General features: G+C 42.7%; 1 protein-coding gene across 1 annotated transcript; it reads left to right on the forward strand.

Annotated features, from left to right (window-relative positions):
• Nucleotides 1-38853: 38853 nt before the first annotated feature.
• On the forward strand, nt 38854-41694 carry uqcrfs1 (ubiquinol-cytochrome c reductase, Rieske iron-sulfur polypeptide 1). Its single transcript, XM_076090886.1, has 2 exons — nt 38854-39123; nt 40609-41694. Exons 1-2 carry the CDS (start codon nt 38913-38915, stop codon nt 41217-41219), a joined length of 822 nt encoding a protein of 273 aa, XP_075947001.1. The 5' UTR covers nt 38854-38912; the 3' UTR covers nt 41220-41694.
• Nucleotides 41695-72089: the final 30395 nt, after the last annotated feature.

Here is a 72089-nt window from a genome sequence, read left to right on the forward strand (position 1 = left end):
ATAAATAAGAACCTCTCTAAAATTCTTGTCAAAGGTTAAGACTGAATTAAAATGCCAGTACGCACTTTTAGGTAAAATGTTTCTAATGAACACATTACATAAAAGCAAAGAATGATCCGTAAAACCAGCAGGCACAATACTACACATTTTAAAAATCTTAAAATTATGCTTAAAAACAAATACGGTCTAACCTGGCTGAGGAGATCCTACCCTCTCTAAGGTGGGACCATGCAGTCAGCATGCATCCTTCTCCACACATCCACCAGGCCATGAGAATGGACCAGCTGCCTCAGAACATGCTGTGAAGCTGGATGTGGCTCTGCGTGGTTGCGGTCTGTAGACGCATCTTCAGTACAGTTAAAATCCCCCCCCCCCCCCCCCCCCCCGAAGAATAAAAAATCCTCCGAGGCACAGCCATTTAAAACATCATTAACTTTTTGTAAAAACAGCTTCCTGTCTGCACCGATTGTTGGAGCATACACATTGATACAAACAGCAGTAAAAAGGTCAAACCGTGCCTTAACTAAAAACAACCTCCCCTCGATGATGTGTTTGACCTCCAGTGAGACTGGAGTAAAGGACCTGGAGAAGAGGAAGCCCACTCCTCCACTGAGGTTTGTATTGTGACTAGGGCTGCAACTAACGATTATTTTAATAATCGATTAATCTGGCGATTATTTTTCCGATTAATCGATGAATCGGATATTAATGGGCCAAAAAAGGCGAGTGAATAAAAACATGTCTTTAGTCTTGCAAACTATACCACCCCTGCTTTACTACTGTTATTAACTAGCTAACGCTAACTTGTCATGCTTGTCAAGCTGGATAACGAGTAAACACTAGGGGTGGGGGAAAAAATCGATACAGCATAGTATCGCGATATTTTGCGTGGCGATATTGTATCGATACACGGACGCCAAGTATCGATCTTTTATTATATAAACTATAAAAATATTTTTTTTTATTTTTAGAAAAATCAAATCAATTACTTTTTCAGTCCACTAGATGCTGCTGAGTCATTTTCTGGTGAGGTCAGCAAAGGTCCCGGGTCAGCGTGATTGGTAGGAAGTGGGTCAAAACAAAGATAGAGACATCTGGCCTCACAACGGGGTTAAATCTGCCAACAGTAGCCAGGCTCATGGGGAGAGTGCAGCGCATAACTGTCTCTCTGCCCTTGACGTCCACGCATCGCAAGTTAAACTGAGTTATATAACTATTATATCCTACTTATATAAGTTCATATACTGAGTCCACACGTTTGCATTTAGTTAAGTTGGACTATGTAGTAATACAAACAGTTCAGTTTGTCAGGTTCATGCAACATTTATCACATTGTTGGTCAGTCTGTCTGCTTGACAATCCTATTTTGCTGCAATAAAAATGATTGAAGTGAGATGAACAGACTGAAAACTTTATCTTATTAGATAAAACATGTTGACACAGTTTTCCTTTGGGGACATAATTTGAAGTTGAAAAAAGTAATAAATCGCAATATATGTTATCGCAATACTCAGAATATCGCAGTATCGTGATAATATCGTATCGTGACCTAAGTATCGTGATAATATCGTATCGCGGGACCTCTGGTGATTCCCACCCCTAGTAAACACCAGCACCAGAAGAGCTACTGGAGGGACGTTATGTTCCTCACTTCAAAACGGAACAAAAGTAGGATTCTGTAGTGATTTACCCTGCTGTTAAATAAATACTGTAGCCGTCTGTGTTCACCCAGAGCTCTACGATACCTCATATCAATAGAGATCGGACCAAACTACAGTTGTGTGAAAAAGTGTTTGCCCCCTTCCTGATTTCTTATTTTTTTGCATGTTTGTCACACTTAAATGTTTCAGATCATCAAACAAATTTAAATATTAGACAAAGATAACACAAGTAAACACAAAATGCAGTTTTTAAATGAAGGTTTTTATTATTAAGGGGAAAAAAAATCCAAACCTACATGGCCCTGTGTGAAAAAGTGATTGCCCCCTAAACCTAATAACTGGTTGGGCCACCCTTAGCAGCAACAACTGCAATCAAGCGTTTGCGATAACTGGCAATGAGTCTTTTACAGCGCTGTAGAGGAATTTTGGCCCACTCATCTTTGCAGAATTGTTGTAATTCAGCCACATTGGAGGGTTTTCGAGCATGAACCGCCTTTTTAAGGTCATGCCACAGCATCTCAATCGGATTCAGGTCGGGACTTTGACTAGGCCACTCCAAAGTCTTCATTTTGTTTTTCTTAAGCCATCCAGAGGTGGACTTGCTGGTGTGTTTTGGATCATTGTCCTGCTGCAGAACCCAAGTGCGCTTCAGCTTGAGGTCACGAACAGATGGCCGGACATTCTCCTTCAGGATTTTTTGGTAGACAGCAGAATTCATGGTTCCATTTACCACAGCAAGTCTTCCAGGTCCTGAAGCAGCAAAACAGCCCCAGACCATCACACTACCACCACCATATTTTACTGTTGGTATGATGTTCCTTTTCTGAAATGCCGTGTTACTTTTACGCCAGATGTAATGGGACATACACCTTCCAAAAAGTTCAACTTTTGTCTCGTCAGTCCACAGAGTATTTTCCCAAAAGTCTTGGGGATCATCAAGATGTTTTCTGGCAAAACTGAGACGAGTCTTTATGTTCTTTTTGCTCAGCAGTGGTTTTCGTCTTGGAACTCTGCCATGCAGGCCATTTTTGCCCAGTCTCTTTCTTATGGTGGGGTCATGAACACTGACCTTAATTGAGGCAAGTGAGGCCTGCAGTTCTTTGGATGTTGTTCTGGGGTCTTTTGTGACCTTTTGGATGAGTCGTCGCTGCGCTCTTGGGGTAATTTTGGTCGGCCGGCCACTCCTGGGAAGGTTCACCACTGTTCCATGTTTTCGCCATTTGTGGATAATGGCTCTCACTGTGGTTCGCTGGAGTCCCAAAGCTTTAGAAATGGCTTTGTAACCTTTTCCAGACTGATAGATCTCAATTACTTTGGTAAACCACAGTTAATTTATGTTTTAACAGGGGGGGGCAATCACATTTTCACACAGGGCCATGTAGGTTTGGATTTTTTTCCCCCATAATTGTCACGATCAGGCTTTGCCCTGTGTGTTCTGTGTCTTTGTTTCTTTCTGTAGCTCCTCACTCACCTAATCAGTTCATTCAGTGCACCTGCCAGTCACACTCACCTCATCAGCTCATTAGTCTCACCTGTTCACTCTGCCTAGTTCACTATTTAAACCCCTGTCTTTCACTCACTCACTGCCAGATCATTGTGTTTGTTTCCTACCTACCCGCCCGTTTTGCTCATCCTGTTCCCGGTTTCCCAGTCTGTCTGCCCTGCCTTGTCCTGCCGGATTTTCCCCCTCGTCTTTTGTCTTGTCCTTGGATTACCTGTTTTTGTTTGTGAGCTATTAAAGACTTTTTTTCCCCTACTCTGACTGTCTGCGCTTGAGTCCTCATCATGCCCCGTGACAATAATAATGAAAACCTTAATTTAAAAACTGCATTTTGTGTTTACTTGTGTTATCTTTGTCTAATATTTAAATTTGTTTGATGATCTGAAACATTTAAGTGTGACAAACATGCAAAAAAATATGAAATCAGGAAGGGGGCAAACACTTTTTCACACAACTGTATGTGTATAAATGTCTGTGTGTAAACCATATGGTACAAACAATGAATAGACGCTGCCGTATTTACGTCTACATGACGTTATTCTGAGTGCTGGTGGAGCTGCTACAATGTTAGCATACCCTAGCACCGATCCATCCCAGCTCTATTGAGAAGACAAGTAGCCTACAAATCGGCATCATTATGTAGTTATTTCGGAGTCCCTTTTTGTCGGTTTATTGCCGTTAAATCACAGCCAAATCAGTTGATTTTGTGTTCATACAGCTTTATTTTGTAGTAAACAGCGACATGTGGCTTGCTAGACACAGTGAATAAACTTCAATAAAATTCACGGAGCTCCTCTGGACTATGTTATGAACCAGACATGACGGCGTTTAGTTTCCCGTGATATCTGTGACTTCCACAACACGTACTAAGCAGAAATAGAGGTTATTTTTTCATGGTTGATGGCGGACAGTTTAACGGCTTTCAGGGCGATAAGCCACGCCCCCTCTCCGGCACGTCCAGCGCGATTCACGAGAATGAACACAAATAGTCCCCGGCGAGACCGGCGGCGCGAATGACACGAATTATTTGCGCCGCGTTTGGTGTGAACGCACCATTAGAGTGAGTAATCTGTGTAGTATGAAAGTAAATCAAGGGAAGTCTGATGGTACATGACAGAGTGTATAGTAGTGTGTGTGTGAGAGAGTATGAATTAGGTCTGAATGACCTCTGTTACGTGTTGTGTTTTCTCCCCTCCTGCCCTTCCTCTTTTTTCTCTCTCTCAGTTCTCCTAACAGGTCAATCGGGTGATTGGATTCCACCTGTGGGGGCCAGTGTCCTGATTGGTGATTGGCACCGGCGGCAGGCTGGCCAATCGGCAGAGGGAGAGCCGCAGATAAAAGGCAGGAAGCCTCGGAGTTCAGGGGAACTTCATTTCACACTGTTTATGTCAATTCTGAGAACTGAACGTGTTAGTATTTGTGGTGAGAGGTTGCGGACAGTAGGTGAGTCTGGGGTACCCTGTACATTGGCACACACGTAGGATTTTCTGTGTCTAGATACACTAGGCTTATTGGTCGGTGCCTCCTCTGTATTTGGGTTTTGGTCAAGCACATTTAGATAAGTTAGAGAAGCCATTTTGTTTGTTGATTTCAGAGGTTAGTTAGTTAGGCCAAGTTCTGTTATCTTTGTTTCAATTGTTTGGCACGACCACACCTGTCCCATCCTCTCCCAAATCTTGTGTTGAGACTCGCTCATCTTTCACTGTCAGTGAGCATAATACATATTGTTTATGGTACACGAGCTATTTGGGTTGTTTTAAATCCTTCCCCTGGACAACAGAGAAGGGACGTAACACCTCTCATAACTAAATTACAGCACTCATGATCCCACTAACTGCTTTGGTGTTTTAAAATAGTTATTCGAGTAGGTATATTTCTGGCTGCTTTAAAAACTATGCCTTTATGTAATCCCTTCAGAAGAGTGTTATTGATGAACGCATTATCTGAACTTATTTCCATAAAAACTATAAATGTATATGCAGCCTTTCTGTCATGTCAGCTCCAAGCTCTACCTCTGTGGAAAGCAGTTCATCATATTTTGTATTAAAGCTCTGGGCAGATAAGACTGAGACGCAGCACAGATACACGTCTGATGCAGGGAAGTGACTCTTTCATTCCCAGTCTCAAGACATTTACCTTTTTAGAAGCAATGTTATAACGTCGATTCAGCTCTTCCACCCTACATTTCATTGGCAAGAGGCACTGGCTATACTTAGCCAGTGACTTACAAGATGCATCTGCAATTAGCTGGTTTATAATTGCGTGTGGTCCGTTATTGATTCACTGTCCTTTAGTACGTATCACTCAGCTGAATGAGGTCACCCTAAGAGTAAAATAATAATCATGGCTGTGTACAAACCAGCAAAATAGAATAAATGATATTACACATTTCTGCCCCTCAGCTTTCTATTCAAACGTTGACAGTGATTTCAAATGACAGTATTTTAGAGAAGGCCAAAAACATACTGGAGATATATAATACATTACACTCCACCCCTCATTCCACTTCATTTACTTTCTTATTAAAATGGCAGCACATGGTGCTGATACATGTTGAATAACCTGCCATGAGTCACGTGTCATGGTATCCTCGGGCAGTTTGTCAGATCTATCTCTGATCATTGTGCTTATAGACACGTCCAACAGGGCATGTACAATGGTGTGCATCTAAAACGGCCTAATGTCCAGAGTAATTGTGCCTTAATGTTTTAAGTGCAACGCCAGGAGATTCCTTATTTTAAACCACCATTGCTGACAGCATTTGATCATTTTCAAAATGATTTAGAACAAATTATGTTCCCTTGAAAAGATGTATGAGCTTAAATGAGTGTTAGTGGAGGTTAAGAATGTCGGCGCTGAGATTGAACTCCCTGCATTAGACAATGATGAAACAGCAGCAAATAAATTGGCACTGATGGAAGTAAGAATGCCTGTCTGAGAGCCAGCACTTTCATTATTACCGTTCACACTCTCATTTCACTGTCCCTCCTTCTTTTACTTCAGGGTCTGACGGGAGCTATCAGTGAAGTCAATACCACCACAAAGTACTTCTCCTTGGGGAGAAATATGTATTACTGAGAGTGCATTACAGTTATGCCCGATCAATTTCTTGATTTCTATTAATACAAACATGTAACCATCAATTGATCTCTTCACAACATGCAGCCGCCCCATTGATCAGGGCCGGCAGCAGATAGAAGCTGAAGGAGAGCACCACTGAATACAAATTAATTTACACAGTTGAGCCTCTTAAAGAGGGATGATTGGACCCTGACTGGAGATGTGGAAGAAGGTCTTGTGTAATCCTAATTAGCAAAAAGGGGTTCACTGACACTTATTCTAGCAGAAAAGATATGAGTGAGCATTAAAACCTCAGGCAGCTGGACTCTAAATCCTCACTTAGAGTCCTCACTCACCCGAAGGGACTTTGATTACTGGCCAGAACATTTGAATGGTGTGAATTAGAATAACAATGAGTTGTCAGGCTTTAAAATAGCTGCATGTTACTGAAGGAGCAATCATTCAGTCTTGTTACAACTCTGTTGTTAAGTAATTGTGTTTTAATCCTAAATTCCTCATAAAATGCCATGTAACACTAAAGCTTTAGCAAGTTTTCATTATCTGGAGAGGTTGCTGTGAACCTGCACACTGTGAGGGTGATAGTTCAGTGCTGCAGTTCTTCTGTTGTCATTGTATTCAATTCTCATGTCCAAATTGATGACTTGGGGAAGTTTTCGTGAAGAGTTCTGTTTGATGTAATACTAATGGAAAACACATCATTTTATGTAACAGATTATTTCATATGATTCAGTTTGTTACCAACATCATTCCAACGAACACATCTGTGTGGCCGACCAAACCCTCCTTCTCTCCACTGATCTATGTGTCCCTCATCACTCGGCATCTTGTCTTCACCAAAGTTATTGTTACAGTGCGTCTGCTTCCACAGAGAACGTCCACAATCCTCCAATACTGGAGCATGTTGTCCACTGCACTCGAGAGACTGGGAACCAGGAGGGGAACTGCACTCGAGAGACTGGGAACCAGGAGGGGAACTGCACTCGAGAGACTGGGAACCAGGAGGGGAACTGCACTCGAGAGACTGGGAACCAGGAGGGGAACTGCACTCGAGAGACTGGGAACCAGGAGGGGAACTGCACTCGAGAGACTGGGAACCAGGAGGGGAACTGCACTCGAGAGACTGGGAACCAAGAGGGGAACTGCACTCGAGATACTGGGAACCAAGAGGGGAACTGCACTCGAGATACTGGGAACCAAGAGGGGAACTGCACTCGAGAGACTGGAGATCGGACTGGGAACTGCACTCGAGAGACTGGAGATCGGACTCGGAACTGCACTCGAGAGACTGGAGATCGGACTGGGAACTGCACTCGAGAGACTGGAGATCGGACTGGGAACTGCACTCGAGAGACTGGAGATCGGACTGGGAACAGGGCTCCAGAGGCTGGAGATCAGACGGGGAACAGGGCTCCAGGGGCTGGAGATCAGACGGGGAACAGGGCTCCAGGGGCTGGAGATCAGACGGGGAACAGGGCTCCAGGGGCTGGAGATCAGACGGGGAACAGGGCTCCAGGGGCTGGAGATGAGGCTCCGGGCAACCGGAGTCCATAGACTGGGGCTCAGGGGGATAGACTGATGACCCAGCGGGGTAAAGGGCTGGAGGTCGTTGCAGCGCGGAGGCGGCCGGGACTGGAGGTCGCTGCGGTTCGGAGACGGCGGCGGCCGGGAGTGGAGGTCGCTGCGGTTCGGCGGCGGCCGGGACTGGAGGTCGCTGCGGTTCGGCGGCGGCCGGGACTGGAGGTCGCTGCGGTTCGGCGGCGGCCGGGACTGGAGGTCGCTGCGGTTCGGAGACGGCGGCGGCCGGGTCTGGAGGTCGCTGCGGTTCGGAGACGGCGGCGGCCGGGACTGGAGGTCGCTGCGGTTCGGAGACGGCGGCGGCCGGGACTGGAGGTCGCTGCGGTTCGGAGACGGCGGCGGCCGGGACTGGAGGTCGCTGCGGTTCGGAGACGGCGGCGGCCGGGACTGGAGGTCGCTGCAGTTCGGCGGCGGCCGGGACTGGAGGTCGCTGCGGTTCAGCGGGAAAGGGAGTCTGGCCCTTCCTCTGCCTCTGTCTCCTTCGAGGTTTGACCGGGATGTCCATTAGGTCACGGTCTGCCTTCTGGACACCTCGAGGTTCTCCAAAGGCCAGACGGGTTCCCATGAATTGTTCATACCAGTCGGGGAGACGACACTCCATACTGTGGTCTGCTGAGTCCATCTTGGGCCAGATCATTCTGTCACGGGGCATGATGAGGACTCAGACGCAGACAGTCAGGTGAAGTGCAAAAAAGGTTTTTAATGAACCAAAAACAGGGAATCCAGGGACAAGACAAAAGACGAGGGGAAAATCCGGCAGGAAAAGGCAGAACAGGCAGACTGGAAAACCTGGAACAGGACGAGCAAAACGGGCGGGTTGGACGGGAAACAAACACAATGATCTGGCAGTGAGTGAGTGAAAGACAGGGGTTTAAATAGTGACTAGGCAGAGTGAACAGGTGAGACTAATGAGCTGATGAGGTGAGTGTGACTGGCAGGTGCACTGAATGAACTGATTAGGTGAGTGAGGAGCTACAGAAAGAAACAAAGACACAGAACACACAGGGCAAAGCCTGATCGTGACATTGTACAGTTGCAGTGAGCAAACACCTCAGACAGCAAATTAACCAGATATTCTCACCCAGCTGGCCGGCTGCACTGGTGGGCCCCAGAGTACCATCTCTGGGGCCCAGAATACATTTTAAAAAGATATTTTTGTAATTTACAAGGCTAGTTATCTATACATCTAAATGTGCTCAAGAATTCACATAAGTAAATAAAAACATATTAAGATGTATAACTTCAATGACCAGTTAATGTTTGAATATCACAAAGAGACAGACGGGTTTTGCACTGATAGCTAGCTAACGTTCCCTCGGATGCAGAGACACAAAATGGATCTTTTTTCAACTGAAGAAGTGATGTGGGAGACAACCTGCCCCAGTAAAAGCTCCTACGTTTGTGGTGAGCAAATGTGACCCTGAAAACATTAAACCTGGATTCATGATGGCGGGCAGTGATGGTGAGAGTCAGCAATATCTATTTTGGTCATTACAGCTGACAATGGCATTATGCATATTTACAGCCCAGTTTATTTTTTCTCCTTTATTTAGGAAGGTGGTCCTGGGACTTTTATAAATATCTCTGCATGGTTACTGATCATCACACTTTTACTTTTGGCTGTCCTGAACACATTTATCATCCAGATCCATTTAAATGGATCTGTTTTACCTTTGTGATACAACGTACGGTGAGGCCGTTTCAATGCTCTACAGCTGCATTTAGGGAAACATAATTGTCTGTCCAATAGTTTTGTCTGAGTATAAAGATTTTCATTTCTGTGCATGTGTTGCTGGAAGGTCTGTACAGGATTGAGACAACACTCATTAAGCTCAACTTGAATAAAATACTTCAGTGTTCAAGCAGCAGTTGACTGGAGAAAGTCAGCTGTAAAATGTGGCTGAAATAAACATGAAGTGATGCTCTGCTCCCATCGTTCACTGCTGCTGCTGTCACATCATTAACTGAAACTTTTATATATTTTGAGGCTCAGCAGGTCACTCTCTCACAGCGCTGTGGGCTCAGCATCTTCACTGAGCTCAGTGGGGTGTTTTTAACAGCTGTCATTTCAGGAGCAAACATCATCTGGAGGACTGGAGAGAAACGTTTTTTCAACTCCTCGGTATGTTCGGTACATATTGTGGAACTGACAGTAAAGCTAACTTTGAACTTTGATCACAGCTGCAGGTAGCTGTATGTGTCTCTGATCTCTTGCTAACTGGTAGAAAACATGCAGAACAGGAAAAATAATGACACCTTTCCACTGAGCCTCCATACATAGCAAATACATTTTAAAATACACTTAGCATGTAAAAAATCTAACAGCGACAATCCTCATCAGGTAGTGAGCTCTCAGCACTGCAGGCTGCTGGCATGTCACTGTTTTTCCACAGCTAAATTATTAGTGCGCTGTTCGGGGCGATCACACAAAATGGCTCAGTGCATTCTGACCTGTGACATCTGATGATTGATGCACCTCTCTGCCTTTTACCAAAAACTGCTTTAACTTTAATGCATCACCACACACACACACACACACTCAGTGATGGGCCGTCAGGGCCAACAAGGCCTTCTCTGCTGGCCTAGACAGAATCACAAAGTTATAGCTATTTTATAATTGAAATTTTTTTTTATACTAAATGTATTCTTAATATTTTTCCCATTAGCTTATCATCTCATTGCATAGCTACTGTCTTCCTCAGTTGCTCTGCTTTTATCCAATCAGATTTCGCCCCTATGCTGACACTAAGTAAAAAAATCTGCCTGAGGCCTTCAGACTCACAAGTGAATCCATGTGCACTTTAAGTGAATGAGGACGATATTGTTGATTGTCATAGTGTTCAACCAATCAGATCTTTAGTTTGACATGTTGGCCGTATTCTTTGACGTGTCAGAGCTTCTAGCTGGCCTACAAGTATGTCAGTATTAACGTGCGGCTTGATTGGTCAGTGGGCTAGCGTGACTGTTGTGAAACTAGCAAGCAGAACTTTGTCGTAGTAAGAGTTAAAGTTTAAAAATATACAACAGGTTTTTATGTGACATTACATTTTTAGCTGTAACAGGTTGCTGTTACCGCCGTGGATCCTGTCAGCACAAAGAGTCAGCACACACTCAAATGGCGTGAGTAATGTTCTTTATTTCTCACTAATGCAGTTCAGGAAGCTCTCGGCCGTGCGCTCTCCTGCCGTGCCCCCGAGCGCACCGCCGTGCATGCGTCCGTCAGGCTCGTCTCTCGTCCTGCCGTCGCCCCGTCAGCTCCTGACTCCTGCTTACTCCTCTCTCTCTCGCGCCTCCGTCCCTACTACTGTTCATATAGGGAGACAGACAATCAAGGCCCAGTTTCAGCTGCGGCTAATCAAACCTCTTCCCAGCACCGTTCCCTGAACCACTCCTCCCCACTCTGCCCCCTCTGCAGCTGCGCCCAACCACGCCCAGCCACCACATTAGCGTTCTGGCATGTTGGGCGGTGACAATCCCAATATCTGCTGCCTCTGTGGAGCGGACATTTTCAGCCTCAAACACATTAAAACGTATTCAAGAAATACAACTGGGGAGGCTCGACTGACGTCACTGGCATCCATGAATCAAGAAGGACTTCTTACTGGAACTAAAACGCACGGATGTAACGTTACTGTACAACGCGGTATTAAACTCTTTGTAATCAAAGAAAGGAGGATGGACTTTGTCTTTAAGTGAACAGCAGCTTTGGTAAGTGAAGTGCTTTTGTGTTTTTACATCTGTAGTAGTGTTACTACTGTGTTCATTTATCTATGGTGTCATTTTTATGATACGGTTAATATTGTTCCCTCTGATGTGAATAATATTTGAATGGTGCTCTTCGGTGTGCGGTGGAATACGTGTTTTAGTGCCGCAGTGTTGCTGGATTGTGCAGAGGCCTTATGAATCGTGTTAGTTGGGTTTTATATTATTCTACCTGCTTTGTGTCATATAAATATATGTGACTGGTTCTTGTGAGTTTGTTCTTGTCATCGTGTTAATTACATTGATGTTGACTATATGCATTGCCTGTTAATGACGTCATGCTGCGTCATAGTGATATGCATCCTTTATAGTTTTGCGCGTATTCATATATCTGCACTCTGCAGTTAGTGTATTTGTAGGTGTTGAGCTTCATGTAACATGACACTGGACACACTCTGTTGTCTTACTTTTTATTAAACATTTTTAATTAAATATCTGCTCTGCATTTTCATTAAGTTCAGATTGCTTAGATGCTGTAGACGTGTTAAACATGTTCCTTCTCACACTGCTTTTCAATGAATTGCCGCCACGTAGCTGCTGATGGAAGCCTATAAAAAGGTATTGAGGCTCTGTATGGGCAGTTGGACTAAATTTCACACTGCATGTAAACTGTTCATGTCTGCCATGGTCAAGCTTAAAAAGACCTGTCAGTGTGCACATTAGCTTTCTCGTTACTCTGATTGTTAGTTTGATTTTGCCATCTGAAATGACAACTGTCATTGACAGATTTCATCAGCTGTAGTTGGTCAGCGTATTAGGTCTGTAACTTCTCTCTCTCTGTGGCTTTCTAATGTCTCAAGCTGACTCCTGTGAAGAAGAGAACCCTGCCAAAGGCCCTTTAATATGTTTCTGATAGCATGATCCTCAATGCAGCGTAACGATGCAAAGGAGGGTAAAGCCAGCAGGTGCCTGGTAAAGAGACATTCTCACAAGATAATGATACATGGACATGAGGAGCAGTATTGCTCTTGTAATGCAGGTAATGCTAGTTATCCTGTTATTATAGTCAGTTTAGAGAGAATTAGAGAGAATTATTATGTATCTCCAGGGGCTTCGTTAGGCCTTCGTTAGGCCCCCCCAAATAATTTGGCATTATTGGCTAATTAAAAAAAAAAAAAAGATTTTTTTTTTTTTTTTGGTGATGTCATTAAATTAAACTATTGTTTCTCACATGGACAAGTTATTTATAACTCTAACATGCTACATATGTGCGTGCGTTCTGGTTTGTATGTTTTCTCCCCCTTCAAATTACAATCCAATAGCCTATCATCATTCTTAACGATATAAAGTTGACGCTGTCAGGTCCATTCTCCATCCATTGTGTGCGGTCCCTTTAAGAATTAGGATCTGGGAGTGACGCGGATATGAAAGCTAGTTTATCAGTCTTTCCTTTACAAGCAGGAAAATTATTTCTCTTTATTTGAGAAAAGTTCATATTTGTGTTGTCAAATTTCACTATGACCCTGAAATTCTGTCTCTTGTGTCATCATATACTGAATGCAAGCAAAACTACAGAGCAAAATCACACTCTTTCTGATTGAACCAATCTATGAACTGTCTGAAACAATGGATATCCGCGGCCCCAGATGGGCCCCAAAAAAATTGCCGCGCGCTACGCGCAAACATGCCACTCCCCTTGGGGCTAAGCCCTCCCTTTCTTTGAACCCTAGAAATGCCCCTGTGTATCTCTAACATAACTTAGATGGACAAGAGACACATCAAAAAACACATTTTTAGACTAGCAGATAAGACCAACGTTTAGCAATGTCATCTAGGCACACTTCCCCAAATCAAATAATGTGCATGACAGAGCAGCTAACATTGGCCCAACCCCTGATACATGGCATTTGGAAGCAGCGTCAAGATTCTATCATTTCACTTTTCTCTTCAGTGAAACTGTTCTGCAGTCTGCCCTGAAAGAGGACGTGTCACGTTACTGATGAGTGTAATAAATAAACATTTATCAGATTGATCACAGTGTGTGAGTCTGTAGTGTGAGAATGTGCTAAACATGGTGATGAAATACCGAAATATACAAAGAACAGATTTGTTCATTCAGAATTGAATGTATATATAAAACCACGTTCTTTTCCTCAGCCACTAATTGGTTCTGTTGCCTAAACCTAAACCTAACTTCCTGTGAAGACGGAATTTTAGAGTGGCAGGTAGAGCGTCGTACTTTGAAGCTTAATGACATACATATATGTATGTCTGTTTGGAATTCTTTTTTTTATAGCTGAAAAGGCCAAGCTGGAATGAAAAACTAAATATGTGGTATACTTTATTGATTCTGTAGGAGGAAAATGTAACAAGCTGCCCCATTAACACATGTTAAGAACAGGAGAGCTCAAGTGCTGAAGGCTAAAGTTTTGTCCACTTGGTAGTCTGCTGTCTTCACAAGTTCACCCATCCTGCCAGGATTTCATTTTATCTGGCAAACGGTGGTTTTCACACATTGATTCATTGCATTCCTCAATAATAAGTAAATGACTCTTATAACCCTCAGCTCTACATGTCACATGTAGACTGTACATTGCACTGTACCTGTGAATATCTCTGACATGGAACTATTCTGTTAGATTATTCTGCTGTGCACATTAAATGACACACTATGCAAAATGCACTTTTTCATGGCTGTTTAACATAAATGTGTCCATCAGTGTGTCGAGAGACTCTCAAAGAATGAGAAAAGATCAGGAAGCAATGTAATGCAAGCACAGGCTCCTTTCTCTGTTGGGCTAAAACATTTAGCATGTTGGAGGAATCTGCTGTAGATTTAACAATATTTATATGCAATATGAAACTGTTATGTGTTCATTCCAATGAAAATGACATCGTAACATTTAATATTCTGATACTTTGTTTTGTTGCCGTCTGTCTGCTGGTGACAGCTCGCAATTCTGAAATGAGGTGTAAGAAACATCAGATAATTAACAGCAGAGAAATTAAACTACTTCACTTTTAAAAAACATGTGGGCTACTACACACACATGTTCCATGCTCATTTAAGAAATAATACTAAAACAAAATAATTGAAAGCCTGTGTCAGGACAACGTTGACATGCTCTAAGAACAGACATACTGTCAGCAGGTTTCTTTACATCACGATGTCACTAACACTGCAGCCTATAGGGACTGCACAATCTGACAAGGTGTGTATGTCATTTAAGGCTTTAGCTTTGAGGTCTGGTTATTCCCTAGGACTCCACGCATCATCTTACTCTCCCCCACTGGGTTCCCTGGAAGATGTTTTTAAAATGCTGACACATGTGGTGAGTGCCTTTTAAAAGCATGGGCAACACTGGAGAAAAAGCCTCCCGCTCCCCAAAGATTTGGAGCATACATACCCACAATTTTACAAAGTGCGAGTGTGTGTGTGCACGTACACACCTATTCAAACCCAGGACCCCATGATCACGGGCTGCTGAGCTCTCACAGCTCTCTGCAGAGGGCAGCAGGGTCTGTGAGCTCCTGTTTTTGGGATCCTGCGTTTTAAAAATTCAGATCTTAGATGTTGAGAACAAAATCATGGTAAACTCCATTTTGACTCGTTACTTGCATGACTGCTCTGCTTACTTTCTGCAGCCCCAAGAAGAGTTGGTACTTGTGGGTGTTCAAGGTAAGATAAAGGACTGAATGCAGTACTGAACCATGCATGGTTAAGGCCAAATTATTAACTCTTCAATACATAGTTATTCATTAAAGTAACAAAAAAGAATGCTTATTAATTCATTGCACACAAAAACCAGAGCCCTGAAACACCAAACACACAAATTCCTGTATTTATCTTTCCTTACCTTTTAATCTAAACTTTCAGCTTTGACCTTTCTTGGCTTTACTGCACTGCATTACTCAACTGTACATTGGATACACCGTCACCAAAAGATGCAGTTTAAAGGTTTGTATAGCACATGTACAGGTTTCATTATCAGATGCTTATTTAAAATTTGATATAGAATAATAACAAAATCTCTTGTATTCGGTCATTAGACGTTTGACTTCTAGAACCAGACTCTCAGAAGCAATGATCCAAATGTAAAAACAAAAAAGGCAGTTCCATCACTTGTTTTAATTGACTGCTAAACAACAGATACAAAATAAATGTAAGTTATTGTTTCCTGGTAATGCATTATAATCAGGATTATTTGTAAATAAGCTATGAAATACAAAAGTAGTTTTCATCTTTATGCTATCTCTTTTATCAAAAAGATGTTGTACCTGACATTTCTGTCAGAAAATGACTACGACTTGGCCGACATCCTTCCTGTTGGAGAGTCAGAGTGTCCTCTCTCTCTTTGTTGGAATACTGCCAGTAGCTACTCTTAAGGCGGGGACTCACATTAGGACGGTATCTGCCATGATGAATCTGATGTATATGAGTGATGGGACTAAGAAGGGCCGAGTGTGTTCCAGTCTGGGTCAGTTTGTGTTGACAGAGCAGATAAAATCATATAGTGGGTGGTATGTGAAGAGTCTAGTCCCGGGGTCACCAGCGTTTTGAGACTGAGAGCTACTTGAAGTGAAGGGCATGATGAGCAGGGCTACTTGTTTGATCCAATTTTCCCGAATACTTAAAATTTGATAAGTTTATTTTATTCCTCACAATCATTATTAAAAACATTTAACTTAAGGCTTCAAATCGGTACACCACAAACCATTGAGTGACGAAAACCTCTTCTTATATACTGTGTGTACAGTCTATGGTCACTACATTTAAACAGCTTCCGGAAACAAGGTTGGTAAAAATGGAATGTGCCAATAAAACAACTAGAGCCTAAAAGGCTCAATAGATCCATTAATTAAATGTAAATAATGTAGTTCAGAAGTTTTTTCTTAAAACACTTAGCGTCTTCTTGCTGCAATTTGCGTCACAAATGTCTCAGAGTCATTACTCAAATGTAGAGGTTCCCCATGCTGCAAACCAGCGTTTGATCAGCACTACGGACAGCAGCCGAAGAGCCAAATTCATCAACGCTAATCTAACAGCCTGCCCTGGACTCAGTGACCAAATGTTATCACAGACACATATTACATTGGGTGCCAAATTTCCAAGCTAAACAATTTATCAGGTCCAAATCTTGACATTTAGTGCAAAGTATTTGAGTTATAAAAATCCATAGCAACTGCCCTCCATTGGTTGAAACACGGCTATTGCAAAGGAATTTTGGCTGATCTCGAGGCAGCTCTCGCAACGTTAGTCTTCGCGGGGTAGGGGGGGCGTTGTGATCAGCGCTAAATTAATTAAACTGCAATGTAAGTTAACTGTTATCTTGTCTCACCTCAATGATACATGTTAGATAAATGTATATTGGCAGAGTTTGAGCAGTGCAAAAATTAAGATTATAATTAAGATCATTTTCTTTGTGACATCAACAAAGAAAGAGCTGCTGTGTCAGTGTCAATCAAAACAGACCCTGGTTCCCCAAGTCGATCACTCTTATGTCTGATCTCCCCATTTCATAACAGTAATAAACAAATGTCATACAAAGTCACATAGTAATGGTCTCCTGGGTCTCCTGGGTCTTCAGAGGTCTTGCATGGGGATTCAAGGCCTATTCGATAGTATCAATGTGTTGTCACTCTGAGTCGTCTGCTTGCTTTCTTCTATAGCATGCTAGCACCTTATCCATTAGCAAAAGCTACTGGATAGGGTAACAGCTATCATGAACAATCTACGTCAGCCATTCACGGGAGTTACTACGAGCAACCACGGATGCATTCAGCTCAAAGTCACCAGTTAACACAGCCACTCGTTAAACTGAAACACCTGTTGCTCTAAAACGGTTGTGATTCTGTTGGAATTCTGTAGAACATGCTAGCGATTAGCGTTAGCTTCATTCAAAGGAAAGAGGGACAAAAGGCTTGTGTTGTGCTGTGATTGTAATGCTACACTGGTTACGGAAAAGGAACCTATGATAGGCTCTACTGGCCTGTCTCGGCCCCGCCCCCCCTCCTTCACACAAAACTCTGGGGTTTAGTTCATAAATATATCTACACTGACAAACTGGCTTTCTGTCTCAACCTATCTGCCATGTGCACATTTGGGAGTTTGTCGTCCCATAAGCTGTTACCAGGCTGTGAGAAGAACGCAGAGCACAGACTGGGCCCAGAGGTAAACCTGACCTATCAGGGCAGAGAAAGAGCTTTGAGTCTCTGGATTGTTTACTCACCTCGGTGGACATTCAGCTCACGTAAGTCCGACCAATAACGGGCTGTGAGTGGATGCAGGGCAGTGCTGAGGGGAGGGTAGAGTGAGAAAGGGATGACAGTGATGGTTTGAAGAAAGTAGACAAGCTGGAGGAGAATCGTGCAAAATTCAAAAAATGCACTACAGGAATTTCGTTATGCAACACTGTGTTGCATGACAAAAACTGATCCTTGAATCCTTGAGATAGACGGCTTGTGAAAGAGGGTGCCTCTGGGATGCTGCTTCATGACTAATGCTACAGTAGTGCGGATGTTGTATCTTCTAAAGGTTGTGCTCTATGATGATAGTTGGACAGCTATTGAGTAGTCGAGGGGTGTTTGTATTATAGTTTTTCTCCATGTTTTCGGAAAGAATACATTATATTCTTAGAACTCGATACACACAAATCCCCAAAACACACACACACAAGAGGCAAAACTCCACAAATGTCCTGAAAACTTAAACTCTGCATTCAAAACAATGTCTTCTCAAAATGGAATTGTTGTGTTCAAATGACACACACACACACACACACACACACACACACACACACACACACACACCATCAAATGAATAGACTTGTGTAAGTACCAACTGAATACTGTTTAATGTACAGCACTAGTAGGAATGGAAAGCACTACTATGAATTGTTTATCAGGACACTTGTGCCTTTTGCATGTTCAGTGTTACTCCTACATAGGAGTAGTCTGAAAAATGTAATGTTGTCACTCACTAAACTGAAACACCTGCTGCCCTTAAGCGGTCGTAATCCTGCCGGAGTTTGCCGTTGGAATATTGATTCTGACAGCTGAACATGTAACAACCAGACATGTTGATGCTTTTGACAGTTTAATTCAATGTTTAATTCCATGTTTAAAGCTTGCCAACTCGTCTGGATGGCTGCGGTAAAATGCCACTTTGCCACTTTCGTTGCCAACATGTGCACTCATATTTTTGATGACATTGGCCGTAAAAGGGTTTACATGATTGGAGATAGACTCCTGTAAAGTGTGGGTGGTTAATAAACCAGTTGTGGACTGGAGCAGCCTGGCAAAAACTTGCGTTGCCCCAGGTGACATCGTACTGTACCTGTGGGCCATCTGGTCTGGTGCGATGAGCATATTGTGTAGCGTGTGCAGGAATTTGAGGAGATGGGCAGTGTGTAATGTGCGATGATGGATGACACCGTGGTGGTTTACGGTAGCGCGCATAGTGATGTTCCCTCCTCGCTGGCTCAATGACACTTCGACATGCAGGCAGGAGGAGCCGGGGGTCAAACTGCCAATCTTGTGATTAAAGGACAACCCACTCTACCTCCTTAGCTTCAACCGCCTTTGACACATACTTCCTGTTTACACTACTGTTACGGTCCACGGCCATATTTTGAATTGTATGTAGTTTTCTATGTTTTGTGTGAGAATGTGGGCTGAGAATGTGGGCCTTTGTCTGACTGGCTGGAGTCGTGGGTTCGGCCTGGAGTGTGTCTGCTGCTGACTGGTCCATCCATCACCTCTTGCCTTTTAAATGCTTGAGTTTCAGCAGTTTGGTGACAGCAACATCGCTCCGTCCTCGGCCTCCAAACCTGTTTGTTCTTCGTGTGATCATTTGTGAAGCTTTGCGTCGTCCTTCTCCTGTTTCTGCTGTATTCTAGGCAGCTAGATTAGTAAATGTCTTGTTGTTTCTTTGTTTATTTTGTTTCGGGTTCGCCAGCACTTTTAGATTATTTTCTTCATTTGTTTGGGGCCCTATATGTTGTTTCAGTTTATTCTTAGTTTAACCTATATTTGTTAGAGTAATAAATCATTTTCCTGAACTGCAATTCAGTACTGAGACTTTAAAAAATTGGACCAATGCACAAAAGCTGATTTGTTTTTGATTGCAAATTTCTTTGATATCTTTATGTCATTAAATGCACACAAGGCAGAGATCAAGTTAATGCTGTTAGAATACTGGTCGTGTCCCTGAGGGATACAATGTGGAGGTAGGAGCAGCGGACGACACCCATGACGTCAGCAGCCAGGTGAGCGTGGGAGCGGAGGCCCTCGATGTCACTCAGGCTGGGAGCATAGACCAAGTACGTCTGTTAAAGCCTGGCGTAAGGGCTTCAGCTTAAAAAACAGAATGCCTGTCGGTTTGGTTCCTACTCTCTCGGACTCGGGTCGGGTTGGTACCGAAACATGTGGCCCGAGCCGCTCTGTAACTGATCTACTTTTGACTTTTAGTAAACTACAGTTTACTTTATAAATATATACTTTATAAGGAGTGCTGTAGGTGGCTATAGAAGTTGACAGTGTGTCTGTAACGATCATAAGATGTCAGTCAGCCGCTAACCCAGATAATTCGATATTAGACACTGTCTCTACAAATAAGCAACAGTTTGATCCTTTCTGACAACCTGTTCTCAGTCCCAAACACCGACACTTGGTCAATGCCCCTCAGCGTCAGAGTTTGACGCACCGAGGTATCCTTGAGCATCGGTAAGAGCTTTCAACTGACTCCAATGTAAACGGCATCATTACTAGACGCTCAGAGAAACAGACAGAATACAGAGTGTAAAGGTCTGCGTAGGGCTGATGTGAGGTTGTGTGAGTCAAACAAGCCCAGCGCTGTCAACAAGGAGACCGCTGTTCGTGGAACCTGACCAGCCGTCAGTATTTGACTTGTTAGGAGTGAGAATGTGTTGCCTCTGACATGTGGGAAAATGTCCTGATGGCTGCAATATCATTATGGTTTATTTTCCTCACATAAAAAGCAAGGAGAATATAACTTTAATCACAACTTTAATGTTTGAGCAATGGAAGAAGTGATCAGATACTTTACTTAAGTACCAATACATTCATGTAAATATAGTCCATAACAAGTTAAATGTTCTGCATTCAAGATTAAGTATTGTCAGCAAAATATACTTCAAGTGTCAGCAGGAAAAGTACTGGTTCGTCCCTGTGGTCCCTGAGACTGTTCACCCTCGAATCAGTCTCTGAATGCTCAACTAGAAACTGAAGAACTGGCCGCTCATATTGAGGCTGTGACATGTAAAAGTTGTGTGCTTGTAAACACAGAACGCTGGTGTTGCTGCTCTAACGGGGACACACACACACACACACACACACACACACACACACACACACACACACACACACACACACAGACAGTTCACTTACTGTTGCTGCTGTTCAAATTCTTAAAAGTACCAAATAATCTCGGCCACGTCTTCGCCACTGTTCTCCCAAGAACTTTGCATATTCAGACATCCGGTAGGCTGAAATCTCCACTTGTCTGGTGTCGCAAGACTACTGTGAGTGATATCTGACTCTATGTGACATTTGGATTGTCAGTACTGGAGCATTAATATTAGAGCAGCATTTTACTATTGCAGCCCAATGTAAATATAGTAAGCGGCGCACTGTGTATTAATCAGGCTGATTAGATCATTCAAAAACACGATATCATAGGTTAGGCAACATAACCACTTAGTTTAGGAAAAACATCTCGGTTGAGCTTAGAATAACTAAGGTTAAATGTGTTGGGATCTGACTATATGGCTTCGACATGTGCTGTGGAACAAAGAGAGTCAGGCCTTCCCTTTTGCAAGCAAAGGTTTCATCCTGATTGTAGTTTGAGCACCAAACTCCAACTCTGAAGAAATTCACATTAGGGTGTGAGTTTCCTCCCCCCAAAATAAATGTGTCCCTGAAGTTACCTGAAAGCAGCGCTGCAATCTAATTGGCCGAGAGCCAAGACACCCCAGGACCCCTGTGGTTCAGCCACTGTTCTACAAAACTACATGCAACCCCCACCTCAATGCTTTTTCCCTTCGACCTCCGTCGAGCTAGGGAGCACACCAACGTTGTTTCCCTTTTTAACCAAATCCTAGGTCTAACAGTTTATATTCGCTGGCCGAATTCACCAAACTGTCTATTTTATCTTTGTTCGTATCCACGAAGCGAACCCTTTTATTCCTGCAGAAGTGAAGAAGCAAGACTTCTTCAGAGAGAGAGAGAGAGAACTTCCACTCTCCACCAAGCGCCTCGTTTGCTCCGGCCATAAGGACGCGAAAATCCCTTATCCAGACGACAGCGAGTCTCTCCTACCGAGAGAACACCTCCCGCGGCCCGCAGCCGCGCTGCCTGAGCCCATCGAAGCTCAGAAGAACCCCCCAGAAGAACCCCCCTCAATCACCACGATTGCATCGTACCATAAGGCAAAATAGAGTCTGGGCAGAGTTAGAGAGAGTTCATTTGTGTTTATCTTATCTTGTTTGTGTGCTTAAAGTACTGTTCATTGTTATAACGTGGTGTATGCTTAATAATCGCCGACACTAACGGTCGCTGAGATCGTTGGGGTTGTGGAGAAGCTAGTGTATTTCATGCTACCGTGATCTGTGTTGAGCTAGCCGCCTAGTGAGGTCGAAGTTGCTTCTCATCAGTTCAGGAGGTCAGAACCGCCGGCTGAGACAAAGAGTCGCGGTTCTTGCTCCCCTGGCTGAGAGAGCAATCTTCCGTACTCCAGCGCGGAGTGAAGGATCTTAATCTTTTGTTTTATTTCATTTTGTTTTGTTCCTTTCCCTTCTCTTTTACTAATCCACACACACACATATAGCTTTGAGCTAATGTAGCTACGTGCTAAACGGCTACCGGCACTAGACGCCGGTTCTCCTGTTGGATATCCGCCATTTTGAGTCTCGCGCATGAGAGACGTCACCACGTCCCAACTACGTCATACGTCGCTGAGCTGTTCCCTCGCTCCTCCTCCTTACACACACACACACACACACTCCCCCCCCTTTCGTCTGTTGATTTTAGATAGCGTGCTCATGAATGTATAGTTGTTGTTAGTTTAGATATTAGTTGACTAGATCATTAGTATTATAACGTAATAAACTCTGTTATATTTTAAAGAGCAGCTGTCTGTGATTACTTTGTGCATGTATATTGTGATGATAGCTGTATATGTGGTCTGTGCTCGAACTTAAACCTTCACTTCCACTCTGAATGTGTAATAGTACTCAGACTGTTGACATTGTGATTGAACACTAATTATGAGACTTAGTTTATCGTTTGGTTATTGGTCCCTGTTTGCAGGGTGGTGCCCCGTTATTATTAATAATCATTAATAATTGTTACTGACATTAATAATTCTATTGATGTCAAGAATTTAGTTTCTTAGATGCTGATAACCCAAACACGCTCCTTTACGTTCCCAACATATTGGTGCCCCCTTTTTGAGGCTATGTTATTCCCAACAAATGTTAAGTGAAAGGTAAACAATGTCCCGTCACAGTACCGGAGCATGTTCTGCTCTTAGTAATGACAGTGGTGGGTGTACATTGGAGTTACTTGCTTGGTGCCATGGAGCGAAACAAAGTGTATTTGATGCCCTTGAAATGAGAAATGTCTTCTGAATGTAGTGGAGTAGAAGTATCAAGTAACGCTGATCAAATGTTATCAGTTGATCATTTGATTTGCATATACAACCAGTAAGTTACATTTCTCTCAGAAACTATTTGATTGTAACAATGAATATTTCTTCAGCATTTTATTGATTGGGTCATCAGTTCAGTCTGCAGAGGAGGTCTTTCACCTCTCGTTCAACAGGATGTCCTGATGGGGACAGCCCTGTGTTTACATGGGATGAACAAAGTGAATGTGGTTGGCCATGATTGTCTAAAACATGCTAACTTATAAGTCATCATAATGTAATTATGAACATGATGGCATGCCCCGTTACGCACCATTGATTATAAAAACAGACCCACTGAGTGGATGAAAGACGGACTGAGCTGCTGGTAGACTTCCCTCCTCGTCTCCTGCCGCTGCATCTGCAGCAGCCTCTGGGACAAATATCTGCTCAGTTTGTTGGCTCAAGAGAAGGTGGTTTCCAGAAACATGCTCTTCCGTGTGTTTACTGCTGGGAGTTTAGCATCATCATCTGCAATGGTGGTCACATGCAGCGTTGTCATGATGGAATGGATTCCACTGTCACCTCTTCAAATGAACTGTTATGTGGAGCTTTGTTTTGCTGCATTAACTGATAATGTACGGCACTGGTAAGCAAATAAAGGCATCTGGGCAAAAATTATTTTTAACCTTCAAAGTTTATATCCAAACATTTACATGATTTATCATAAAGCTTTTGTAGATGACAGTGATGCGCATCCTGAGAAACATGACCCTGTAACCTCTAAGCCTGTTGTAATGTGAAGAGAGACTATCGGAGCAGCAGATGGTGCTGAAATGAAGTCTAATAAATCCACTCCTTTTTAACAAAGTAAGTACCTCTTGAATTAACCTGAGCAGAGGTGGATTGGTCAAACAAACGTGCAAATCTGCAATACAAGGCAGATATGAAACGTATCCATGATATGTATTTTTGGTCATCATTCATCGTATTCTGTGGCTTGCTGAAATGTACAATGCCAACATTTTTCTGCCGACAGGGTTGGAATTTACACCACATCTGTAAAATGTTGGGCCCACAATAAACAATGCTGAAAAACTGGCTCATGGTAGGACTATAAACTACAGACCCCTGATGTACAGCAAAGCCAACATATTTCATCACACTGCTCATAAATGGTGCATAATATCTGTTATTTTGAAATACATCAAGACTGTGTCATCAGCTCTTCTCAATGCTAATAAGAGAAACTCGGGGACAGCGTGGTCGACTTCCTCATAAGAAGGCAAATAGAGGCATCATATTTATTTGCACCCCCTTAGCCATGCAGTAAGATACACATTATTTTCCCCTAGAAAAATCTGCAGGCGTATACAGCAAACCATTAAAAACCCATAATCCATGAATCACAGCAGCAATAAAAGTTGTCTACCCCTTTGCAGCCATTTCCCCGACCCACTCTACCTCCTTCCCTTGGGCATTCGGCACATAGTTAGCAATCCCTGCTGTGGTTCCCTGTCCGACTGCTAACTCAATTCTACATCCCGAGGCTTTCCACGTCTCAGACAGGAAGTGCCTTTGAAGGTGCCCTTAGCTCTCGGGAGAAATGTATTATGTGGCAAATCTATAAAGACCGAGAGGATGGAAGAGGGGAAGTCTTCCTGTGGTTCATTTCAGCAAGAGGTGATGGCTGTTTGTGGGATATGAGATCATTTGAGATAATGTATTTATACTACACAATCTCTCAAATATGTTCCTGTGCTTTGTGAGTAATGCTATCAAGATGACTGACATTTGATATATATATATTATGGGCTCTATTATTATAGATATAATGTAATAAGTTATTACATAAAAAAATGGTTAAATAATAGAGCAACTTTATTCTCTGCTCAGGGAGACATTACTCCACTATATCTTTACATAGACAATAGTTCTTTGCTGCTGTACTAGTACTCATATAAAATATCTATATCAGATGTACCACCTTTAAAAAAAGGCTTTTTAAATTTAGTATGGGAACCCTTATATCATTACATTAACAAAACTGTTATGCCGTTAAGTGCTCATGGGTTTCCTATATTATGTGCTGATTACATTATTTGCTTTTTTTTACATTAAAATGATTTTATTATTTGCATTTATTTAATTATGAGTTGCTAGACATCCACATTAAGAGTAGGCTTAGGACTTTGAATACGCCTGTTGTGAGGGCTCAGGTTTGCCTTGGACCAGCTCGGTGTTATGCTGCTATAGGCCTAGACTGCCCAGCTCCTCCGTGTATACAGGAACATGTTTAATTGCAGAAGTATTTGTGTTTGCGGAGCCAAATAAATGAAATAAACAAATACTATCATAATCTGGTGTTGCTTAATAAATGACACTTTTAGACCAAATCACAGCCATACTGCATTAATACAGCAGAAAACAACTGTTTGGTATGTAAAGATATAGTGCAGTAATGTCTACCTGAGCAGGGAATAAAGGGGTAAGTGTGTGTTGTGGACAAGGGGCTGAGAGATGAAACCACGCCCACTTCTGTATAACAAAAGCCTCAATGCAGTGTCGACAAATATGACACTGCTACAGCAGCTCATATAGCATGGGTACTGAATCTGATGGATTTACTGTTTATCAGACCATGAGACAAGAATTACACCCCGCAGTCCCTCCGCCTCACTCCCCGCCGCTGGGACACCCCTTCACTGGGAGAAGAAGTCTGCTTTGGAGACAGACCGCCACCGCTGTAGCAACTGGAATTCCGCCAGCCCTAACCCTAGCACCTCCGTTTCTGCTAAGGCAATACATTTGTCCCAAACGGTCGACTCTATTTCCAATTTTGCTTTGAAAGATTCTGGCTTATTTTAAACAGTTGGCATTTTGAGTCATTTTTCAATCTGCGATAGAACATCAAGCCCACGTTAATAGCCTCTGTTCTCTGAGCTTTGTTTTGGTACATCTCTCAGAAATCTTACATTTAACTCTCTGACACCTGCAGAGACCCTGATATATCATGTCTGGTTGCGTAGTCAGTGCTGTACATACATTTTAGAGTAGCATTTGAAAAATGTGTATTCTTGCATCTGGACAGAATATTCATAACTCTCAGATATCTATTTTTTAGGAATGGCTGCTCTATCCTTTACTTAAACAGCTCCGTACCTGACTATCAAGTTGGCTTATTCAAGGTCCTCTCGATTTCTTAGTATTGTATTTTCTCAATCGTTGGTTTTCTTACCGCTGTCCCAAGTCAGGTTGACATGTCCCAGGATAGGTTGTATGCACTTACTCAGGTACACCAGATGACCTGCAGCCAAAAGAAAAAGGAATCACAAATCAACTTTGCCAATGAGAAGTAAATGATTAGTCATTCATGGATAATGATTTCTGAGGACTATACGTCACACCTAAGGATTACTTGTAACATTGTAACAGCCCAGCTGATGGGGGAGTCTAGGCTCCAGTTCACAGGTGCATGGCAGAACAGGGATTAACTGTGAAGGAAATGTACAGCAGCTTGTCTGATTAGAAACTGGGCTCCCGAGTGTCAGTGATCCGTATCAGCTGCCCAAATCCAGGGTATAGAATCATGATGGGTCTGCTGAGGACACAGGGACATAGACTGCAGTGGGAGATGGTTTGGTCCTTGATGCACCAAGTAGACACCATTAGCATGGGTCCAGAATTCCTCAGCTACGTTGTGTGGTCAGCAGAACATACTCTGTCCCAAACCACTAGTCATTGATGCACATCAATACAAATCACAACCGATGTGGTTAGTAAAACACAGAGAAATAGACATATTCTACAATAGTTAATGACATGAACCTGTTAAATGTCCAGAGGGCCGTTGCCTCCATGAAGTCTATTAATTCCTGATGATGTACACCTCGAAGGGCATTATCGCACTTATACCATGGTCACTTGCCAAAGAAATATAGGTTAAGACCATTTATTCATATTTTCATGCATTTTGCAACCAAAATTAAAGTTTTTCACGAGCCATTCACTCCGTTTCCCTGGTAACCCTGAGGTTTTATTAAACCATAAGGCTCTCGTGCAACTAAAACATTGTTTAGTGCTCCAGTAAATAGGACAGACCTTAGATACAACTTGGCAACAGGAGATATTTCGTGTCAGCTATGAGCCAGAAAGCTGATGTCATGCTAGCAAGATTCCTGCTCAATAATATTGCGAACGGTTGTCAAACAGTAAATATCTATCCAGCCATGACATTGTCCCCTTCTTCCCTCAGAGGTTTGGACACTGGTCACAGTGCCACACTGTTGTTGTGTGGCACTGTGAGATTAATCATTTAATTTATTTCCTAACTATATTCTCAAGGTTATTACAGAGGGGATTGTTCATATATCATTCACAGCCTGATTTATAGAACATTTCATTCCTAAAAACATGCCAAAAATGGATTTTTCTTTTATGTTTTTTTCCTTTAAATGGAGTGTGGTGCGACTGCAGCTCTTATCTGAGTGAATCAGTCCTCGACTGGTGAGAAGCACTGCACGCTCGTACGTCTGAGGTATGTCCATCTGCCATTTGCTAAATGAACAGTCTCTCACAAATCATCTGGTACAAATAAACCCAACCTGCATAAGCAGGGAAACATGTGATTGTTCTCTTTTAAATGAAAATACTACCAGATCCATCCATCCATCCATTTTCCTCCGCTTATCCGGGATCGGGTCGCGGTGGCAGCAGGCCAAGCAGGCTGACCCAGACCTCCCTCTCACCGGCAACATGTTCCAGCTCATTCTGGGGGATCCCGAGGCGTTCCCAGGCCAGCTGGGAGATGTAATCCCTCCAGCGTGTTCTGCTACCAGATCTAATTTTGCTCAAATGTCAGCAATCGCTTGATTTGAGTTGAATTGTTAAAGATTTGAAGAATAAAACAACACAAAAGAGAAAAAATGGCACAAAAGACATAATTTAAACCTTATTGTAACACTTTTTTCCTGCTTATTTTTAGATCTCTCTATTCAAATCATCAGTTTTGTAACTCAAACTATATCTGCATTGTAGTCATAAATGCTCCAGGATGAGGCCATGATCAAAGGCCGAATGTAATTAGGGCCCGAGCACCGACGTAGTCGGAGCGGAGGACCTATTGTTTTTCGATTGTTTATTATTATTATTAGGGCCCGAGCACCGACGTAGTCGGAGCGGAGGACCTATTGTTTTTCGATTGTTTATTATTATTAGGGCCCGAGCACCGACGTAGTCGGAGTGGAGGACCTATTGTTATTCGATTGTTTATTATTAGGGCCTGAGCAGCGACGTAGTCGGAGCGGAGGACCTATTGTTATTCGATTGATTATTATTATTATTAGGGCCCGAGCACCGACGTAGTCGGAGCGGAGGACCTATTGTTTTTCGATTGTTTATTATTAGTATTAGGGCCCGAGCACCGACGTAGTCGGAGCGGAGGACCTATTGTTTTTCGATTGTTTATTATTATTAGGGCCCGAGCACCGACGTAGTCGGAGCGGAGGACCTATTGTTATTCGATTGTTTATTATTAGGGCCTGAGCACCGACGTAGTCAGAGCGGAGGACCTATTGTTATTCGATTGATTATTATTATTATTAGGGCCCGAGCACCGACGTAGTCGGAGCGGAGGACCTATTGTTTTTCGATTGTTTATTATTATTAGGGCCCGAGCACCGACGTAGTCGGAGCGGAGGACCTATTGTTATTCGATTGTTTATTGTTATTATTATTATTATTAGGGCCCGAGCACCGACGTAGTCGGAGCGGAGGACCTATTGTTTTTCGATTGTTTATTATTATTATTAGGGCCCGAGCACCGACGTAGTCGGAGCGGAGGACCTATTGTTTTTCGATTGTTTATTAGGGCCCGAGCACCGACGTAGTCGGAGCGGAGGAACTATTGTTATTCGATTGTTTATTATTAGGGCCTGAGCACCGACGTAGTCGGAGCGGAGGACCTATTGTTATTCGATTGATTATTATTATTATTAGGGCCCGAGCACTGACGTAGTCGGAGCGGAGGACCTATTGTTTTTCGATTGTTTATTAGGGCCCGAGCACCGACGTAGTCGGAGCGGAGGACCTATTGTTTTTCGATTGTTTATTATTATTAGGGCCCGAGCACCGACGTAGTCGGAGCGGAGGATCTATTGTTATTCGATTGTTTATTATTAGGGCCTGAGCACCGACGTAGTCGGAGCGGAGGACCTATTGTTATTCGATTGATTATTATTATTATTAGGGCCCGAGCACCGACGTAGTCGGAGCGGAGGACCTATTGTTTTTCGATTGTTTATTATTATTAGGGCCCGAGCACCGACGTAGTCGGAGCGGAGGACCTATTGTTATTCGATTGTTTATTATTATTATTATTATTTTTCCGCTTTCATCGCAAAAAAGGAGGTGCTTGGGATACTGGGAATTTTGTGAAATTTGGCACGCAAGCCAGAATTTGCGAAAATTGCAGTCTGATTGGGGTGTCCAACTGCGGTATGAAATATTGGCTCGATAGCACCCCCTATTGAGTAGCCCCAACATTGGGTTTCACCTAGCTGTATGAAATTTGGTTGGTATGTGGAACGTGATTAGACGCACAAAACATCCTCTTGGAGTTTTTCATTAAACCAAACAGGAAGTCGGCCATTTTGACTTTTATGACGTTTTTTGACCATTTCAAGGCGTCATACTTTAACGAACTCCTCCCAGAGATTTGACCCGATTGACTTCAGATTTGGTCAGTATGCTCTTGAGACCTTGGCAGTGAAAAGTTACTCAAAGATCAAAAAGTTATCAAACTATGTGTCCGTGGCGCGGCGTCAAAAAAACACCATTCGCCGCGAAACAGGAAGTTGTTGTAACTCGGGCATACATTGTCTAATCTGCTCCAAATCTCTCATATGTCATAACATCCTGACCCGGAACACATCTATAAGACAATTTAGAATCATAGTAATAGCGCCACCTAGTGGCAACTGGAAGTTGTACATTTTGTACTTTGACATCCTGCTCCTCACCGATTAATCAGATCCCTCTCAAATGTTGTCAGAAAAGCCTAAAGACCTTGATAATGCTTCATTGTGAAAATCGTAAGAAGTTGTTGAAGGACGGCGACGTGGCGGTTCGGCGAATTTCGATCCTTCGCCATGAACGAATAAACTGATGTAACTCAACTCCACATCATCAGATCTTTACCAGATTTCACATGTTTGATAAGACTCCAGGCCTGAAGACATTTGCAGGCCAATTTTGAATCATAGTCATAGCGCCACCTACTGGTAACAGTAAGTTAAAGGCTTTATACTTTGGCTTGTTTCTCTTAGTAGGTAAATCAGATCAACATCAAATTAGTTCCACACAAATCTAACAAGTTCATAATGCCAGTTCATGAAGCTTTTGATGTTTCGTCGAACACCGTTGCCGTGGCGATGCAGTCTTCGCTGTTAACAACGAAGGTAATTTTGAGAGGCTAAAAATGCTCGAAACATAAGCAAACTTGGCAAGCAGATTAAAAGCCCAAAATGTAGTTATAGAATATGATTTTATTGGTTCAGAGTGGCAAATCGGCTCAATAGCGCCCCCTACAAAATTTCGACGAAGCAGCCCTCGCTGTACGTTTCACATAGATTTACAAAATTTGGTAGGCACATGTATCACATGTGGACTTGAAATAAAGTCTCTTGGGACCATGCTCTAAACCCAACCGGAAGTCAGCCATTTTGAATTTTGTATGAATTTCTTGTGGTTTTTTTCCATTTCCAGGTGCTGTACTACAAACTCCTCCTAGGGAATTAATCCGATCAACTTAGAATTTGGTCAGAACAATCTAAAGACCTTAGCGATTAAAAGTTACTAAAATCTTACTAAAGCTTACTAAAGTTACTAAAAGCTTTAGGTTTCATCGAATGACGTGGATATGGTGTGACGGCCATTTTACATGGTTCGCCATCATCCATCAAGCTGTTGTAACTCGACTGTACTTTGTCAAAACTGTCCCAAACTTGACATGCTTGTTGACTGTCATGGCTTTAGGACTTCTGCATGCCAATATTAACTCATTGTCATAGTGCCACCTACTGATAAGCACGGACGTAAGCAGGATTCTATAAATGCAGCGGCCCAAACACTGACCTTATTGAAAGGGTTTGTGGGCACACCATGAGAAAAGAATGACTTCTCTGATCTAAATATGTGCATAATAAGATGCTTAGAGAGCAGAAATTAGATAAAAGTGGTTGTCAAGCCACTGTCGGTGGGCATTAGCATAAATGATCTGTCCAGAGCTTCTACATGAGAATCAGGTTAAACGTTATAATGAATGCTTCACACTACAATCTAAAGTTGCAGAAGAACTTAAAATGAAAACAGTGTTAAATTAAAGTGTTCAAGTAAAAGCAAATTGGCACTACTATTTTGTTAACCTTCATGTAAGTCCAAATACAATCAGCAGGACACTGCAGGGAGTTGAACCCCATCCCAGTAAACTGACAGTCTGTTATGTTAAAAACACTGAAGCGCATTCACACATTTATTTTCTTAATGATCTTAACAGGCTTACATTTATGATTGTATCGGAGGTACACTCAAAACATTTGAGGCTTAAGACCTGGCAACATGATCTTGCTACGCTGCTGGTCGACACAGGAAATATCATCTAACTCATGCACGCAGTGTATGATGGTCACAGAAATTCATGGCCGCATCACCCAGAGTCCTGCCAGTACCAGGAAATACCGTTTAACTCATGCATGCAATGTATGATAGTCACAGAAATGCATGGCCAGAGTCCTGCTAGTACCCTCGACGTGCGTGAAGTTGCGAGGGCCCGATCAATGCTGCTTGCAGCTTTAATTATTATTATTATTACTTTTCCGCTTTCATCGCAAAAAGGAGGTGCTTGGGATACTGGGAATTTTGTGAAATTTGGCACGCAAGCCAGAATTTGCGAAAATTGCAGTCTGATAGGGGTGTCCAGCTGCGGTATGAAATATTGGCTCGATAGCGCCCCCTATTGAGTAGCCCCAACATCGGGTTTCACCTAGCTGTATGAAATTTGGTAGGAATATGGATCGTGATGAGACGCACAAAAAATCCTCTAGGAATTTTTCTCTAAACCAAACAGGAGGTCGGCCATTTTTAATTCTATGACGTTTTTGGACCGTTTCAAGGCGTCATACTTTAACGAACTCCTCCTAGAGATTTAACCCGATCAACTTCAGATTTGGTCAGTATGCTCTTGAGACCTTGGCAGTGAAAAGTTACTCAAAGATCAAAAAGTTATCGAACTATGTATCCGTGGCGTGGCGTCAAAAAAACACCATTCGCCGCGAAACAGGAAGTTGTTGTAACTCAGCCGTACATTGTCGAATCTGCTCCAAATCTCTCATATGTCATAACATCCTGACCCGGAACACATCTATATGACAATTTAGAATAATAGTAATAGCGCCACCTAGTGGCAACTGGAAGTTGTAAGTTGTGTACTTTGACATCCTGCTCCTTACAGATTAATCAGATCCCTCTAAAATGTTGTCAGAACAGCCTTAAGACCTTGATAATGCTTCATTGTGAAGATTGTAAGAAGTTCTTGAAGGGCGGCGACGTGGCGGCTCGGCGAATTTCGATCCTTCGCCATGAACGAATAAACTGATGTAACTCAACTCCACATCATCAGATCTTTACCAGATTGCACATGTTTGATTAGACTCCCGGCCTGAAGACATCTGCAGGCCAATTTTGAATCATAGTCATAGCGCCACCTACTGGTAACAGAAAGTTAAAGGCTTTATACTTTGGCTTGTTTCTCTTAGTAGGTAAATCAAATCAACATCAAATTACTTCCACACAAATGTAAGAAGTTCATAATACCAGTTCATGAAGCTTTTGATGTTTCGTCGAACGCCGTTGCCGTGGCGATGCAGTCTTCGCCGTTAACAACGAAGGTAATTTTGAGAGGCTAAAAATGCTCGAAACATAAGCAAACTTGGCAAGCAGATTACAAGCCCGAAATGTAGTTACAGAATATGATTTTATTGGTTCAGAGTGGCAAATCGGCTCAATAGCGCCCCCTAAAAAATGTCGACAATGCAACCCTCGCAGTACGTTTCACCTAGATGTATAAAATTTGGTTAGCAGATGTATCACATGTAGACTTAAAAAAAAGTCTTAGGGGTCCATGCTCTAAACCCAACTGGAAGTGAACTATTTAGAATTTTGTATGAATTTCTCGTGTTTTTTTCCATTTCCAGGTGCTGTACTACGAACTCCTCCTAGGGAATTAATCCGATCAGCTTAGAATTTAAAAGTTACTAAAATCTTACTAAAGCTTACTAAAGTTACTAAAAGCTTTAGGTTTCATCGAACGACGTGGATATGGTGTGATGGCCATTTTATATGGTTCACCATCATCCATCAAGCTGTTGTAACTCAACTGTACTTTGTCAAAACTGTCCCAAACTTGACATGCTTGTTGACTGTCAGGGCTTTAGGACTTCTGCATGCCAATATTAACTCATTGTCATAGCGCCACCTACTGATAAGCACGGACGTAAGCAGGATTCTATAATTACAGCGGCCCAAACACGGAACTTATTGAAAGGGTTTGTGGGCACACCATGAGAAAAAGACTTCTCTGATCTAAATATGTGTAAACTAAGATGCTTGGAGAGCAAACGTTAGATAACAGTGGATTTTCAAACCATGTCAGTGGGCATTAGTATAAATGATCTGTCCAGAGCTTCTTCATGACAATCAGGTTAAACATTACAATGAATGCTTCACACTACAATCTAAAGTTACAGAAGAACTTAAAATGAAAACAGTGTTAAATTAAAGTGTTCAAGTAACAGCAAATGACACTACTGTTTTGTTAACTTTCATGTAAATCCAAATACAATCAGCAGGACACTGCAGGGAGTTGAACCCCATCACAGTAAACTGACAGTCTGTTATGTTACAAACACTGAAGCGCATTCACACACATTAATTTTCTTAATGATCTTTAAAGGCTTACATTTATGATTGTATCAGAGGTACACTCAAAACATTTGAGGCTTAAGACCTGGCAACATGATCTTGCTACGCTTCTGGTCTACGCAGGAAATATCATCTAACTCGTGCACGCAGTGTATGACGGTCACAGAAATGCATGAGTCCTGCCAGTACCCTCGACGTGCGTGAAGTTGCGAGGGCCCGATCAATGCTGCTCGCAGCTTTAATTGATATTATTTTTAGATGACTGGAGGTCGTCAACGACCATATATACATCTGTGTGTGTAGCATGCATGTGAATTTAAATATGAATTTATACATGGACATCAGCCTCTTTGGGGATTTGAACAGACGATAGTCGTGGCAAAGCAGTGGTGATGTAATCCCTGTGCTCTCAGTGGAGTCCAGCTGTGCCAGAATAATACTTCAGCAGGCAGTCGGACAACTGAAGCGGGAGGGTCAGAGGAGAAGCTGTCAGCTTTTTAATGTGTTATGAATTGTGTGGAGCATCTAGTGGGGCTACAAGGATTTAGCACGTCTTCTTAAAGCCCTGCGGGATTACCTCTTTACAGGATTAGATTTCACTGGCTACCACATCAGAGGGGAGAGGACAGGAAGTTCATAGCAGCTCCCTGTAGAGCGCTTCGGGGAGGCTTCCTATACAGCAGATGTGTCAGTAAACACTCCACACACAAGAAGCCAAAATACACCAAAAAAAAATGAAAGCAGAAAATGTTAAGAAAAACTCAAAAATACACTAATACCAAATAAAAGATTGTTGAGATGGAATATCATTTGCATGCACTTTAAACATGCAAAGCAAAGGCATAGATGGAGGGATGCCTGTTTATTTTTTGTTGAAATAGTTTTGTTAAACTGCCAGCTAGTGTACAAGGGGCTTTCCCGGTGGGCTACTGTACAATTTGGACTGATGCAAAGGAAAAAAATGACCCAGAGTGCTGTACTGGTCGGCCTGGTCCAGTGAGCAGAGCAGCCCGGCGTGGTTCTGGGTGGCTGTCATCTCCCATCCTGAGGTATCAGGTTAGGGTGAGGTTAGGGTGAGATTAGGGTGAGGTTAGGGTGAGATTAGGGTGAGGTTAGGGTGAGATTAGGGTGAGGTTAGGGTGAGATTAGGGTGAGGTTAGGGTCAGGTTAGGGTGAGGTTAGGGTCAGGTTAGGGTGAGGTTAGGGTCAGGTTAGGGTGAGGTTAGGGTCAGGTTAGGGTGAGGTTAGGGTCAGGTTAGGGTCCCGACTCGTTTTCATTTCTGTGGAATTATCCTTTAACGTCATGACGCAGCCAGCGACGGACTGTTCCCGACCCGCTTTACATAAATATCAAACCTAGACGCTCAGAGACAATAAATTAAGATACCCATAAAGAGAAGCATCAGAATGCTTCAAGATTGCCAATCAATGCATTTAAAGTGGCAGGTGGCATGTCGCTGCAGAGGACAGATTCAGTGAGACCAGTGAAAACACTAGTCAAGGTTCTGCAGCTGAAGAACAAGTCAGACGACAACAGGGTTTGGTCAGCAGGGTGATTGACTTTAGTAACACTAAAGACTATGGCTCACAGTCATTGTTATTCTTTCCAGTATTAGTGCAATAATTTGGACTAACAAGTACAAGTACTGATTACAGTACATTACTTAATGATACATGTAGGTACATAGGAACACTGTGTGAAGTAGGGCTGTCACAATATCAGATTTACATGTTTTGCATGTGACCTCAGATGAGAAGGAAGCAAGATGGCTCACTCCTTAGCTGTTCCTGTGTTTGAGGAACAACATGTACTTGTGGGGGACTTGAGAAGCCTGAGGTGGGACAGGTTTATGTGGACTAACCTGCTGTTACACAGAGTGCTGTTCACTGTTGTTATGGAGAACAGTAACAACAAGACGTCCTGTTGTATGCCACTGTAACATGTCATGAACAGGAAAGGACAACAACATCCATCCATCCATTTTCCTCCGCTTATCCGGGGTCGGGTCGCGGTGGCAGCAGGCCAAGCAGGCTGACCCAGACCTCCCTCTCACCGGCAACATGTTCCAGCTCATTCTGGGGGATCCCGAGGCGTTCCCAGGCCAGCTGGGAGATGTAATCCCTCCAGCGTGTTCTGGGTCTTCCCCGGGATCTCTTCCCAGTTGGACGTGCCTGGAAACCAGGCACGTCCAACAACAACAGTCACTCACTGAATAACTCTTCAAAATTAAAATGTGTTACGACGTGCTTTAGGTCGTTCCAGTCCACAAGACAAAAAGTTAGCTCCTCCTTCTAAAGACGTGTCATTGGACTGGTAATACCCGCACGTATGCAAAACGTCAAGGCCACGCCCCTTTTAAGAGGACAGAAAACAGATCCTACAGATTTCAATGCAATTTGACGTGTGTGGATTGAAAACAAGTTGGTATGCATTTATCTCTTGTTAAACAAATGTCGCTTTTATACAAATGTCGAATGAATATTTTGCGTCCACTACACCTTAATAAATTGAGCTTTTCGCTTTCATGACCCTTCATTGCTCCTGTCCAAAACCGTGGCCAGATATCCAGACATCGAAGCTCTAACTATTACTAACTATTACTGATAGAATCACGTTAGGCGTTGTTTGGACACAACCAACCTTTTAATAGCGAACTGTTTGATCAATTAGCTGATATGTAGTTGGAGATGACAGTCTGATGCTGCTATACTGTATGACTGTAGGCTACTGCAGCCCCCCAAGCTAACGATAGATATCCATCATTCGAAGCTAACTAGCATCATTTAGCCATTTACCACACTGTGCCTCAAACGTCAGTGTAAAAGCCTCGGTCAACCCGCTTTTCTGCATCTTTCCCCCAAAAGGGAGCACAGCCTTGGTGATGACGCAATGCTGATCTAGTCTATAGCTTGGAGCCATAAAACCCCTCTGTCTATTTTAGGACACGGCAGAGGAATAAATGGGAGATCGGGGTGTGTGGATTTATTCTTGGTGTAACTAACGACACAGCAACTCTTCATTATAGTGTTTTTCATTTACACCGGTTTGTGTAAAGTAGAAGTTTGGAGACATTTTTTAACTTCCTCTGTTAACACTGTTGCCCACTGCACAGGGTATTTCCCCTAAACGGGCGTGGTGTCAACAGCCTACTCTGGATGACGTAATGAATACAAAAACTGATAATATAAATCTACTGTATCTGACAATATAAGTGAAAAGAATCTATCTAGAAAAATGCAGGAATCCAATTACAACATGTTTAATCAACCACAGAATACAGGATACGAAAGGTTCTCTCCAGCAGCAGGAGGAGGAACATGAAATTGATAGAAAGATATTTCAAAAAGTACAAAAAGAGAAAATGGATGAAAATACAAAACAGTTGATGAATACAAAGACAAGTTAATCAGAGCATTACTTTGACTCCCAGTGGACCAAAACACAATGGATATACCCAGAATCCTTTAGTCTCCCATCATAATGAAAGTCTGAGCACAGCCTGTAAAAGATGTTCAGTTACTCCTGCATCATGTTGGGACCCTGCACAGCCACACAGGCTGCTCACCTGCAGAAGACAACAAGTCTCTCTGGGAATGCTTTGCCTTTAGATCTGCTAACATGGGCTGCTGTCAAAAAATGTAAAAAGATGCCCTACGTCTTCCCATATCAACATTTCCTTGACCTCAATGGAAAACGGCATGAAATCAAGGTGTGAAGGGTAATTCATAAAGATAACCATGGTGCTAACAGCATCCAACTGCACTTACACTAGGCTATGTTGCCAGTTATTGACATGGGTCTGTTTCCGCTTGAAATGTTGCTGCAGCAAGGAATTGTGGGACATCTTTATCTCCTTTCCTTTTGTCCAGGGACTGTTCAGTGTACCCTATGCTGAAGGACATAAGAAAGGAAGCATTGAAGCACCTTTCCTTAGCATTTAGAGAATTAGACCAGCTCTTGTGGCTGCCAATTAGATACTTTGTTTCAGTCAGAAGAGACAAGTAAATGATAATTGTTTATTATAAACAGATGATGTGTGATGTTAAAGTCTTGACAGAAAGTAATTGGCGCTCGGACTCTACGGGGAGAATTGTAATCGAGGGGCTTCTTTCCCGAGCAGCAGCGAGATAGAATGGCAGGATGAATGAGAAATACACTTCAGTGCTAAGCATGCAAAATGTTTGTCTTCCTTCCTGAACTAACAATAGAGCTTCAATGTCACTCAATTAAGAACCTTCCTGAACAAGGTGGACCGAGAGTCTTCCAGTCCAAACAACCCACAGCTGAAGTGTATGAGGAATACAATCTCTTCTCCAAAAGTCTTCTGCACATGTTGTGACAATATCATTAGTGGCACTTTGGTAGTGTTAGCAAGAAAATAAAAGCGAGGAGATGCCCCACCATGTGTATGGACACATAAAAACATGAAGCTCCACTGGATTATTGGTGCTCATTCTTCACTTCACTTCACAATTTTGATATATCTTCAAAACACTTTCACCCGAAAGAACTCAACAATAGATAGACTGCTCACGTTAAAGCCACATATTCATAATGTTTTTTGTAGGAAGAAAATATAATTGTTGTTGTCTAGTTATAGGTATACTATGTAATCCAGTGTTGTAGAATGACAATAAATAATCCTTATTATTTTTTTCTCACTATTACGTATCATTACGTGGGCACGTAATGACGCACTTGGTTACGTCAGGTTGTTACCTCACCAGTCAAGACAGCGCAAGGTCGTCGTAGCAGCAGTTCGCCGTAAACATGATGTCTCTTGCTGCCCGGTCTGGGGCATTTTCCCCTTACATGCAAGCTACAGCGGTTGCTGTCGCTGGTCCCCTGAAAGCTCTGGTACCTGGGGTTGTTGTGAAGGGAGAGAAGATTTTGTTGGACCCGAAAAAACAGTTCCTCTGCCGCGAATCGCTCAACGGTCAAAGCCCAAAGACGGGGCCTGCTGTGACTGTTAGCATTAATGGTAAGTCTGTCATTGGCTCACCTTACTACCGTTAGGTAACTTAGCTGAGTCAACTTTCTGTTGTTTAAACGTGTGTATTGAAAGTTTGCGTCTAACGTCATGTCCTATGTGTGTGCTGAAATGTGATATCAAGTCACATTTATCCCTGTTAAACACCACGGAGTGAGTTGGCCATAATTTAGTTAGCTTGACTAACGTTAGCTGCAGGCTCTTCCAGGTTGTTAGCTAGCATCTTGTTAGCCTAATTTAGGGCGCCCTACACTTGAGGTCAACATAAAGTGTGTATAACGTTGCTGTTATTCCGTGTTTGTTGGACTGACGGCAACGTTGTGGGTCGAAACATGAACTATGGAGCTCGGATAGTCTTCCGTCTATCAAGTATCGTTAACCGTAACGTTAGCCGGTGTTCCGGTTCCATGTCCCCATGTGACTTTTAGTGTGATCGCTAACGTTAATGTCATTGTGTGTTTTCAAGGGCAGTGGTATAAGGTGGATAGTATTTTCATAAGTCTGGTATCTTAGAAATACTGTACTAATGGCTGTAACCAGATCGGATGTTACTGTGGTCGAATATTGTGCTGATGAGATAAATTGGTGGCTACAGGCTCTGACTGCAGTTCGGACAAAGATCAAATCAACAACATATCAAGTCAATTATATCATTATTTGACCACGTCCACTACATTATTAATGAAGCGGTGTGTATAGGGCTGCAACTGATACTTATTTGTGCTGCGGCTCTGTCATGGTTTCAGTATCCACTGGAGAGATCTCAGACACATTGACATATAGTTCAGGTTCTAGTCTGTTTTACATGTTTGTTTGATCTGGGTCCGTCCACGGTGGGCTGGTTGCTGGAGCCTGAGCTGAAGGACTTGACCTGGGTGATTTTGTGCGGAATCCGACCCAGTGGCACCGATGACGAGCATTAAGAATATCTATATAGAAATGGCTAATCTTCTTGCTGATGCTAATTTTTATGAAGGTCATATAGAGGCTTCCGTGTTAAATTGAGGTTGTTTCATAACCAGTCAAAAGTTTACAATATTAAGTCTTTCTTCTGTTTAAAAAGTACAAATGTTGGAAGAAAGCATATTACTCACCCATCTTTTAAGTGTGTACGTCTCCAGTCTGATCTTGAGCGCACAGCTGATGGAGAAAGTTGGCAAGTGCTACATTACATGGTGTAAACACACTACGTACCTGTCGTCAAAGTTTAAATATCGGCACGTCTGATCTTGGCACAGCTGCTTTCATTAACCTGGAATTAATCTGATCAGTCAGTCGCAAATGAAATGCATAATTTAAAAAACATTTAAGGTCAATTGCCAATAAATGCAGACATTTGTATACATTGACAAGTGAAGGTTTCATATATCTGAGCTGCTCCAGCACACTCCCCGACTAAACTGGCAGCACTTTGTTAGTGTTCACTCTAAGTGATCTATGCAGTCTAACTGATGACCCGTTTGTTCTCGTCTGCAGGCTGTGCAGGAGTCCGATTTGCCCACACAGATGTCAGGGTACCAGACTTCTCTGACTACAGGCGCCCAGATGTGCTCGACCCCAGCAAGTCCTCCCAGGAGAGCAGCGAGTCCAGAAGAACCTTCTCATACCTGGTCACCGGTGCCACAACCGTGGTGGGCGTCTACGCTGCCAAGACGGTGGTCACTCAGTTTGTTTCTTCCATGAGCGCCTCGGCTGACGTCCTGGCCCTGTCCCAGATCGAAATCAAGCTGAGCGACATCCCTGAAGGCAAGAACATGACCTTCAAGTGGAGAGGCAAACCGCTGTTTGTCCGTCATCGCACAGAGAAGGAGATCGCCACAGAAGCCGGCGTGAACATGGCAGAGCTGCGCGACCCTCAGCACGACAACGACAGGGTCATCAACCCCCGCTGGGTCATCGTCCTCGGGGTGTGCACACATCTGGGCTGTGTGCCCATCGCCAACGCTGGTGACTTCGGAGGTTACTACTGCCCCTGCCACGGCTCTCACTATGACGCCTCGGGCCGCATCAGGAAAGGCCCCGCCCCCCTCAACCTTGAGGTTCCCTCCTACGAGTTTCTAGACGACGACACTGTGATTGTTGGATAAATCACACTCCTCAGACTGAGCTCTCATTGTACAACAGCTTTCACTTTGTCAGCAGCATCAGTGTGGTAGACATCTTTTCAATATAGTGATGCATTGGAGGAAACGTTGAGGTGTAATAATGCTGTGTTCATGTCTTGTTGCTTCTGCCAGCTGTTCACATCAATAACAACTGGTACATGTGGAGATGTTTTTATGCTGCAGTGTGTTTCACTCAGTGAACATGACGGATGTTGTTAGTCCTCTGATTACTTTACATAATGCTGCTTTTAAATGCAAATCATTTACAATATGGCATCCGAGTTAAATAGGCGAACCCTTGGAGGATGCCGTCCTCTTCTTTTCCCGCCCCTGAAGGTCACGTCAACATGAAATGAAAACACCTGCTACTCTTAAGTTATAGTTCATCTAATTTGCAAAGAACAAATGTTGTGTTGAGGCCTGGTTAATAAAGATTTCTATTTTATTTGACAACCTGCATCCAGTGTTAAGCCTTTCTTTGCTTAAATAATGTCATTATTCAAAATAGTGAAATACTAGTTCTTGGCCTGTTGGCAAACCGCATCACATATCCTGTTAGTCATGTTGTGAGGACATGAGGTGTTTGGTTTGAAGTGATGTTGTCCGTTGCAGAGAGACGGTGGGCTTTTTAGGAATGAATTACAGAGATCATTGATGACCATACCTGAGCGAGCCAAAATGTTCACACTAATCAAACAAACTGGACTTTGGGGTCAAGTACTCGGATCCGGGCCGGGTCGCTGATTTGAATGTATTGTACTTAAGTGCAATTCTGAGGTACTTTTTTTGAGTATTTCCACTTAATGCCACTTTATACTTCTTAACCAAATTCTGTACCATTAAATGTATTTGATAGCTTTAGTCACTTTGCAGATTCAGATTATTAATACAAAATGTAAATCAAGTATCAATATGTATAAGTTAAACTATCAAAAAATATATAGTCAATTTAATGAGTTCCACATTTACCAGCTACAACATAAAAGTAATTAACACATGAATGCATCCATAATTATAATCCAAAAATAAACTTGACTTTTTACTGAAAAGGGCTATTGTGCATAATGAGTAGTTTTACTTTTTGTCCTTAAAGTATATAAGTTGGTGCTAGTACTTTATTTCTTTTACTTTCCTAAGATTGTGAATGATAAACCTTTACTTGTAACAGTAATGTGCTTTTGCTACTTTCACTTTAAGTGGCAATACGTATGATTTTTCAGAATCGTGTGCATAGTTTCATTGTTTGTGTGTTTACATACAATATAGAACAGTTGGGGGACGTTCGCATGTTGCATTTTTTGTGCCCCCAAATGCACAGACGCCGGGAGGCCCGCTCAAAAGCGAGAGCAACATGGTTGCGGTGCGCAAGCGTTCCAAAGAGCCTCATTTTTAGGGCTGTGGGATTAAATGCTTCAACTTTTGGAACACTGCAGTGCGTACTGCATGTCATGTGATGAGCAACAACCTATTATAGCTGACAGAAATCTTTTCTTTATTTTATCAATTTATGGTAAATATATGGAGAAGTTCCTTGGATAAAAGGGTGAAAGCGGCACAGCTGGTGTTTGTTTCTGTGAACGGCCCCGAATACAGCATTTTTTCCAGGCATGTCACCACAGACACCTAGTTTTTAATCCTTCAAATTTATAAATATTGCAATACTTTCATCAGTGGGCCATGCGATAGATAGTGACTAAACAGACATTTATTTAAATTCAAGATTGCCACTTTACAGACCGGGACGTGACTAAAAAACAACACAAAAATGCCAAATATTCGCCTGAGAATTTTCTACGTCTGGGCCTTTATTGTGAAAGTTAAGAACGGAATGAGTGAATCTGGTCTGTGCTGCCTTTATCAAGTTTGAGAGTTCGTCTTAGTTCAGACGGCAGAGCCTCCATGTTGTTGATTTATAAATAAAGGCCAACTCAACCAATTCAGCACAACATGATTGGTTAATGCCTTTATTCGCGGTGCGAAAGCTCAGAAAAAGCGTTTTTGCAGTGTAATATTTGCCTTCTATGCGAAAGTACTCATGACAAAAACAGTTCCAAAAATATATTGACGTGCAAATGAGTCACACAAAAAACCCGCCCCAGTGTGTAAAGGCCTTAACACATGAAATTGTTAGGGGCCCTTCAAATGCCACACTTTTTGCGCCCTCAAATCCACTGTAGAAGCGAGGAAGGCTTGTTCAATTGCAAGAGCAACACCAACGTGATACGCAAGCGTTCCCCAGCGCCTATTTTTCAGGGCGCAACAGCCGTACCCCGGGATGAAAATAGTTCAACTTTAACACTGCAGCGAGCACCGCATGTTATGTGACGAGGAACAGTCAATCACAGCTAGCAGATGTCATTTTTTTCCTTCATAAATATCAGTATACTGTAGATTTATCAAGATGTTAATAATTAAGTGGACTACCCAGAGCTTTACGATCCGTCCCACAGACTTTGATAGTTAAGTTCTGCATGGTGCTCTGTATGACTCCACTGAGTATTTAAAGGAAGACACTTGTCAATTTTGAGATTTTCGGGCTATTTTACATCCATAATGTCTTTTCAGAGTAGCAGAAAGGAAACGTCACCATAATTCAACAAAAGTTATCATTAGATACTGCTCAATTTGCATATTTAAATATAACACTCAGAAAAATTGTAATACAAAATCCAATGTCTTTATGTAAGTAATAAACCAAGTTCCATGTTGGTATCTTTTCACCTGTATTTAACTATTGCAAAATGTATGACATTTTATTACATAAAGGCGGTTTTCTCAAAAGCAGAAAGCCAGAAATCTCCACTTAAGAAGCACTTACATCCACCAAACGTTCCAATTACATTTCTATCTATATTCTGAAGGGTTCTACAGAGGGGTTTGTTAATCTATCATTCATAGCCTTTTTTATAGAACATTTTATTCCTAAAAGCATTGTGAAAATGGATTTTCTTTAATGGCTGTTGACAGTATTTTCTGATAAAAAGAGAACTTCCCTATGTAAAAACCTTTGCCTCCAATATGTCAACAAAATGAAAACAATTTTTAAGTACTCTTTATCCAATGTTCAGATTTCTGTTCTGGAAATGTATACAAATCCATACATATTTTATAAGATAATTCCTCCTTTGCATATTGAACATATTTTTTGGAAAAATTGTAGTATAAAAAATTGTTATCTTAGTGTAGGTAACCGACTGGGGAAGTTTCATGGTGATATCTTATCTCGTTCACAAATTAAGGCGACGGCATGAGTAAGGAAGTTTTATTTGAAATGACTGGAGAATACAGGAACATTGGTTAAGGGTCTTGTTTGGGGGGGAAGATGGAAGGGAGCTCGTTGCCCGAGGATGAGTGCGAGCCGAAGGTTGGACAGGGCCGTGTACGGTGGGCTGGTGGGGGTTGAGGGGAGGGATGAAAGGGAATCGATTGCATGGGGATGAACTGGGCCATTGTGTTGCGGCTGGAACATCAGGTATCTCTGTGGGGGGTGGGGGGGGGGGGGGGGTCGAGAGCCAGAGTGGGAGCACGTCCAGAAGAGCTTCGTGCTTCATCATCCCCCACAAAGACCTTACTGGACAAGGTCAGCTTGGGCTCTATGGATGTCACTGAGGTGCCTGTGAATGTAATTGTGGTAGACTTGGGAAGGCCAGCGGCCAAGAAGTTGTGTGTGGTCTGAAATTCCCTGCCTGGATGCGGTTGTAGTGGCCGAAGTAAAGTTCTGGAGAAATCCCCGACTTGTAAAGAACTTGGTGAAGATGGTGGTGGAACCAGAAGAGTGTAGCAACTCTGCCCGATTCGGTGTTGAAGAACGGGTCTTGTGGTGAAGCATGGTGGGCTAATCTCTGGTTTACATAGGTTAGGATGGGTTCGAAAGGACTCCGGTACGAATTAAGACGGAAGAGGAAAATGGAGTGGGAGAGACCAAACTGGGCGCTTTTGCTTTGTAGAGGCCAAGTGGAGGCGAACCGTCTGCCGCTGTATAAACATACCAATCTGTGGAGGGTGCTGCGTCAGTGTACAGTTGGATGTTTTCAGGCTTAGTCATTTGGACTTCATAGAAGAAAGAAATACTGTTCCAAGAGGAAAGGAAGTCTCAACTCCATTTTACGGGCGTGGTCCAAGACGATGAAGCTGTGGTGGGACGGGGTGGCAACAGACAGGGACAGTAAGTAGGAGAAAAAGGGTCGACCTTAAGGGATGATGCAGATGGCAAAATTCAGTTGTCCAAGCACGGAAAGAAGTGGGCACTTGGTACAGCAAGGGTCACAGAGGTAGTTTGAAATGCGCAAAGAGATACGTTGGAGTTTCTTAACTGGGAGGGAGGCTTGGAAGGAGAGTTAATCTAGGGTGATGCCGAGGAACTTCAGGGATGTGCTAGGTCCTACTGTTTTTGTGGGGGACAGGGGAACGCCAAGCTGAAGGGAAGTGGACTTGAGGGTGGAGGGACGGACGGGCTGCCAGAATTGCTCCGGACACAGATGCTCGGGGGGGATGGCCAGACTGGGGGGTCCGAGGGACGGAACTCCAGAGGCTGGAGATCAGGGGGAACTGAACTCCAGAGGCTGGAGATCAGGGGGAACTGAACTCCAGAGGCTGGAGATCGAGAGGGAGACGGGGCTGCGGGCAACAGGATTCAGCCTCTCGGAGACGGGGCTCCGGGCAACAGGATTCAGATGGTGGCCCAGCGGGGTCCGGAACTGGAAACCACTGCGGCTCGGAGGCGGCGGCCGGAACTGGAGGTCGATGCGGCTCGGAGGCGGCAATGGCAGGAACTGGAGGTCGCTTTGGCTCGGAAGCGGCAACGGCAGGAACTGGAGGTCGCTGTGGCTCAGCGGCGGCCGGAACTGGAGGTCACTGCTGCTCGAAGACGGCTCGGCCGGAACTGGAGCCCGCTGCGGCTCGGAGACGGCAGCGGCTGGAACTGGAGGTCACTGCTGCTCTGAGACGGCAGCGGCTAGAACTGGGGCCCGCTGCTGCTCTGAGGCGGCGGTTTGCCGGGTCCGGGGATAGCTGCGGCGCTGAGGCGGCAGCTGGAGTCGGCCGGACCGCCGACAGGACACGGGGAGCTGGAGTTAGCTGCGGCCCAGCGGACACGGGAACAGGAGAACGCTGCGGCCCAGCGGGAACGGGAACAGTCGAACGCTGCTGCCCAGCGGGAACAGGGGATCGTTCCGGCCCAGCGGGAGCGGGAGTCTGACCTTTCCTCTGCCTCTGTCTCTCAGCGGCTGGAACTAGAACCCGCTGCGGCCCAGCGGGAACGGGAGTCTGACCTTTCCTCTGCCTCTGTCTCCTTCGAGGATTGAGCAGGCAGTCCATCAGGCAGGGTTCATACACATTTTGACCAATGGATTTCCATGACTTTAAACCAAATTTGACCAAACCATGACCAAACATTTTGTGAAATCTCGGTGTATACATGAAAAAGTGAGAAAATGTAGTATTTAAACTTACAATGAGAATTCCAAAGCATGCAGTATACCTTAAATGACACAAACGAATGAGAGAAAATATTTTGATTAAAAGAATAAACATTTATAAATATACTCTGGTTGACAGGCATTCATAACACTGACACATCAATAAGAGCTTTAGTAGGTAGTAGCATCCAGCTAGTGCACATGTTGCTTTCCCTTTTGTAGTGCACATGTTTCATTGAACCCTGTTACTGTACGGCTTTATATTAACTTCCACTGTTACTGTACAGCTGTTGGAATTGTGGCCTATCTTCTATTTGTAATTAATATGCATTCAATCCAGTTCAATTATTTAAATGAAAATGATAATCTACTCTGGCTAAAGTAACTTATCAAGAGTAAAATAATAGCTGTGATCTATACACACCTCTGCATTACAACCTGCTGAAATGAAGGTACAGGCTCCTTAACCCTCTCATTACTTCAGGGTTCTTGAGAGCAACGTGGGACTGTTGGGACTGTTAGTACACTGGCTGTGGTCATTACAGTGAACAGTGTGATGAGAGGACATGTGAGCCCTTGTTGCTGTACTTTATCTCCTTGGAGCAGAGGCTGCATTTAGCATAGCCTGCCTTATCAATGTATTTAAAACACTGACAGCAGGAAGCTGTACTCACGTCTGTTTAGACCTCCACCTTTATCCAGGCCCAGCTCCACTCACAGCTCAGCCCTGCGTCAAGCTGCGCTACACAAACAGCCTCTTCTCTCTGAAGCTCTTTGACCTCATCATCTCATCAGTATCTGGGCCTCATGTTTCGTGGTCATGAAAGTTATTCTGACCACGAAATCATCCTCATTCTACTTTGAGTTAAAAACAAACAACCTGCAACCAGATGCGCCGGTGTTCGGGTTTAACGTTAATGAGTGACCGCGTGAACTGAACCGGAACACGGGGGGCTACATGTTTCATCACGTTACGTTTTTTCCTCCTAAATCGTGATAATGACGAACGTTAACAGTCGACAAAGTTCCGCATGCAGTGGACGTTAACTTAACCCAGCAAGTCTGAACTGTAACGGAACATATCGTAACTTAAACTTTAACGGAGGGAAATGAAGATGCTGTAGACATCTTAACGCTGATTGGCCAAGACTCGACACGTCAAAGATGTTCTATTGCGAAGATTACATCACCTTTTCTCCTCAACTCACTCCAATCTGAGAAACGCCAGCTGGCAACTCAGCGTAAATGAACGACATGAAAATATGAATACAACACATTTCCATGACTTTTGGGATTTTATTTTTTTTCAAGCACTTTTCCAGGCCTGGAAATAACCATTTTAAAATTCCATGACTTTTCCAGGTTTCCCATGACCGTGCGAACCTTGATCAGGTCACGTTTCCCCTCCTGGACACTCGGAGGCCCACTAAAGGCCAGGCGGGTTCCCGCTAATTGTTCATACCACTCATGGAGACAACGCTTCAAATGGTGGTCTGCTGAGTCCATTTCAGGCCAGATCATTCTGTCACAGGGTGTGGTGGAGGACTCAAACGCAGACCAGACCAGAAGTAGTGAAGCAGGAATTTAATGAATACTTGAATGCGAACAGGACACTTACAAGAACACACAGGGAATCCACAGACGAGACAAGAGACGAAGGGGGAAATCCAGCAGGATGAGGCAGGGCAGGCAGGCAGACGGGGAACCCGGGAACAGGACAAGCCAAACGGGCGGGTAGACATGGCAATGATCTGGCAGTGAGTGCCTGAGAGGCAGGGGTTTAAATAGTAGCTAGAACAGGTGAGGAGAGTTGTGCTGATGAGGGAGTGCTTGATTAGTGATCAGGTGAAGGGAGTTAGACTGGTGCTGTGGGAGTGGCTGACAGGTAGAGTGAGGAGGGTGGAGCTACAGAAAGACACACAGAATACAGAAGGCAAAGCCTGAATATCCTAAACCAGTGAAGTGGTCCTGTAATGGCACATGAAAACAAAAAAGAAAGACTGCATGAACAAGGTCTGCATAATTTGTCTGTCCATCTAATAAAGCTTGTTTTATTTTGACATCTGACCATGTCCCTATCTTTGTATGTGTGTGTGTGTGTTGTTGTGGTTTTTTTTTCCGTTGAAGATGCTCAGCTTCTTTGACTTTATGACTTATGGAAAACTCAATTCCTAACTGTTAGGAACTCAATAACGAACACTCACAGAACACCAGAGAGATTGGATTTTCTTCAGTTCACGCAGATTTATTTGCATCACAAATAATACAAGTAAACCGAGCTGTTCAGTGTCAACTAACTTCACAATAGCATTGTTCATTATTTATACCTCCATTCTACCCTAAGTCAGCCCCCCCCCTTCGGAGATGTCATTCTCCTCTGAACTGTCACCTAGACAAGGTAAACTGTGTAACTCAGACATGTCATAACAGAGTTTTCTTTTGATTAACCACAGTCTCCTTCCCCACTCGTCTTCTCCTGATTCCGCCTCTGGCCGCCCGTCACAGCAACCGTCACAGCGACCGACTCCCGTTCCCCTGAAATCTTGCCCTACTTGTTTATCTACGTCAGGGGTCTCAAACTCATTTTCACTCCGGGCCACATCAGCATCATGGTCGCCCACAAAGGGCCGGTTGTAAATGTAACTACTCGTAACATATTGTTAAATAACTCTGCATTTGATTATTGTTTATTCAAGTGTAAAAATATTGTACATGCAGTTATATAAATGTAAAAATATATTTAAGCACATTTCTGTTATTATAACTTAAATCCTTTTAATTTAGGGTTAAGAAACCCACATTACTCTATCAAAGATCAAAATATTAAAGAAAATAGCAAAGAAAAATATCAAACAAGTTATTACAATAACTTTGTTCAATGCTTAAAATCCTTTCAAGGGTGCGTTTGCACAATCCCACGTGAAGTATTTCATGTGTTTTAAAGACACGTTTAAAGTAGTCTTCAATGTACTCACAATACATTTCATGTCAAATCTACAGTAACCAGCGAAAGAGCTACTTCTATGATTGTGTGTTTCAGTATCTCATAACTTTGACTTTCTATTTCATAATTTTGACTTTCAATCTCATCATTTTGATTTTCTATCAGAATTATGACTTTCTATCATAGTTATGACTTTCTATCTCATAACTTCGACTTTCTATCTCATAATTTCGACTATGGGGATATTTTTATTATCAAGTCTAACTTAAACTTTTTTTTTTTTTAAATGACGTGGCGGGCCGGGAGTTTGAGACCCCTGATCTACGTCATCCCCCTCTATCTTCACCCGGGCTCCAAGGCCACTTTACGAGACTCCCTGTCTCAGTGACGAGAATAACATATGACAATGATACAGGCCAATATCACAGTATGAACGTCAATATACATGGATACATTTCGAATTATAGATATGATTGATTTTACACAAATATATTTGAAGACACAAATACATTTTCTCCCACAGTGTGTACGCAAGCCTGCTTTACTCTGGAAGCATACAGCTCATTGAGCTGTGCATGTCTGTAATGTGAAAGGGCTCAGATTAGAAACATCAAATTGAAATAGAAAATTGAAGGCGTCCTTTTCAAGGCGACAGCTGGAGTTTTGATGAAGCGAGTCCTCGTGCCTCCTGCTGTGTGTTGCACATTGAGATGAAAATAAGAGCTCAGTTACAAGAGCCTGCATGGTTTTGAGTTGGGAACAGATACTCCATGACAGCACAATAAAGCCTAATAGAAGTTTCTTTTTTGCCTGCCTCTCTCTGCAGCGGGACCCTTTTCATGCTTGACACAAGCAGTCGCTGATGTGATACTTAAGTTGTCTTAGTAATGCTGCCCGTCATGATCAGCACAATGCAGAGATCCTCCCCCTCTCAATTTGAAGGCTGCAAACGAGCATACATGATGGAGGCACCATGGCTCTGAGTGCGCAATCACTGTCCTTCATCGTTTTCTTTCACACCCAGTCCCTTTATATCTACAGGTTGACTGAGGCCATGTCCACATTACTCTGTTTTTACTCTGTATTTGCTACGTTTACACTGAGTGGCCACACTACGCCGGAGTTTTGGAGCACCCTAAACGGAGGAGTCTGAAAACTCCCCCGAGGTTGGAGGTATTTGAAAACTCCGGGGTTTTGGTTGCGTGTGGACGGTCGGAAACGGATGTGTGTTAGAAAAAATGAGCCCACACCCGTGCTCGCCACTATCACGTGACCCGTACCCGGAAGAAAACAAACAGCCAGGGCGACCAGTAATTCATTTCAACATGGATAACTAATTTCAAGCGTTGCTGCTAGCACAACAGCTAGCAGCAGCTAGCAGCTGTTGTGCAGTAAAAGTCTGCATTTCTGTGGAGGAAGCAGCTGTTATTGGGGCGATTAGCGAGTGCCGTGACCAGCGGCGTCATCAGCCCTATGGAGCGGCCAAGCCAGTTAGCCGTAAATGCTATTCAGAGCTACGAGTTACAACAACAGTTAGTGCCTCGTTGTTTTTAGATTCTAATGAGAAGACACGCTGCACTAACGTTTTACTTCTTCCGTTTGGTAGCCTTGAGAGACCTTAGTCTGTAAGTATGTCTGTATGAAGCATGAAAAGATGTACGAAGATATATTATATTCGCTAATGCTAATCGCGGTTAGCATTTCCCCATTGGCGGTAATGTTAAAATTAGCTTAGAAGCTAGCTACTCAGACATGTTACATGATGTTCAGAGCTAGAGTTGTGCCCTAAAAGATGGAGCAATTCCCCCATGCCCTAAATAATTGATAGAGGGCGAAGATGCTGTCCCTGTTTTTCTGCTGGGTGACCCAGTTTATCCCCTGATGAGAGAGAGAGAGCGATAGACCCGCAGCGCTGTAACTACGTCTGAAAAATAAAACTTCTAAAACTTTCCACGAACTGTGTCTGTTTGAGTTTATAGAGGAAGATTTTAGAGGAAGATCTTAAGTATTAAGCATTAATGCCCAGTGTACGTTAATGGTTAAAGGCTGTCCACCTTTGAAGGCTGCCGTGTGGATGCAGATCAACTCGAGAATGATGCTGAAACTCCCGTGTGGACGGAGATCGTTTCTATTTGACAACTCTGCTTCCAAGTAGAAACGGAGTAGTGTGGATGTAGCATAAGTTCAGTCAGGAAGACTATCCTTGCACGCTTAGTCCTCTCTCTAATACGACTTCCACACTCTAGCGGCACATTCTCAATTCCGGCGGTCACTGTCAGAAGTGTCATTCACACAATCAGCTGTTTAACAGCTGGGTGCTCCCAGCCAATAGGGTTAGGGTTAGGTTAGGTTAGGGTTAGGGTTAGGCATCTCTCCCTCATCGTTAGCCTATCAGCTTGCTGCCATCTCTGTTTAAATGTGCTGTATCCCTTCCTCTAGTTGTCCAGCTGCTGTTTTGTGCGACCCTCCTCCTCCCCAGCACCATCCGTCTTTGCAGATTCAGCACTCCAGCCAACTCCAGCAGAACCTTCAGCCACCACCACCAGTGTCTGGACTCCTCGGGGGGATTTATATTGTTCCGCTCAGGGCAATCGCCACCCGATCACAAATCTGCCCGTCGAGTTCAAGCGCCAAAGAATTTCTGTCAAACTCATTAACGCATCATCTGTCAGAATAAATAATGAATACAACTACTAATCATTCACTTGTCTCTCCTGATTGAAATAACCTTCATTTGAACTGTGTCGTGATTAAACTGAAACTGAAACAGCTGCTGCATCACGGGACTCTGCAGGAAACTAACAGGCTGTGATATCTGTCCAAAAGTCTGTGGATGTTTACAGCTGTCTGAATGAAGAAAGCAAAGGTCCACAGGCATGTTAACAAATCTATTAAAGGCAGTTTCAATCAACGTTATGTTGATTGGATAAATAGTCCCACAGCACAGGTAGAACAGGTAAATGATGTGGTGGTAGGTTACCACTGAGCCTAATGGCTGTACCAGCAACTAACAGGCTTATTGCCTTGATTGGACAACTACAGGGAAAGGTTCAGGCCTTACCTAAACCTATGAGCTCAACTCGCTCTCTGTAATCTACTGGTACACTGTTTTATACAACAATAAGATCTAAGCCGTAATAAACTGTCCTTTAAGGCCATATGAAACCGGTGACTGTGGTGACCTCCAATGGCTCCTCCAGTCAGCATGTCCCTGGGAAAGATACTGAATCCCAAATTGCTCCTGAAGGCTGTTCCATCGGTGTGTGAATGTGTGTGAATGAGCAGCAACCTGATGGGTAGGTGGCACCTTGTACGGCAGCCTCTGTCATCAGTGTATGAATGTGTGTCAATGGGTTGATGTAGTGTACAGCACTTTAAGTGGTTGGAAGACTAGAAAGCCTTTTTTTCCATGATCTACTTCTAGACCTTTTGTACATCCTCGATTCCTTTCCTCTTCTCCTCTCCTCACGTCCTAGTCCCACCTATGGGAGATGCGAGCAGAGGAGATGAGGGAGAGCCCCCAGGAGAGAGGGGTCGGGCAACCGGCATTTAACAAAGAGACATCTTTGCCTCGGAGCCGACATTTTAAAGCGACATCAATTACATTTGAAGTGGCACAGCTGCATCATCTGTCCATTGTTTTTGTAATACATCTATATTTTATTATCACTGTCAGATGAGCATAACTGCTCATGACAACGTATGTATGTCATGTTCTTGGGTTTTTGTTCAGTCTGTTTCCTGTTTACTCTCCCAGTGGGTAGACTCCTGTTTTACTTCCTGCCTTTGTTTGTTTTCTCACCTGTTTTCCCCCACACTTGTGTTCCAGTTAGTTCCTTGAGTATTTAGTCTGTGTCTTCCCTGTTTCATTTTGTTCATCGCGGCCATTCCTTGCTCCTGTTTCTAGTGATTCAGCATTTCGTTTTTTTTGTATTATTTCATTTATCACCTGCTTTTTTTTGGACTCACTGCTGTAAGTCTTTTGGGCAATACATCTTTGAACACTTCCCTCCTCCTCAGTCTGTTCTACATTTGGATCTAATTCTTCTTGAATCATCACAACATCTTTACTATTAATTTAAAGTCACAACGTGGCATTAAATGTACGGATGTCAAACGTTTTTCTTTAACACACACGGTATAGCCTTTATAGATTTAACTGTGTGAAGTACATTCAAATGTTAGTATGAAAAGTACTATTCAAATAAAGAGTGACATATATATATTATGTACAGACAATAACTCCTGTCATTCTATAAGACAACAATAAATACAGCAAATTAGTGCTGAATGCAAGATAATGTTTATATAATGATATTTACACTTGCTAACAGCACGTCGAGAGTATAGCAGTTGCATTGGATGTACAAAAAAGAAATATACTGTATATATTTTAAGGTGAAACGTCATTAAGGAAAATGCGGTTAAAATGGCGCCTTACAGGCCGCTACAGAAAACGGTGAAGAGCAGAAATCATTTTGAATTATTACAACTTATGAAAACAAAAGGAACAATTTAATTTGTGGAGTTCTGCCATGGTTCGAGACATTATCCGTAACGGATGCTGAAAAGACTTCCTAAAGTCTCCTTTAGGAACTGGGACGTCCTTCAAAATGGATTGCTGAAAACAATTTCCGGGTCTCAAGCCAGACGACGCGGAAACAATAAGGCTCAGATTTGATCAAAGAGAAAGGCCCTCTGTCTCTGTGGCCATCTCCTGAGCTTTCCTCTGGTGTCACCATCACACCAAAGTTCCCATTTTCAAAAAAGAAATATGAAAGTGTAGTGCATTCATGCTCCCCCGAGGAGGAACCTTTCCTTGTTGGACTCTGCTTTGCAGCAGATTGTGGTCGTGGAGAATCCCATAGTATCGCCAACTACTACAGAAGAGGTTTTGAGTACTTTCCCAGGGGTTTATATTTCTGTCCGTCTGTGAATATAATTTGGGACAACTGGGATGGATGCAGTCACAATACTTTGGGTGTGTAGTTGAGATCAAAATGAAGGCAGAGTTTGAAGATGGTTGTGGTCCGGGTGTCTGTTGGGTAGGAAGTAAGGAAGGGGCCCTACTGGAGCAGGGTCACTTTATGACCCTGCTCCAGTTTGGCATTGCGGCTGTTGTAATCCCATTGCAAGATGCTCTCTAGTTTGTGTTGTCACACCTTTGTGTCTCTCTGGAGTGTGACATACTTGGCTATTCAGATTCAGTTAATTTGTATTCTTATGCATCATTGTTTCTCAGAACAACATAAACTTCCATGACGGTAACTGTATAGAACAGAGCATGCAGGACAGGGAGACAGAAACACAGGCTGATGCATTGACTCACCCTCACCTCCACCTCAGCCTTGTTTCTGTGCACAAGCCGGCCACATGAGGTGAAGGTGTAACCTCGATGGGGGAAATCTATTTCAGAAAGCTTTTAGGGCAGGTGTGAGTCTGTCACCTGAGGCTACAAGGCACTCAGCACCATCCAAAAGGAAAATGCTCCTGCCTACCCGCTGTGTACACACACACACACACACACACACTGTTTTGTTTTTAGCAGAATAAAAGAAGCCGTGGACGATCTATGACTCATGTCCTCCTGCAGAAACACCCTCATCCCTCATGAAAATGTCCGTGCCAACATAAGCCGCAGCAGCACGTCACTGCAGAACAGAACACGGTCTCAAACTCACAACTCTACAGAGCTGCACTGTCAACACACACCTCTCAGTGCATGACTCAGATGGACTGGTGTTTAAATTATGAATGAGTAAATGTCTGGATTCTATTTGTGGAAGAACTGTGATCTGAAATTCACCTAAAAATCAACAATATTATTATACTGTTCTTCTGTACAGCTGTTTGTAGATCGTAGCTCCCAAGACCAGGGCCCTCCTACTATTTACTACTCATACGAGTAAAGTATAAAAAATATATAAATAGGGGGAGGGGACAATGATCTCTTGCTCTGACCACAAGACTTCAAACTCATCCTTCATTTTGATCGCAACACACCTGTAAAGTTTCATCAGTGCACGGTTGTGCAGATTCGTTCTTAAGTGGCTTGTAGGAGTGAACTTGCTGTACTGACCAATTTTCTCGTATTTTTACACAATTGTATTGTAAACAGTGGTCCAGATCTTCATAGGAGACATATGAAGTTAGTCTGCTGTCCAAAATTAGTTTTTCACTAATGGATTGTATATCTCATAACTTTGAAGCAATTCTGAGCTAGAAAATATAAATAACACTTCTAAATGTTGTTGAGATGATCCTGTCTCTGTAATTCAAATTAAATGTATTCACATATCATTCTATACACTATAACATTAATATGAACATCTCTAGCTGCATAACGACTTACATTATGCTCGAATTCAAGGTTAATTTGTCTCTGTATATAATAAGGTCAACAGGAAGTCTTACCAGGCTGACTAACTTCTTTTGGAAGAGCGAGTGTCTTTGGACAGCGGGCTAATGTATTGGCAGAGACAGATGAATGTTTGTTGTCGCGGTTTAGATTATCACAGGCTGTGCTTCAGAAATATGTTACTTTTTAGAGCCACTTTTTACTAGTTTCTTCGTGGAGAAAAGGGTACCATTAGAAATGGTGTCGGTGACTACAGACGGGGCTCCCGCCATGACGGGCCGGCATGCAGGCTTCATTGCGCAATGCAATTTTTTTTATCTTACATAACTGATAATTTGTATAAACATGGGACAGAGTTCATGATTTGTTCAAAAATGTTACAAAGGTAGTGGTTAGTACAAATGAGTCATGATGTGAAGATATGACAGTTAATGATTTCCTAAATTTTTTTAGAAGTGATAAGTTGTACAAAAATATAACAGGTGTGACTTTGAACAAAATACACAATCATTGTTAATGATTATTGTGAGGAATAATTAACATGACACGTGATCAGACAGTCTCAGAACTGCTCAGGTTCTTCCTAAGCTCCTGAACATCGTTATCAAAGGTAACGTTGCGTAGAAAGTAAACCTAAAAGTAGAACAGTTTACACTTTTTCGGAAAGCTTGCATTCAGATGTGTGCATGTCGTAGGGAGGTGACATGTTTACTGCATTGATTTGTAACTGAACATTGAGTAAACAGTTTTTATTATGAAAGATTGATTTGATCCGTTATACATTGTGCTATTGTCAACTCTCAAAGACTTGTGTCTGGACTTGATCCAGAACAGTTCTGCTTTGTATTTATCTTAGGCTCCTATACATCTTATACATATAATTATTTTAAAAATGATTCATTATTTAAACATTTAAATAATTCAACAACAAATGAGGTTTGAACATGAATAAATACACAGAATAAAAACATAAAACGAGAGAATGTAATTCGTATGTGTTTTAAGAGAGATTTAAATGAACAACAGCTGGTTTGCCTGATCTAAAGTGGAGGAACCTGAATGCACTGCTCTCGTCTGGTAATGAGCCTCGGGTCAGGACCGACTACCAGACTCCAACTGGCAGATCTCAGGCTGCTGTCAGGCTCATATAGCGACGTAGTCAGGGGATCACCTCATATGTGCCTTAAAAGTAATGATTAAAATCTATTCTCAAACATAACCAATGCAAGGATGCTATATTTTGTGCCCAGTTATAAATGCATAGACGCGATGGGGACATCTTTATGTGTGTAAATGTTCAAAAGAACAATGAGTGTCCATTGTCTCCATCGTGTGAACCAACCCAGATTAGTTCTTCAGAGTGAAGTTATGCTCACATCTCCCCTTTATCCCCTTCAATTGCTTCTGTTTTGTCAAATGAAGGCAGACATGCAAAAAATGATCCTTTAAAAAGCACAGTGACACACTGCTTATTTTGCCTCTGTGACGTTCAAGGGCAGCTAATGGTGAACTCAAAAAGTCCTGACAACGTCAACAAAAAAGCAGAGTGGGAACCGCGCTGCAGGAGATGAAATGTCTGGTGTGCGTAATGTAATTCACACCAGCTGGGTAACAGCTTGTAGGTACATTTTCCCTGGGATAAAACTGACCTTTAATTGTATTAAGTTGGTGTGCACTTGCACTCACAGCAGACGCACCATCTGTGTGGCCTTTCCTCGCTCACCGTGTAGAGCAGCTGTCTGGAGGGGAGCAGGGTGAGGACGGAGCAGAGAGGGCACTCCTCACCTGAATCCACAGTGACAGCTTCCCTCCAGGGCAGAGGGATCAGCAGGCTGAATGGCCTTTCTTCTCTGGGATTTTTCTGCCCATCTGACATCTCCTGTCATCTCTCCTAGAGTATCGACCCTTTCACGTGTCATATCCTCCTATCTGAATTTCATTCTTTTTAATGCCGTCGAGCTCCAGACGGCTGCACTGTCCTGCTGGTGCTCGTCCCATCAAAATGTACAGGAAATCTATTGTACATGTGGTTGAGCTTTGATTTCTGTTTTCATATTCATTTGATTTGATGTGACATTAATTCCTGCCTAACATCGTCAATATGTCTTATACACACCCACCCCCCACTCAGAAAAAAAAAGGCCGAAAGCGGCATAGATCCGCGGGAGTCGCCCCCTAATGGCGAGTAGATATAATGCAAGTTTTAAGACACTTCCGCAGTGGCTTCACTTTACAGAACGGGACGGCCCATCTGGATACGACCTGCACCCTCACATTTTAAATCCAAAGTATGGAAACACTACACATACAGCAAAGTATGGAAACACTACACATACAGTAAAGTATGGAAACTACACATACAGTAAAGTATGGAAACACTACACATACAGTAAAGTATGGAAACACTACACATACAGCAAAGTATGGAAACTACACATACAGTAAAGTATGGAAACACTACACATACAGCAAAGTATGGAAACTACACATACAGCAAAGTATGGAAACACTACACATGCAGTAAAGTATGGAAACACTACACATACAGCAAAGTATGGAAACTACACATACAGCAAAGTATGGAAACACTACACATACAGCAAAGTATGGAAACACTACACATACATTAAAGTATGGAAACACTACACATACAGTAAAGTATGGAAACACTACACATACAGCAAAGTATGGAAACTACACATACAGTAAAGTATGGAAACTACACATACAGTAAAGTATGGAAACACTACACATACAGTAAAGTATGGAAACTACACATACAGTAAAGTATGGAAACACTACACATACAGTAAAGTATGGAAACACTACACATACAGTAAAGTATGGAAACACTACACATACAGCAAAGTATGGAAACACTTTGGGTTTCACACAGGGAACACAGAGCCAGACATGGCAACAGCTGCACGCAAACTCTGTCATGGACTCTGTAAGTATATGAGTCAACTTTCTTCCATCGTCTGGTGGAAAAATAATGAACAAAAATCGTATCAAATCGTAAAATCGAATCACAGCATCGCATCAAATAGGCACCCAAGTATTGTGATAGTGTCAAATTGGGAGATAACCATATCGTCCCAGTCCTACTGCTTACTGCTGAAATATCTATTTACACGTTCCGGTCTCTCTGACCATCATCGGGTATATGAGCAGCAACATGACCCTTCCATAGGCACAGGAGCTCCCTCAATCAATCAATAACCCAACCTGATTGTGTGAATGTGTGAGGTACAAAGAAGGTATTTCAGTAACAATCACAATATTTAGTTGGTTTCCATATAGTCACAAAAAGATATGTGGGTTGGGGGGGGCCTTACTGTTTTTGTCCCCCTCACTTTTTCATGTTTTAGATTGGTTTGGTTACTAAAATCTTTTCACTGTCCAGCTGTCCTAAGGAGAAAAATAGTGATGTTCATCTCCTGGAGGTCACTCTCAAGTATTACTGTGCGTTCTCAGGATTATTCTCTACAAGCAGCGCGAGGCCGGACATACGTAGGTGCTACTGTTCCACCCTCTGATTAGTGGAGGTTTTATTAAAACCTCTTAAGCTCGGGCCCCATTTGTAGGCCTCTGCTCGAAAATGGCATACCCATACTAAAGTGACCACAGTTCTGTAACTACAAGGTCTATTTTAATAATTTTTGATGCTATAATCAGATCACAACACTTGTGAGGTTGTTCCGATGGGTAATATTGTGTATATGTTGCTGGTTAATATAGTACATGAAGATATTACACAGCTCAAATTGAAAATATTCAGGTTCGCCTGTAAAAAAAGCACTTTTATTGATATTATGTTTTTGAAATAATGCAGCTGGCTCCCTAAAACTCTCCCAAATCATAGCACAACCTATGTATGTATGATCAGTAGTCGTAGAATAACGTTTGGCTGGGATAAAGTGAAGAATAAGAGGCTTTAGTACAGAGAGGTCACGCGAGGTCATCATTTTCGAACCAGCTGTTGCAGCTCTTTCATTGTACTTTCTGGCTGTCATCTATAGGATTTTCTCAGTTCATGTGTGTGTATGGGGCTGTAGCTCAGCCTATCATCGGTCGATTTCAGTCAATGAGCCCGCCTTAGACGTTGTCAGAGTCTCAGGAAGGCGTGTGTCGAATTTGGTGTTGATTGACATAAGTTTCAGCCAGTAAAGTTGCAAGAAGTGCCAAATTTCCTGCTAGCTGGAAGTCTGACTGCTCGCCCATGCTGGATTGACCGCTCTTATTCTGGAAACAGCTCGGAAGTAAACAGGATGCAGTTAGCAACAATGATTCGAGCTTTGAAACGGATAATCTGCGACGTTATTCCACTCATTTTTCATAAAACCGGGCCAAAAACCCACGATTTGTTTCGGCGGAGGGCAGTGCGATGGTACCTTTGTCCACTCACAGCTTTGTACTGCTTCTACGGAAAGAAAAACCGAAGGTATTTATGCGTTCGGCCACGAGTGCTAATCCTATAAAATGCATTGCAATGCTAGGTAGCCGCTAGCTTCTGGGTACAAATATTGATTTGCCATACTCATAACGACGATTTATGCCCAGGATTTCATGCTTTTATGACACGTTTTCTAGATGCTTATACTAGTAGTCTATAGTTGTTTGGAGTGTGTAAGAAGTGACTTATATGATAGTGTTGCCCATACGTTGCTGTTTAATCCGGTAAAACAACTGGACAAATCCACAATACTGGCGAACAATAAGGCTATTTTTTCGAACAATATTTTCAGGGGTGCTGAGCCAGAGAGTCCCCAAATTTGGGGGCGTCGTGTGCAAGAGGTTTTAAATCATATATAATATTATGATGTATTACTTTATATTGTAGTTTGATTGGTGTTCTTTGAATATTTTGAAAAGATGAGTGGATGTTTGTTTGCTTTCCACTCTTGTTCGTAAAGTGAGCTGTTTTGCCACGATAATATGGTTGACTTAATAACATTAAATGTAGCGGAGCACGCATTTTAAACGTCAATATCGCTGACGATCATGCTCATTTAATCGTGGCAGCCAAAATCGTGATCGCGATTAAAATTCGATTAATTGTGCAGCCCTAGGGCACGCCCACATGCACTAACATGCACTTAAAGGCTCAGCAGGCCCTGCTATGTGAACAAAGCACAGAGAAGGTTAGATAAGAACACAGAGAGAGAGAGAGAGAGACTTCACTCTCTGCTCTGGTACACTCCTCTGTATCTGTACATAGACAATAGTTGTGTTTGTGTTGTAATGCTCTGAATATTACATCGAAAAACTTTAAAGGAAAGCTTTCATTCTGTGGGTTTTTTTCATATTACATTGAAATAGCCTGTTTAAAGTCAACGACTAATTAATGCTGATTCTGTATGCTGATAAATAAACGGAGTGATGATAATAACGAAGCCTCCATGCTAAGGCCTGTTCACCCTGCTGCCGTCACAGAAGAGATACAGAGGTATCCGCTGTCGTACCACCGGACTACAGAGCTGCTTCTCTCCTCCGGCTGTTTGACTCCTTATACACTGAAACTCATCTGTGGATTTTTCCGTTTTGGGAATGATCAGGTATCAGAGTCACAGCACATCTGTAAATACTCAGTGAGGTTCACCTTGAAGGAATAATGGAGCAATGTGTTTTTATAGCACCTCAAGTATTCAGCAATGTAGCTATTTCAAGGTACAAAGTCCGAAGGCAGCACTAATGGCTTTCAGACACTGCGCTCTGAAAGCCATTAGTACCAATGGCTTGCAAACTCAGCTCAAACTGCGTAGTGTCTGAAAGGGCCATGACACGCTTCTTCCTCTCACCATCTGTTTGCACTTTTTTCAAGTTGTTGATGTCACATGTCTGTTCTTGTCCACACTAAATAGACATAATACATGTAAATGGTCCTTCTTCATTCATTATGAAGTGAATCCCTGAAAGTGGAAAGCATTACTGACCTGCTTTTTGTTATCACCGACCTTCCTCTGTTGTGCCCTAAGCCGCCTCCTTTCCTCAACAACTCTGTCTAACTTGTGTTGTATCCCAAACACTAACCTGGCCCTGATACTGCTTATTCACACATGATCATAAATAATAATCCTCTAGTTTTTCTGAGAACAAACTGGGCTGGGCTCCTCCACCAGCTCCACCAGCTCTCACGCATTGACCATGAGACTCATGCCATTGACACGTAAACAAATACACTTTTTTATTGGTTATATGTTCAGCAGGGGGGCTGCTCTGGATACATAAATGTGACAGCTTTGGTGCACACACTTTAATGTTAAGAACATAAAGCTGAAAAAGTGTGAAAAAAGTTTCCCAGGTCTGTAGATGAAGTCTTGCCCACCACAAGAATTAAATATAGAAAAAAAGTAGGAGTTACTAAATGTAACTCCAGCTGTATGAGTGCTAGAAATGCAGTGAGAGGATAAAGGAGTGAGACGGCGCCTGGATGAGAGATATGACCAGATTATCATAGTTTTTAAAAATGCACCGCTGTGACGATACAGATATCCCATTCACCAGATGTACTGTATATAACGTGGAGCTGCCGATGCGTATTGAACCTGCACCTGACCCATTAATGTGAGTTTGTAACCCTCCTCCCTTTCAACTGTATCTTGTGTTGGTAACCATTTAATTAAGATTGCCCTTTTGTATTATGTAGCGATGTACACTGTCTTTATTTAAAGGCTCTGACTTCAGTGGCAGTGTTCAATCAATTTGTCATTATGTACAGTAACCTCTCTCATTTCTGGAGTTGCACATGGGAAACATGGACACAGACTTCCTGCTGTGGTCCATTCAATGAGGAATGAGTCCATTAAAACGGTGCAATCCATCTCACATAGAGACTGCTCTCCAGCCCAGAGCCATTGTGGGTCATCATAGTTGTCATTAGAGCAGCCATGTGCCAGATCAGAGGGAGGTTTAATTCCTCTGCAATAGGCAGCAGGATGGAAGTCAGGTGTTTTGAACCTTTGCATCAGATGCGGAGGTATTATGTATGTACTCAGTGTATGTAAGTGTGGATCATGTTTACTTCTAAACCAGTCATAGTTTTCTGGGTTGGTTTGTGGTCGATGGTGCACTATCCCTGATTTAAGAAGCCTGCTTATGAATTATGTATGAGATGGCAATAGGTGTACTTTGTGTAGCAATGTAAAATAATTGCAGTAACCTCCCAGCATCCTTCACCCTCCTGTGAGAGTCCAGAGTCTTCTGATTAGAGGACACACAGCTACACCACCTCCGTCACATCTGAGGAACAAATGACTGGGATCAATGATTTGAATGAAATCAACTGAATGTGAATGAATGTTCTGCTGTGCGTGCTTAGCTATAATTGGAGCAGTGCAATGCTTGTGCAGAGGCGTATAATCAGGGCTATTCAGCTGTGTTTGTGCCCTCGCTCCCCTGGAGCCTGACTGCAGTTAGACAGGTGGAGGAACCCCAGCGGAAGGATTGATAGGGTAATGGAGCCCTAAGTCTCACTTGGCCAGTCTCAGCAGGGGGCTGATGAGTCCATTTTGGATTGCTGCATAGACCCCATTAACTGGGCAGCTCGCCACTCTTGACAGCTTTATATGGATCTGAACTTGCCTCCAGGCTTTTTTGAGGGACTACTAATCAGTGAATATCTTCCACATCTCAGCGCTAACCAGTCCCTGGAACAACCGTTGCTGTGATTCTGGTGCACAATGTAGAAATAGTCCAACCTTGTAGAAAACCTTATCTTTGCTGACCCCCAGTGGTTTGACTTCTCACCCTGCTGCACTGATGTAGAGGTGAACTACAGGGTGTGTAAGTACAGTGTTCACACTTCTCCATGCTCACCCACACCCAGCATCAGAGGTGAAACAGACCGGAGAGAGAGGCAGCATGCTGTTAACTTGCTCTTTAGTGACCTTTTTGGATTTACACTTCTTACAGAGGTGGTGCATGTGCACATGCACAGCCTTGAGTAAATGTGTTGGAATATCTTTTGCAGATTAAGGCATGTACACAGATTTTTGTGATGCAAAAAGGTTTATTTTGTGCATATTTCTGCACCACATGTATGCATGTACGTGTGTTGGTGCACATGTATGTTTGGATATGTATTTAGTTTGTGCTTGTGTCTGGTTATGCTCTTGTGCTGGGGACATGTGAGGATACACATGTATGTAAACGGTTAGTTCTTCCTCTTTGGGTGGGTTCTGGGTTAATAAGATGGTTTTGGGGGTTAAGCTGGAAGGTGTGAGAATAAAAAAATAAAATATTACGTTTATGTGAAAAATAAAGAACAAAAGACAGAAGGCTTTGTTTGAAGACACTGACAGTAAAATGGATCTATATTGCCATATATGCCAGTAAGTCCACTCAATTATATCTAAGTGATCTTTCAAGTTTGGTGTGGTTCCCTCTCAGTCTTCATATAATTGGCTTGCAAACAACCTAAAGTCTCTATAACAAGGTCAACAGAAATGTCTTGATAGTGGACAGTGATTGTAACCTTTGTCCTGAAACGGTGGTAAGATCTCCATCCATCTGAAATGATTGACCTTCCCCTCCAAATGTGCCTCTTTATAAGGGGAATGAGATGCCTGGCTGAACGGCGATGCACAATTTTAAGAAAGGGTCTCCTCCAGTCATCCTTGATGCCTGGCATCCACAATAATGTTTCAGCAATCATGGTGGAAAACTGGATTTATCTTTAGTTTTAGGGGGAGTGGTGCAGGTTTACAACTGTATTGAACTGTCCTGAGGTGAAGGAATAATTGAATTTTTAAAACCGAGATTCCTCCTTTGTTGCATAACTGAGCTACAATGTATCTTATTCCAAAATACAGCAGTTACTTCTCAATTCAATTCAATTTGTTTTTGTATAGCCCAAAATAACAAATTACTAATTTGCCTCAGAGGGCTTTACAATATGTACACATTTGACATCCTCTTGTCCCAGGACCCTCACATCGGAACAGGAAGAACTCCCCCAAAAAACCCTTTAACGGGGAGAAAAGAGGAAGAGACCTTAGGGAGAGCAACAGAGGAGGGATCCCTCTCCCAGGATGGACAGAAGTGCAATAGATGTCATGTGTAGAACAGGATAAGTGAATTACAACACATTCAATGTATGACAGAACCACGGCAGGAGGCAAGACCTGGTCCAGGTATAACCCGGATACACAGGAACCTGTGAGGCGAGAAAGCGCAGAGACTCTGGTGAAGAAGCACGTCAATAATGTGCATTAATGGTATCGGTAATATGAAATAGTAATGTGAGTAATAATAAAAGTGATATTAGCAGTTGGAGTCAGCAGGGCCATGGATGGTTGAAGGACCAGTGTCCAGATAAAACTGCGGTCATGGGAACCTGTGAGGCGAGAAAGCACAAATACTCCTGGGAAGAAGCAAAGTTAGTAATGAGCATTAATGGGACATCAATTCATACAGACAGAGATGAAGAAGAGGAGAGAGGTGCTCAGTGTATCCTAAGGAAGTCCCCTTGTAGTTTTTGCCTATACCAGTTTGTCTAAGGGCCGGTCCAAGGCAAACCAGAGCCAGCCCTAACTATAAGCACTCTCAACAAGGAAAGTCTTAAGCCTACTCTTAAATGTGGTGAGTGTGTCTGCCCCCCGGACTGAAACAGGAAGCTGGTTCCACAAAAGAGGTGCTTGATAACTGAAGGCTCTGGCTCCCATCCTACTTTTTAAGACTCTAGGAACCACAAGTAACCCTGAATTAATGGAGCGCAGCTCTCTAGTAGGGCAGTATGGTACTATAAGCTCTTTAAGATATGATGGTGCCTGACCAATTCGGGCTTTGTAGGTAAGTAAAAGGATTTTAAATTATATTCTATATTGTACAGGGAGTCAGTGCAGAGAAGCTAATACAGGAGTAATATGATCTCTTTTCTTAGTTCTTGTTAGTACACGAGCTGCAGCATTCTGAATCAACTGGAGAGATTTAAGAGACTTATTAGAGCAGCCTGATAATAAGGAATTGCAGTAATCTAGTCTAGAGGTAACAAATGCATGAACTCATTTCTCTGCATCGCTTTGAGACAGGATGTGCCTGGTTTTTGAAATATTACGTAGGTGAAAAAAGGCAGTCCTAGAAATGTGTTTTATCTGAGAGTTAAAAGACAAATCCTGATCAAAGGTAACTCCAAGATTCTTTACGGTGCTGCTGGATGCCAGCGCAATGCCATCTAGAGAAACTATATCATTAGATAACTGATATCGGAGGTGTTCTGGGCCTAGTAGAATAACTTAATTTTGTCTGAGTTTAACATCAGGAAGTTGCAGGTTTTCCAGGTTTTTATGTCCTTAAGACATGTTTGCAGTTTAGTGGTTGGTTTCATCTGGTTTGATCGATAGATATAATTGAGTATCATCTGCATAACAATGAACGTTTATAGTGTTTTCTGATAATATTGCCTAAAGGAAGCACATATAAGGTGAACAAGATTGGTTCAAGCACAGAACCTTGTGGAACTCCATGACTAACGTTGGTCTTCATCGAGGTTTCATCGTTTACATAAACAAACTGAGATCGATCCGATAAATAGGATGTAAACCAGTTCAGTGCGGTTCCTTTGATGCCAATATAATGTTCTAGTCTCTGCAACAGGATGTAGTGGTCTATAGTGTCGAACGCAGCACTAAGGTCTAACAAGACAAGAACAGAGACTAGTCCTTTGTCTGATGCGATTAGAAGGTCATTAGTTATTTTTTACCAGAGCTGTCTCTGCTATGATGCTTTCTAAATCCTGACTGAAAATCCTCAAATAAACTATTGTTACGTAGAAACTCACACAACTGATTTGCAACTGCTTTCTCAAGGATCTTAGAGAGAAAGGGAAGGTTAGAGATCGGTCTATAGTTGCCCAACACCTCTGACCCAGAGTGGGCTTCTTAAGAAGAGGTTTAATTACAGCTACTTTGAAGGACTGTGGTACATGGCCTGTTAGTGAAGACAGGTTGATCATATCTAATAAAGTCGTGCTAATTAACGGTAACACTTCTTTAAGCAGCCTAGTCGGTATAGGGTCGAAGAGACAGGTAGAAGGTTTAGACGTAGACATTGTTGAAGTCAGTTTGTCAAGGTCGATGGGAGTAAAGCCATCTAAACATATATCAGGGTTTACAGCTGTTTCTATCGTTACTCTATTTGTGGAAAGATCGGTACTAGTCGAGGGCAGTACATTGTTAATGTTCTCTCTAATAGTTATAATCTTATCATTAAAGAAGTTCATGAAGTCATTACTACTGAGGTCTATAGGGATACTCGGCTCACAGAGCTGTGACTCTCTGTCAGCCTGGCTACAGTGCTGAAGAGAAACCTGGGCTTGTTCTTATTTGTCTCTATTAACGATGAGTAATAAGCTGCTCTGGCATTACGGAGGGCCTTCTTATACGTTTTAAGACTGTCTCGCCAGACTAACCGAGATTCTTCCAAGTTATTGGAATGCCATGTTCTTTCAAGTTTTCGCGATGTTTGCTTTAATTGGCGGGTTTCAGGGTTATACCATGGAGCGAACCTCCTTTGTTTCACTAACTTATTTTTTAAAGGAGCAATAGAGTCTAGTGTCCTTCTCAGTGAGCTTGTAGTGTTAGGTCCAAGGAACCTCTAGACTGTGGGAGAGACCGCATGGTCCGGCCTCTGCTACAAAGTCAGCCGGTTTCAATTATAAACAAAAGTATTTAATACTTCTGAAGCTAATACAATTGCAAAGTGAAGTACATTATTTACATTTACATAAAATATGACCCGCGCCTCACCCCGAAAGCGTTACCACCCACACGGTGGAACAGGAGCAAGAGACCGGAAGTTCTTTCTCTCCCGCCTTACATAGTTCAAAAAACATCCCATAATGTCCGTAGTTCCTATTGGCTAAATCCAGCTGGCTCCTCCTTCTCGCAGGACGCTCGCACGGGTATGACCTGTAAATGCCTGTCTGTAAATGCCTGTCTGACCCTTGTCTACTCATCAGTTTAATACATTCAATGACTGTCTTTTATGGTTTAACACTTATAAACATTCTATATAAAGATAAGGATTTGCAACTTTTGGCAAAAACTTCACAAGTTTTACAAGCATAGATCTAAAGGTGCTACAAATTCTACTAAGAAACATTTCTAACTATAAATTCTAAAACACTCCTGTAATTATGACTAATTATGAATTCTTAAACACTTCTAATTATAATTTCTTAAAGCATACTTCTAAACCTAAATTTCCTACAGTAGCACTATCGACAAGATGATCAATCTGGGACGGACTAAAGTTAGCCCAGGAGTCCTCTGTTATATTGAAGCATGGTATTGAGTTAAATACAGACGGAATCGCTTCTTTAAATTGAGCTACAGCACCATCAGATAGACATCTAGTGTAGTAACACTTGCTTAACGGTGTACACTCCGTTAGTAGGAATTCAAAGGTTATTAGATAACGTTCCGATAAAAGAGGGTTCTGTGGAAAGACTATTAAATCTTCTATGTTAATGCCATAAGTCAGAACCAGGTCGAGGGTTAAAACAGTGAGTGGGTTTCTGTACATTCTGACAGAAACCAATCGAATCTAATAATGAGATAAATGCAGTACTGAGGCTATTGTTCTCGACATCCACATGAATATTAAAGTCACCTACAATAATCACTTTATCTGTTTTAATGACTAGACTTGATAAAAACTGAGAACATTCCGATAGAAATTCAGAATACGGACCTGGGGCCCGGTACACTATAACACATATAACTGGCTGTATTGTTTTCCACGTTGGGTGTGAAAGACTAAGAACCAGGCTTTCAAATGAGTTATAATCTAGTTTAGGTTTAGGGTTTAATAATAGGCTTGAGTCAAAGATGGCTGCTACTCCACCTCCTCGGCCGGTGCCTCGAGGAATGTGAGTATTGATATGACTTGGAGGAGTTGATTCAGAATATATCTCACAGATAATGATACTGACAAAAAGGCTTAAAGAAGCACTTTGTGACTTAACACACCAGAATCCTTCTCTTTGCCTCATAGATAAGTAAAGCGTGCTGCATTTGAGAAAAAAAGGGTATTGTAATGCATCATATGGCCACAGACGCTGTGGACAATAATGCAGAGAATTACTTGATCCACACACAGTGGGATGTGTAAACCATGTCATAATTCAACAGTGGGAGAGAGGGAGGTTTACAATCATGTGTAATGCCGAAAGTCTCGGCTAAAACATGGACAACTGCATTGAATGAGCAAAGTATAATGCTTTTCCATCATGTCCTTATTGTATATGATCTGTATTTGTCAGCTTCGGTCTACACCGTCTTAAAATAAAGAACGTTTTTAGATATTCTCTTTAGACAGCTCCTGTCTTCCTCTGTTGCTCTGCTTCCAGCCTGCAGTGCTGCTTCCAGCACAGCTTGTTTTAAGGAGAGCTTTTATCCAATCAGATTCAGCCCCTATGTCTCTATGTAAGGAGAGAGGCCCGCTAGAGAGCCTTTGTAGTTTAAAGTAAATGGGGACGATATTGTTGATTGTCATAGTCTTCAACCAATCAGATCTTTAGTTTGACATGTTGGGCGTATTCTTTGACATGCCAGTAGCACTGAGGTAGCCTCCTAAGTACGTCTGCATTAACGTGTGCCGTGATTGGTCAGTGGGCCAGCGTGACTTTTGTCAAACAGAAAGCTAGCTAGCAGATCTTAGTGTTTACTAAGAGTTCAGGTTGAAACATAAGAGAAGTTATGATATTTTTAGCGTTTTGCTTGGTATAGATTCTTTTTTTTTTCCGAGCTTTGTTTTTTTAACACTCAATGGCTGAAGGAGGAGAAACAAATTTCTCAAGGACATTTCCAGAAAAACTGGACATCGTATCAAATGGTCGGTCAACCCCACAGCTAGCAGCCCTGACCCAGCCAGCAAAAGAATTTGCACCTCTAATTATATTGGGTTCTCCAGTATAATTTCTTCAGTCATCCAGCTAGACCCCTGCAGTCAATCAGTCAGCAGAGTCTGCATATTCCAAGCAGTGGTGGGCCGTCAGGGCCAGCAAAGCCTTCTCTGCTGGCCTAGACAGAATAACAAAGTTATAGCTATTTTATAATTCAATAATTTTTCATAAATAAATGTATTATATATACACTACATGTATTATAATTTGTTTCCCCATTATCTTATTTTCTCATTGCACAGCTACTGTCTTCCTCAGTTGCTCTGCTTCCAGTGCAGCTTGTTTTAAGCAGAGCTTTTATCCAATCAGATCTCACCTCTGTGTCTCTAGGTAAGAAGAGAGGCCCGAGGCCTGCAGACTCACACGTGCATCCATGTGCAGTTTAAGTGAATGGGGACGATATTGTTGATCGTCATAGTCTTCAACCAATCAGATCTTTAGTTTGACATGTTGGGCGTATTCTTTGACGTGTCAGAGCCTGCTAGCCGGCCTATAGCTACGTCAGCATTACATGCAGTTCATGTGTAGCTTTGCCGCGAGGTGCAGAGTGTGCTGTGATTGGTCAGTGGGCGAGCACGTGACTATCATGAAACGAAACTTTACAGCAGAGGCTTAGTCGGTGTTCTGAATCACAACGTGAGTGATGCAGCTCAGCCAATCAAATATGGGCATTCTGACAAGTTTCCTGACTCGAGTGAGATGTACCACACACCATGACACAGGGGACTGAGACAAGGAAAGACATTGCAGAGCAGTATGTCTAATGTTCAAGGTGTGACAGTAAAATCATAAGACGATCTCTTTGGGGCCGCGGCTCCTCATTAAGGAATGATGGTGGCTCCCACAGCCAGACCAGCTGAGAACCACTGTCCTACATGAGAGCAGAAAACATTATATTTTCCTGAATTTAAGCTTCTGCATTTTCTCTAGTATTATTCAAACGTATTGTAAGCCTCGTACCGAACGGTTTAATACGAATACGTACATAGTTACAGCCTTAGAAACGAATAATAGCTGTGGTGCCATCATGTGGTTATAAGGTGGTATTTCAGCTGCAGGACAGCAGTGAAGGCCTAGGTATAAAATGCACAGCCCGCCACTGCAGATGACTGTGATGAACAGTTGCATTCACGAAAAGGTATGTGGTCCTTGGCCGGTGGGCCTTTTCCTTCTGCTGTGTCCCAGTCCTCTTTCCCATCAACAATTAAATTTGACTGCATATGAGCAAATACACTGATGACCCATTTAATTGAAGGGGAGTGCTGCTGCACATCCCTGTGTATGAGACATGAAAAAAGCTTAAGCAATAATGTGGTAAGTACATAATGTGGGATATGTAAAATATGTCACCTTGAGGCTGCAGAAATTGATTGTGCCATTGACCAACAAAAGCAGATGGCTGCATCAAGATAGCAATGTGCTAACAATGCGCCTGACCACACCTCATTTTAAGACCAACATTACAAAAAGGCCTTATGAGGCATTAATTGCTTGTCAAGCAGTTATTGTGAGGAATCTATATTTAAAAACATTTTTAGTATGATTAAAAGCACACCTTGAAGAATATATTAAATGTCACAATATATTGACTTATGGAATGTATTATATGTTTACTTATAGGGGATATTATATGTCTACAATATGAATACATGTAGAAGCTTTGAACACTGTGAGAATAGTCACTGAATGTTTTGAACCATGAAGGAGAGTGAGGGATTTTGAGCGAGGCTTTGCAGGGACGACCATAAATGGTAATAGATGAGCAGCAGAGAAACTGGCAACAGGAAGGAAGCAGGAAGCGATCAAGGAATGGAGGCTGCTGCAGCGGGGGATGGCCTGACGCTGGCTGAAGAGGAGTGATTGACCAGGCCAATGGGTCAAAGGTCAGGAGGGGCTTATCGGATTTCAGCCAATCACTGAGCTGATACAAGACATTTTCAAACAATAAGACACTGTTTCTCAGAAGAATCTTCAGATCTGTGATGCCCTCTTTACAGATAACTAGCTAGGCTGGACTGTTGAGAGGAATTCATTAGGCTCCATGGAACATATTGCTATTGATGGTGTAATTCAGTTTGTAATAGTGCTGGGCGGTATGACCAAAAATGTGTATCACGGTATTTTGTAAGATTCTGGCGGTTTCACGGTATTTATTTTTTCCGCGTTAACGCATTAATTAATTAATGCCGAAAACTAACACAAGAACCGCCCGGCCAGCGAGCGGTGA

The sequence above is a fragment of the Anarhichas minor genome, unplaced genomic scaffold (assembly GCF_050575085.1).
Source record: "Anarhichas minor isolate MPS153535 unplaced genomic scaffold, ASM5057508v1 ptg000013l, whole genome shotgun sequence".
NCBI lineage: Eukaryota > Metazoa > Chordata > Actinopteri > Perciformes > Anarhichadidae > Anarhichas > Anarhichas minor.

What these genes read in the sequence shown, in the direction of transcription:
- uqcrfs1 (XM_076090886.1), top strand. Translation starts at nt 38,913, where the DNA reads ATGATGTCTCTTGCTGCCCGGTCTGGGGCATTTTCCCCTTACATGCAA. An exon ending in TGTGACTGTTAGCATTAATG is followed by an intron (nt 39,124 to 40,608) that starts GTAAGTCTGTCA and finishes TCTCGTCTGCAG; the next exon opens with GCTGTGCAGGAGTCCGATTT.